This window comes from Nuphar pumila, chromosome 16 (assembly GCF_984573655.1).
Source record: "Nuphar pumila chromosome 16, dmNupPumi1.hap1.1, whole genome shotgun sequence".
NCBI lineage: Eukaryota > Viridiplantae > Streptophyta > Magnoliopsida > Nymphaeales > Nymphaeaceae > Nuphar > Nuphar pumila.
Window position 1 is genome coordinate 79,243,748 of NC_143264.1, and position 72,089 is coordinate 79,315,836.

A 72,089-nucleotide genomic window follows, 5' to 3' on the forward strand; every position below is an offset into this window, starting at 1 on the left:
TTGAGGTGGCTCAAATGCTTAATAAATGTAGTTGGTGCTTGATGACAGAAAGATCAAACTCCAGTTAAATCTTTTTTTATAGTGAGTCATTAACTGGGTTCTTTAAATCTTGCCTAATGTTCTTTTAACGATTTTAGGCTGTCAGTAGCCGAATAGTTTAAATCCAAACTCAATGAGTTTGACAGTAATGCAAGGACAAATGAATACTTTCATGCTTAATCATGTTCTCAGCTCAAAGCCCACATTTAGCGGGGCCGGATTCGAACCCAAGAGACCTCAGTTATAACGGACTTAGACTTTATCCATGTGTGTTTTGGATTGAGGGACTAAGGTTTCTGGGAAGCCCATATCCGGAATGAGCAGAGTGGGGGTGGCAGTGGTGTTATGGTCTGTAAGCTGCCTCAAGGTCTGCACTTTGAGATTGTGGGGCTCATAGAAAGGTGATGCTTTTCTCTGTAAAGCATGCAACTTTCCACCATGACAAACTCTGCCTCAAAATTCGATTTATGGTGATGCTGCTGAGGTGCTTTGTGTCGGGCAAGATCTTTGGGGGGGTTCATCTTTTTCTAAACCAACATACACAATCGAGCACATGAAAACAGAGATATAAGTTCCCTTTTATCCTTGCGGGCATCAGGTATATGATGCCCAAGGTGGCCACACCTATAAGCCTCAGTGTTGGCAATCGTCTAGGCTGAGCACTTCAAATCAATGAACTACATTGGTGCTTCCAACGGGATCAAAATTTGCTACAACAGTTTCATATTCATATTCCAAGCACTTAATTGCCTTCTTTTTTCCAGGAAGAACGAGGAAACCACTCTTGGGATCAGAGACCTAGTTGCGCTGGCTGTGCCTGCAGTACTTGCTATCACTTTCCTGACTGTGTAAACCCACGGTGCACCCCTTGCCCCCAAAGAGTCGCCTTGCTTGGGCATGGTCAAGGGGCATAATGCCCTTGCCCTTTCTTATATGCAAGGGATTGACGCCCATGGGAATGAAACCCAGACCACCTATCTAGTAGCAAGGCCCCCTTCCACACACCAAACCCCTTGGGGCACTTAATCGCCTTATTGTCCCCTCTAAACACAAGAAGATGAGGACCAAGAGTGAACTAATAATCTCCATGGTCATTGATGTGAATGGACGTTAACATGAAAGAAAGCAATGGGATGTGGAAAATCAACGTATGTCAAATCATGCACCACTTTCCTTGGTCTATTTCAACAAATGTGTGCCCCAAACCATACTTTCCTTTGTTTATTTCAACAAATGTGTGCCCCAAACCATGTATTTTTTTCATAGACCATGAGGAAAACCTCCTATCACCGACCCGCACATTGGCTGGCCTCCGGTAGGTAAAACCAATGTTATCAGTATCAGTGCGCATCGGCAGAATTTCCATACGCTGCAGGCCTGAATCAGCTATTTTTTAATAAATGTAACAAAATACCAAAAAAATAATTTTAAAAATAATTTTAATAGTTTTAACACGTTACGTTATGATTGACACAATTATTTTTGGGCCAATAAAGAACAATTCAGTTGAGTATCAGTATCCGATACAGCTGAATCGGTGGCCCAACGATTAAGGGCTGATACGGATACTGACAACATTGGGTAAAACCCTTTAGGCATTCAGTGTCTGATAGAAAAAGGCCAGGCAAGGATCAAATGTGATAGCTGAATCAGAAACAACGGAGACCAATCATGGATAACGTTGACCAAGGCTTATAATATGATGAATTTCATGAAAACTTCTTTCGAGAGAATGGCATTCATTCTTAAAACAGCCCCAAAGAAAAGTCATCCAAATTATGTCCAACAGATGCAGATGTAGAGAGAATGCTATGTACAAAGCATGAGAATCTACATAAATTGCATCGTGAACAGGAGCCGTCATCATTTAGAATACTAAGAAATGAAGCAAATTTTTATTTACATCAAAAGGAAGATTAAACTGTTCGATTTCATTTAGTTATGGACTGTCGAAGGAGAGAAGTGAAGAATATACAAACATGGTGGTAAACTTCCCGTCATGTCAAATTGCCTGGTTTAGGGCGATCCAAATGTGTTCTCCCCGCTGTATGTCATGTAAAGAAAACCATCTTCATCCTTGTGCTCCTCATAGATGGTGGACATCATGGCACCTGTAAAGGCCAGAAAAATTGGTGACCTCATTCAGCATAACAAAATATACTAATTTATAATTAACTCTCTGCTTCCCCTTAACAGTAGGTGGTAGCACATTCTTGACATGACAAACCATACTAAATTATAATTCTCTCTCCTCAGCCCCTTACCAGTAGGTGGTAGCACATTCTTGACAAAGACGAAGATGGCTTTCTCAGCACTAAGCTTGATCCTCTTCCGGATAACGTAAACTAGCTGGCCCACAGTTAGATCTGCAGGAACTAGATATCTGCACGCATGGTAAATGCAATTATTACGAGGTGAGGTTTCCCAGTGAGTTGTGATAGAACTACAAACACTGACATTAGAAAAAGAACAAAAAAAATTCAAATGAGCAAGTATGTTTTATTTCACTTGCTGCTGAATAGCAATGAAATTACATGAAAGATGCATAAATAAAGGGAAAGTCTTAGGTCATGGAGGAGACAAAATTACTATGATAAATGGGACACAGAAAAAGCAACAGAAGGAACAATGCCTGCAGGAACCAGTAGGTATGGAAGTTCTTTTTTCCACACTCCAAAAAATATAAAACCAAAAGATCATGGTAAGCACAATAAACCTGCAAACAGAAAGCATGCTAAAAAACTTCTCAAGTAATGAGGCCCAAACGATTATGGCAACAGGGGACATTCAGATTTCAACACCCACACTAAATGCTAAGCTTACAAGACAATCTGAGTATGGGAACCAAAAACGCTTATTAGTAGGCCCAGCTTCACTGCAAATGATTAAAATAATGAATATACACCATGGTTGCCAGTTGAGGAAGCGGGAGCGGGAAGCGATACGGGAAGCGGGAGCGGGAAGCGAGGCACTTTCAAAATTTTAGGAAGCGGGGAAGCGGGGGACCACTTAGGAGCGATTCGGGAAGTGTCTCGGAAGCGACCTAGGAAGCGTCTCGGAAGCGAGGGGGAAGCGAAAAAAATAAAAATAAAAAATACAAAAAAATTGAAAAAAACAGGGAAGCGTGGGGGAAGCGAGGGGGAAGCGTGGGGGGAAGCGAGGGGGAAGCGCGCTTCCCATTAAAGGAAAGCGCGTCCCCCATTAAAGGGAAGCGCGTCCCCCATTAAAGGGAAGTGCGCTTCCCAAAAAAGGGGGACGCGCTTCCCAAAAAAGGGGGACGCTTCTCCCCACGCTTCGGAAGCGCGACGTTCCGCGCTTCCGAAGCGCGCTTCCCCTTTTAGCTAGGCGCTTCCGGTAACTCTGATATACACTGCTTAAACAGCTGGAGGAATTTAGCAACGGGGTAGCCACAATGAATAACACTGCTTAAACAGATGGAGGAATTTAGCAAACCATTAAGTCAGATATACAGGGATGATGTCAGTCTTAGCCCTAATTGCCTGACACATGGAAACAACTTCATATTTGGTGACTGACGGTTCCACTTCTCCCTCTTTGATGACCAAATTCTGCTAAAAATGGGCAACCTCGTTCATGAACTTAATCATACAACTGTTTGTGGATATTGGCCCTTCCGCCAACAAAACCGCTAAGCAGTAATGAACAACAAATGCATATAATTGAGACATGGTCTAGGCAACCCATGCATAACCTGCCCTTGAGTCATGAGATGGATTTGAGGATCAAAATCAGTGACAAAACTTTTTCGAGTGGTAACTAATATTATACTAATTTTGCTAATGGCAAGGGTCTTATTAAGGTTAGGCTGATGAAACTTGATTTGTTTTATAACAATTTAAAGAAGTGAATCTATTTTTCGGACTGCCACATATCACCCACTTATTTTTTACTTTTTGTTTATGAGAAAATATTTTGACATTCATTCACTGAATTCTTTGTATTTTTCTTCCTTTTCCTAACTATGATTAGAACTTCTTTTAAGGAAATCAAAAGGATTAAAATTTAATTTACCTAAAATGCACCACATGCTAAAATAACAAAAAGTCTATTTCCTCATTGGGAAAGCCTAATCAGTAATCACCTTCATCTTGAATTTGCACCCTCTTTTAGGAGGAGCAGTACTGGCTAGCGTCTATAAAAGGACCATCATTAGAATGAAAAAACCTTTATAAAAAACATTCAAGAAAACAGAGAAAATTAACAAGATGACAAGAAGCGTCCATACTGATACCCTCAGTTACTAATTTCTTATTCTAGGTTTGCCAATCCAATGCAGATCAAACCCTGGCTATTTTTCCTTAGCACAAAATAAACAGACTTTTGGATGCTCCAATGCACAATAAGGCATCACTCATGATTACACCACTTTCCAAGTAAATCACACCATGCAAACAGTCACTTTCCAAACATAAGCAGTTTTCCCCCTTTCTTCTGATCCAACAACAACTACGCCTTCATCCCAAAACAATTGGGGTCGGCGATATGAACCAAAAAAAAAAATCATTCTGGGTCTTCCACATGAATCCTTTTCCTCCAATCATTTCTATCCAATGCCATGTCCTCGGTGAGGTTCAAGGCATTCATATCCTTTCCTATCATCTCCATCCAAGTCTTCTTAGGCCTACCCCAACCTCTTTTTAACTAATATATTTTCCCATTTCTCCATCCTTCTAACTGGAGCATCATTAGGCCTTTGCCGAATATGTCCAAACCACCGTAAACGATTCTCTCTCATCTTATTTTCAATGGATGCAACGCCTACCTTCTTACGTATCTCCCCATTCTGAATCTTATCTTTAATTGTATTTCCACACATCCATCTAAGCATACACATCTCAGCTACACCCATTTTTTGAATATGATGTCTCTTGGCAGCCCGACATTCCGTACCATATAGTAAAGCGGGCCTAATTGTCGTCCTATAAAACTTTCCCTTCAACAGCAATGGCATTCTACGATCGCACAACACTCCAGTTGTACTTTTCCATTTCATCTACCCAACCTTTATCCTACGATTTACATCTCCATCAATTTCTACATACTTTTGAATGATAGATCCTAAATATTTGAAACAATCATCCACCGGTATTTCTTGCTCACCAAGATTCACTACACTCCCATCACTACTTCGTTGCTTACTAAACCGACATTCCATATATTCTGTCTTACTCTTACTCAACTTAAAACCTCTTGCTTCCAATGTCTGTCTCCATAATTCTAAGTTAGCATTAACCCTAGCTCTAGACTCATCAATCAAAACAATATCATCAGCAAACAACATGCACCATCTCACATTTTCTTGAATTGATCTCGTAAGCTCATCCATCACTATAGCAAATAGGAAAGGGCTTAATGTAGATCCTTGATGTAACCCAACCGTTATAGGAAAATTGGTTGTCAATCCCTCCACAAGTGCGGACATTGGTTACTACTCTTTCGTACATATCTTTAATTATACTAATGTACTTGAGAGACACCTTTCTTCATCATTGTCCACCAGAGAACATTCCTAGGTATTCTATCGTATGCCTTCTCCAAATCAATAAAAACCATATGCAAATCTTTGTTCCCCTCTCTATATCTCTCAATAAGTTGTCTAAGAAGATGTATAACTTCCATAGTTGATCTTTCAGGCATAAAACAAAATTGATTCTCCGATATCATGACAACCTTCCTCAACCTATACTCAATCACCCTCTCCCAAAGCTTCATAGTATGACTCATGAGTTTTATACCACGATAGTTTGTGCAATCTTGTATATCACCCTTATTCTTATATAGAGGCACCAAAGTACTTTTTCTTCACTCATTAGGCATCTTATTTGTCTGCCAAATCTTGTTAAAAAGATTTGTCAACCATTCTAAACATTTTTCACCCAAGCATTTCCAAACCTCGATAGGTATACCATCTGGGCCAACTGCCCTTCTTGATTTCATTTTCTTCAAAGCCTCTGCAATTTCTTTCTTTTGAATCTTGCGCATGAAGTCATGATTCATCTCATGAAAAGGAATGAAGAGGTCTCCAAGATCCTTAGCATGACTTCTATTAAATAGCTTATCAAAATAATCTTTTCATCTCTTCTTAATCTCCTCATCTTTGACTAAAACCCTTTGCGTTTCATCTTTGATACATCTAACCATACCTAGATCCCTCAATTTCCTATCTCTCATATTTGCAAGCCTATAAATATCCTTCTCGCCCTCTTTAGTATCCAACTTATCATAAACCTCCTTATATACCTTATCCCTCGTGTTTCGAACTACTTTTTTAGCTTCTTTTTTTGCTATCATATACTTCTCCAAATTCTCATTATCACGACTCTTACTTAAATTTCTATAACACTCTCTTTTAACCTTAATAGCTAATTTGACATCCTCGTTCCACCATGATGTATCCTTACCTAGCGGTGCACTGCCTTTAGACTCACCCAATACCTCCTTAGCCACCTTTCTCATGCCACCCGCTATCTTATTACACATTGATTCTGAATCCTCCTCGAGACACTAATCAACTTCCTTAACTACCTGCTCTACAAACATTCCTTGTTTAGCTCCTTTCAGTGCCCACCACTTAATTCTAGAATCTATCCTATGTCCATCCCTTTTGCAGCATTTTCTAATTCTAAGATCTAAAATTAAGACTCTATATTGTGTAGCTACACTTTCTCCCGGCATAACCTTACAATCGATGCAACAACCCCTATCTCTCTTTCTAAGTAGGAAAAAATCTATCTTACTCGTATTAACCCCACTTTTAAATGTTACTAGGTGAGACTCCCTCTTCCTAAACCAAGTGTTTGCTAAGATCATATTATAGGACAAACTAAAATCTAAAATCCTTTCTCCACTTTCGTTTCTTTCTCCTATATCATAGCCTCCATGGATACTCTCAAATCCATCCCTACTAATGCCTACATGTCCATTAAGGTCACCGTCGATGAAAAGCTTTTCTTCATAAGATATCCCTTGTACTACTCCATCTAAATCTTCCCAAAATCGATGCTTAATGGAATCATCTAAACCTACTTGAGGTGCATAAACACTAATAATATTAATAATATCCGTACCTAATACTAATTTAATAAGTAAAATCTTATCACCCTTTCTATGGACCTCAACTACATTATCTATAAACTCACGACTAATAACAATCCCTACTCCATTCCTATTCTTATTTATTCCTGTATACCAAATCTTATATCCCCAAGGTTCTATCACTTTTGCTTTCTCACCTACCCATTTGGTCTCTTGTAGACATAAAATATCAATTTTTCTTCTACACACAACATCTATTCACTCTACCAACTTACCTGTTAACAACCCTATGTTCCAAGTGGCTAACCTAATTTTATGGTTTTGAACTATCTTCTTTACCCCCGCTCATCCAACAAAGTGAGGGAACCCTTGCCTATTTACACCACACTCGGGCGCCGGTGTGACGCGTCGCTTCTGGGCAACGACCTAGCAACCCTTGCCCATTTATCACTGCCCCTGGGCCTATAGAGTACAGCGCATCGCTCAGTAGGGAACGCCCCAATGAAATTCTCATATTGGTTCATATTCATAGGGTGTGACTAAGTTTTTATGCTGGCTGTCACTGGCCTACCGCAACCCTCCCCCTTTCTTCTGATCCATCGTGCCAAAATGACCCTCAAACTGTTCAGGTTCCAATCAAGCCCAGAATAGGTGTAAAGATGTTTATGTTTCCTCATGAGTCATGACAAAGAAGAAAGAACACATCAACTTGATACATAGAAGCCTCTTTTCTTCAAATATTGAGCTGCAGGAACACAGTCCATAGCAAGGTTACCTATGTCACATGGGTATGGATGTGGGTGTGGGTACGGAGGGTACGACACAGCAATTTCAAAAAATGCAGGTACGGGGACATGGCTGTATATATGCCTTTAAAATATATATAATAAATACAAAATAAATTCAAATAATTTGGTTCCATTATTCTAACAAGGCATCAACATAAATTAATTTAACATTTAACAACCAACTAAACTAGTAACAACAATTCTTTTCAGAATCATTCTGAAAAGGCAAGGAGGACAGAATCATTCTCAGAGACAAGGCATCCACAACAATTCTTTTCAGAGGCAATGAGGACAGTATTCATGAGATACTAAGTACAGACTTCTAGATCGTTGGTGCCCTTCCAGCAGGTAACACAGATATTAGACTTCAGTCCAGCAAAATTACTTGTATAGTCCCTGCTAGCAATCTGGCCGGTCTATAGAAGTGGGAGAAAAGGTCCAAAAAAGAAAGAAAAATAACTTATTAGTTCTTGTGAGTGATCTTTTCCATTGGACAAATACCAAAGATCTGAGCCTCTTATCAATGCTCGAGCAAGAAGAAATGGAAGGTCGGAATCCGATCATCCGCTTCCGAAAGGTATGAAATCGTGCCAAGGAAATCACATAAGAATGAAAAGGTTGAACAGTAACACAAATTATGCCTAGGACTAGATAAGGTATGTGCTTCTGTTTCTTCTAGCTACCAACCTCATAGAGTATGCAAGACCTCTGATGTGAGATGAGAGAGGTAAGAGGTGAGTCGAGAGGGAGACACAGATGCAAGAGGCAAGTCGAAAAGGAGACGGAGAGAGGGAGAGAGATGAAAGAGGTGAGTCTAGAGGGAGACAGAGATGAGAGAGGCAAGAGGTGAGTTGAGAGGGACACAAAGAGAGGGACAAAGATGAGAGAGAGAGAGAGAGGTACCTGAGTTGAGTAGAGAGGGCGACGCTGTGGGGGGCTGAGAGAGGCGATGCTACAAGGGGTGGAGCAGCGATGAGCGACACTGCAAGGGGCGGCATTGCGAGGGTGGAGGCAGCGTTGCGAGGGGCAGAGAGAGAGAGCGAGTCGAGGGGTTAGGGCAAAGAGAGAGAGAGAGAGAGAGAGAGAGAGAGAGAGAGAGAGAGAGTCGGGGGGTTAGGGCAGAGAAAGCTGAAAAAGAGGGGAAGTCAGGGGGTCTTTTAAAAGAAACCGAAACGGGTAGGTTTTTTTTGGACCCGACCCAACGCAGTGCGAGACCCGATCCACAACGTACCCACACTGCATCCGATGGCGGTACCTGTGCCGACACGGGTACGAAACCCTAAGTGGATTGTCGGTCTTGCATAGAAGGTTACTCAAAGTACTATACAAGGGCAGGAAGCGCTCTATAGAAGCACAAAACTTCTTGTCTCCAAAGCACAATGAGAGAATCACATTTCCTATATGTTTTCCCCCATGCTTCCTCCATCATTTCTACTGTGCTTACCCTGTGCCTTTTATGTGCTTCCCTCACAATTCCCTCAAACAGGAATCATCAATTATAAATGTGCAATATATGTAGGCATAATAGCAATTACATGTGACTTGCTACTACAACAGTAAGTGAAGGCTCCACCGGCTATACAAAGAAGGTTTTTTATTTTAATAGATACTAATATCACCCCACAGCTATTTTCAGCTAACCTACTCCATTGTGCCCACAGCTATTTTCAGCTAACCTCACAGCTATTATCATTCAGCCCACATTTGACCAACAGAAAGGAAAACTTGAAATACCTCAACTGCTCTCATCTTACTGCTTAAACCATCTTTTCATTCCCCAAAATGACATCACTTATGTCTAATAGCAAGAAGGATCAGACACCAAAATTAATAATTTTTTAGCAACTTTGATCAATAATCATGTAGGAACTTGTAATAGCATTAAACAAAACATTCAAATATTTTGGATCTTGCCAACAAAAACCTACTAAATGCAAAAATTCTCTTATGAGAATTAATTAGGTGGATTTCAAATATTCCCAACATTGAATGGAGGATATCAAGGCAAGAATATTATCACAATAATAAAGAAAAAAAATGAAAATTACAACAACAATGACTAAAGTGAATGGTTTATGGAAGCAACTAACTTCTTATCAATGTCTGGAATGTCAGTTCTATCAGCCCTCTCGACAATCACCTAAAATGAGACAACAAGTGGTATCAAAGTTGACCACAACTGGAAAAATCTTATAAACTAGTTCATTAGCTAATATAAAAAAGGAGAGCAGTAATTACTGGTATCCTATCTGGGTATTTCTCCCTTATTTGTGCTGCTTCTGCTCATCTTCTTTCTAAATTAAACAAAGCAATCGCAATAAGTATAATGTAGATCCAACAGAAACCACCTTAGGTCTTAAAGCATGTAAAGCCAACTATTTACAGACATGTCTTGCAAGAATAGACTCCAGACATGTGTACAGTTTAATTAACTGGAGCTTGATGAATATAAAATCAAGCCTGAGCATGAACCAGCTAAACCCCAAAACAGAAGCAGATAACATGTATACCATTCTTTTTCCATATTTTGTGGGCTCCAAATGCATACGTATGTAGCATGTGTGCCAATGTGTGTATAAACAACATTGATTAAAGATGAGGCTGGGGTAGCATGGTGAAATTGTCATTTGCATTATGGAAATTCCAAACATGAGGTTGCCATTTAGGTCTTTTTCCCCCTTTACAGCAAGGGAATTTGCCTCCTTTTCTAGAATACAGCAAACATGAGAGAGAGAGAGGTGATATGCAACTATGTTTCGTAATTCTAAGGACCACCAGAGTTTATTTATTTCTTCTTCTCTCTCATACTTTTTTCATCTTTTTATTTTCCTGCTTTACCACAGATAGAAACCTTAAGTAAAAGATACCAAAATACTTGCATGCAAGTACCTTAACTCCAATTCTCTAATGCCATATTCTGGAAGTCTGACATGGAATTTATATTATAGACTTAGCGGGAAGAGTACAAATTATGAGCCAAACTTTACATGCTAAGAGATGCTGGAACGATTTATCACATAAAATGTAGGAGCCATAGTCAATTACCAACAAGAAACCATTTTCCTCATGATCAAAAGATTCTAGATATTGTTTCTGGGAAAGTTCTACATCCAGAAAAAAAAAAAAGATCTTGTAACCAAATATACAAACAAAAAGTGATTAAAGCACATCACGCAGAATCATGCTATGTGATACATAGACATATAGAACCATGGTAACCTAGCTTCTCCTTCACACTTTCTTTGGCAACCATGTTATCGGGTAATCATGATTAATTAAAAAAAAAAGTCAACCTTGGCTAGCCAAATTCCAAGCAAACCGTGATTAACTGGTTAACTAAATCATGAGCAATTGAATTGAGCATTTTCTGTAATATATGCTCCTTCATATTCCTCAGTTTTAATTTAGAAATAATACAAGCAAATGAAAATGACACATCAAATTAATGCCTCAAATCACAACTTACAACAAAAACATGGCATAATAAGAAAAAAATTTACTTAACCAAATACAAAAATTATTTAAATAGGGAGATGTTACAAAAATTGAAACCTATGAAACTAAAAACTGAATGAAACCTAAAATGTCAGACCAGAAACAACGGTTATCATTTTCTTTCACAAAACCTAGACAACTTGCCCATTTCACCAGTTCTTTGCAGCAATACCTTCAAAAACAGAAATCCACTCAGGATCTGAATATGTTTGTTCCTAGTTTTGAGTAAACCTGGAAAGTAAACCCTCCAATACGTCCAATTTCACAATCATATGAATCATCATTCGTTGTGTTCTCTTTAATGGCGATGAAACAAACCAACAACTTTCCTGAAAATGGAGATTGATGGCCAAATACCAAGCATAGAAAATGAGCCAACACCTTGCCTGAAAATCAGCCAACACGTCGCCAACTCACCATCCAACAACCAAATCCCATCCCCCCCATCTCTCCAATACAAAAAAAAAAAAAGAAAGAAGAAAGAACTGCCCCACAAGCAGCAGAATTGAAGAGCACTCAATCTCGTCTGGTATTCGCATTCCAAATCACGTGACAGTCTTCTGAGAAAAGGAGAAACATAAGAATTTCTCACCTCCTAATTGACTGAAATCACTCACCGCCATGAGTTAGGTCAATCGAGGGATGCATAATTCACATATTTCCTACTTCGAGCCAACTAAAGACGCACGAATTACTCCAATTGCAAGAAAAAAAACAAACTCTCGTATTCAAAAGAAAACCAGATTGTCGTTGTGATACCAATCCAACCCTAACGCAATCCTATCAAATGTCTAGCATGATCAAGCCGAGAATCCAAGCTAAAGCAGAAAGAAGAGTGAACATGAAAAGAATTCAGCGGGTGGTTACGCATATTCGGAACCCTGAACTTCAACAAAGAAAGAAAGACGTGAGGATAAAAAGCACGTACCCAAGGGATGCACCTTCATGAACGAACTATTTGTCATCTCTATACACCTGCTCCGTAAGGCACATCAAATTAGAGAGAGAGAGAGAGAGAGAGAAGTCGCAAACCCTAGATTACAGAGAGAAGAGGAGAAAACGAAGGAGAGTTCAAGGGGATCGAAGGCTTACCCGTTCAAAAGAGAGCAGGAACCCTCTCTTAGTCCTCTTCTTCTTCTTCTCTCTTTCTCTCGATTGGTCACGCGCTAATCAGCAGGGGATCGATGAAGGGCTTTTATAGTCAAAGACTCAGAGGACGTTGCGCGGACCTTTCGTCTACCGTTCATCCGGAAGAATTTTTTTTATCGCAAGATGGACGGTAGCAAGCCATCGGTGGAACAAAGAGTTTCAAAGCTGGCTAGGGATTTCATCAAATTTGAAATAACTAAAAGACCCCCCAAAACTTTTACAAATTAAGCAAATATCCCTATTCATAACCCATAGATTATGCTTGACCTCTGTGGTTATTTACAGCATAACTAAGTGCACGTCACCTTGTGTTGGGACGTTGCAGGTTCAAAACCCAATGGAATAGTTGTATGGTAGGGGTCGGACTAACCCTAGCTTGCCTTTAAAAAAATAAAATACTTGCTCTATTTTTTCCATCGATCAAGAACACCAGATTCTTCCTAATCCGTGGCAGGTTGCAGCCAACCATGTATTGAAGCCATGATAACCTTATTCAAACCAAGTAAGAGTGAACAATTTATTTGGCCATTGGAGCGTTTCAGTCCGAGTATAGACCTACACACATGATTTGTCTGGATGGTCTGACATTGGTTGGTTTGAGTCATAAAGAGATAGGGATGTCATTGGATCAGATTTTATACTGAATTTGACTCTGTTTAGTCCATTATAATTGGATGTGGGTATAGTTTTGTTTTTTGTTACTGAATTCGATGGGTACATGGGTTTGACAGATATCTTAATCAAATTGCAGCTAAACAATCGGATTTGGTTTGCCTTTTACTATAAAAAACCCTAATCTGTGTATCCAACATCAGATTAGTTGGATCTAGTATTCTTTACATCCTACCCGAACTCGAACGGTTTATAGAGATGCGTAGGGATGGTAGTGGATCAGGTCCACCCCTGCCCTGTCTCAAAATTTTGCCCTCCATCCCTGCTTTATTCCTGCACGGGTTTTGATTTTAACCTCCATCCCAGGTCCAAAAGAGGCAATTCGTTTCTCCTCCATCTGTTGTCATCACTAAAGAAAGGTTGGAAACTGGGCAAGGCGAGGTAAGGTGCGGGGCTTTCATCCCTGTATGGATTTTGATTTTAACCTCCATTCCCGCTTCCATCCTGGTTTCATGTCCTCCATCCGGTCCCCAGTCCAAACGGGGCGAGGCGGGACTGCCCCGTTTTCTCCCGGCCCACTGCCATCCCTAGAGATGCATGATTTGAATTAGGTTCGGTGCCAGGTTCGGAAAGCCGTGGACTCCGAACCTGATTTATTTATTTTTTTCATTTTTTACGAAAGCGCTACCCTTTCGCTGCTCCTGCTCTCTCTCTCTCTCTCTCTCTCTCTCTCCGCGAGACTCCATCTTTGTGATGGCAACCATTCTTGATCGTGGAAATGCTTTAGGTAATACTCTCTCTCTCTCTCTCTCTCTCTCTCTCTCTGCTATGATCTTCGTCTTTTCATTAATGCGTGCAAAGATTCGTATTCTTTACGAAATATTCGTATTTGTTACGCCCCTAATCCCAACTTCATTACCCATCTCGTCCTTCTTTCGTTTTTGCATCCATCATTTCTCGATTTGGGGTTTAGGGTTTCTTGACATCCCAACCTTGTGAATGGTGCAGCGGGGATGATGGGTGCGATGAAAAGCCCGAGTTGCATTCTCTCTCCCTCTGTGAGACGGTTCCGCGACATAACAAATACCGCCTCCAATGTAAAATTGGCGTTCAAGGAGGAAAACCTTATCACGGTCTCGGCGGTCGAGAAGGATTTCATCGAAAAGCTGAGCCAGGTAACCCCTGTTCTGTTTGATTAATTTGAGAAATGGGTTTGTCTTGTTCTCTTGATTGAGGCAAAGATTGTGATGGTATTTGTATTCTTCGGGAAATTTGTGTACTTTCAGGAAAATGCCACAATGCTAAGGGCTATAGCAGACAGAGAGTATCCTTAATCAATTTTTCAATGCTTTGTTTTATTTTTAACCTACTGGTTTCTTGGTTAACTCAGTTTTTCTATTACCGGGTCAAATTATTCATTTGTGGAATCAATTAATCAAACAGTCAGTATTTCCTTAGCATTGAACAGTAAGACCATCGAGCTACACAGCCGTGAGATTCAGAAACTTAAAGAGAATTTGGTGAAACTCACTCAGCAGAATTGGCAGCTTGCTCAAGCAAATAGTCAATTCTTGGCGGTACGTGAGAAAACTAAATATTTTTTTTTGTTAATGTAGCTTCATTAATTATCATGGCTAATGATTTACACTCGGTTTGCTTTTTTCAACAGGAGGTCAATATTGGTAAAGACAAGGTACATGTTTTTTTGTTTTTTGTTTTTTCTGATTGTTTGTTCACTGCCATTCTGCGATTTTCTCTCCTTATACCCGAGTATCAATTCTCTTTGAGCTATATCTTACCTTGGACTTTTTTTTTCATTTTATTTTGTTGTGTTCTTGTTTGATAGCTAACTAAAACAAATAGAACATCATGAAAGTAGAACTTCTTGGTAGTTTCTTGCTTGGGTAGAATTTCTTCAGTTATCGTGTATATTGTGCTGATATTTTTTTGTTACTGGTTGTTAGTGTATTTACACTTGTTATCCTCAAAGTTGCTTATGGATTTGTTTTTTATTATTGTCACCTCTTTGAGTAATGTGTTTGATTGAATGGACAAAAATTTTCCTCGTTTCTTGTTTTCCATAAAACATACTTCACCCTTGCTTGCTAGGGGTCTTTTAAAAGGGAATGATTTTTTAGTCACATTATCACTACTATTATAATATAATACTAATAACAACAACAAAAATAACAATAATAATAAATCTATTTCTTCATTTAAACTACATTAATATGAGAAGAATATAGATTTACTACATCGACAAAATCCATGTTTTCTTCTTTGCACCACCTTCAGGTCCTAATAAAATTTTCTTACCCATGTGTGCAAAATATAATACAAAAATCTTCCTAAAATGCACTCCTTGATCTTTATATCATTGTGTTCTTAGATGTTCCTGCAAGCTTTTTGTGGTAGCCATTTGCATTTGAAGTCAACCATATTTACCTTGTTTGTACACTTTTGGACTCGTTGATGACCATCACAACCAAATGTATTTTTGAAACAGAATAGTTGATGAAGTACTTTTCTTTCATCTGTCAATCTTAGTTTATTGATAGCCAAATTTAGTGGCTGACATTTAAAGAAAATGGAAGATAGAAATAAATTTTCTGAAAGACAAGATGTACGTGCTTAAAGATAAACGACTGTAAATCTGTAATAAAACTGAGGGGGGTTGTTAGAATAATATCTAGTTCTTATTACATCTATCTTACAATTGGGATGACATTGTGAAAAGTTTGCGAAGGCATATCAAAATTCAAAAGTAGCCCTGAATGTCTTGCAGGCCTAACACATTATTCTTATGAAAATTATGCATGTTATGTTTATTATGAATTGGTCTTTGCGAGCAGACATCCAGAGTCTATTCTTCTTTTGATAGAAAAATATTACACACTTGATGACTCTATTCATAGCGGTTTTGTTGGAGGAACTCTCTCATACTCTGTCATTCTTTTCTGTGGGAGTACAAAGATTTCTTACTTGGACTAGCTCTATCTAGGGAAAAATCTACTATTGAACAGTGAAATCGAGCCACAGGGTGTTGTAGTCACGAAATGGAAGCTTTCAATTTGTGTGCAAGGAAGCAGATGAGAGAGAGAGAGAGAGAGAGATCCCTCATCATAAGAAAGATTTGAAAGTCTTGCAATTTTTGTTGTTCTTTTGCAGTCATTGGTTAGTGTTTGATAGAAGTGAAATTTTAGCTTGAAAAGTATAGTAAGTAATCATAGATCTATATTTGGTTTCAATTCTCAGCTCAAGTTGTAGCAACATGAATTTGGTATCATGAGTACAAAGATTTCTTACTTGGATAACTCTTTCTGGGGGAAAATCTACTATTGAACGGTGAGATCGAGCCACAAGGTGTGGTAGTCACGAAATGGTAGCTTTCAATTTGTGTGCAAGGAAGCAGAGAGAGAGAGAGAGAGAGAGAGAGAGAGAGAGAGAGAGAGAGAGAGAGAGAGAGAGATCCCTCATCATAAGAAAAAATTGAAAGTCTTGCCAATTTTTGTTATTCTTTTGCAGTCATTGGTTAGTTTCGATAGAAGTGAGATTTTAGCTTGAAAAGTATAGCAAATAATCATAGATCTATACTTGGTTTAAATTTTCAGCTCAAGTTTCGGCAACATGAATTTGGTATCATGGCAGGAATGCTTAAAACAAAGATTTTGGAACTCGAGGTCAGTACCCCACAATGCTACTAACTTGTTGTTTTACTGTTTCAGAATTCTTTTAAGGCATTAGCTTTTGCATGTAAACCCATCCTTTGTGTGCAGGGGAAAATGAAAAATGTGTCTGATCATGCCAATAACAGCTGTGCTCGCATAAAGGTTAGATTCGTTAGAATACCTTTTTTAAGAATATTTCTAACAAGTTCTACTCTCATTTGTATTTCATTTTCCTTTTAGCTTCATTTTATGCCTATAGAAATCTTTAAAATGCTCAAATATTCTGTTTGGTTAGGAACCTGAACCTGAAAGATCTAAGCCCCATGATCATAACCAAAGGCGTCTCTCAAGGATCCCATGTAAGAGATATTCCGAGTGTGCAACTGAGATACGTCTACCTGTTGCTATGGTCTCTCTGAAGTTTTGATAATCCTTCTGTTGGGTTTTTGCAGCACGTGCGTCTTCCAATTCAGGCCAAACTGCGAGAAAAGTCAGTATTGATAACAAAAGGTGAGCACCCTTCAGTTTTTTATGCTTTTGGAACTTTCAGTTTTTTATACATTTGCAAAGAGTTCTAACAGTAATATGAATCTGTAAAATTAGAATTTGTGTGCGGAGACGATCCAGCATCATTAAGCGTGAAGAAGCTGAAGTAACAGAAGACCTATCTAAGACTGCAGAGAATCCTATACCAGATTCACGAGCTGATGATCCTATGCAAGAAGAAGATGGTTCTAGTTCATTACATTCCTTGTCAATTGAAGATAACTGTCAGAAGACCATTCTTGACAAAACAAAAGTTCAGAAGGAAGAACACGAGGAAAGAAGTACCGTGGAATCAAACAAACCAGTTGAGAAGGAAGAACAGGAGGAAGGGAGTGCCATGGAATCAAACAAACCAGTTGAGGGCAGGCTGCTGCCAAGGAGATCATCAATTGGAAGGCCAATTCGCAGAGCATCGCAGAAGGTCAGCTCTTACAAAGAGATGTCTGTCAACATCAAAATGAGAAGAGAGTAATTAATTCATTGCTGAATGAATGATGTCAACATACTTTCATGTCTGGTTGATGTGCATTAGTTGAAGTTATGCAAGTGGTGCATCTTTTGGTTCCAGTTAGTGTGTACGTCTAGAGATTACGTATGTAAAAGTTGTGTGTTGGTGAAAATTGCAGGTTTTATAGTACTTCGCACTTTCATCACCTGCTGGTGGTGGGAGTGGCATTCTGACAAACTTTTTGGATTGTGTTTCTGACTTACATGCATAGTGCATGTAAAGTACATATCTCATGTTATAACTGTAGGAGCAAATCAACTAATGAACTCATTTTGTAAAGCACCAAATCAAGCTCCATGTAAAATCTCATCCATCAACTGCAGTATCAACCAATTTACAGTAATACATAAATGAATACCCCAATTTGTGCTATGGGCATGTGCTTCTTGCAAACTCAGTCCAGTCTTTGAAGGATGCCTTTCATATTGCTCTATGTACTGATGATTGGTTGCAGCTTCCAAGCCAGTTTCAGAGTGATATGCATACACGAATGCAACTTAGCCTCAAAAGTTCACCTCATCAGAAATAATTTAACGCATGAGGCAGATCCCATGCAAGGTTAAAGCAAACTACAGGTACTATCGTGAAGAGACAAGTCAATGATAAAATGTTAAATGAGATGCAGTGCATAAGCGTAACATTCTTCTGTGAGAAAGCCTTTGCTGCATATATCTCTGGGATTAGAGTTGTGAAAAAAACACCAGAAACCTGAGAAACCCCATTTAGCATGATTTCATAACTCACTAGAATAAATCCTTATATATATATATATATATATATATATATATATATATATATATATATCAAATCCTAAATATAATCATAGGAAAGACTTCTAACATAAATGCAAATGATTTTTAGCATCACGGAGATGCATGGTTTCAAACATAGGAAACACTTTTAGCATAAAATAAATGATTTTTTATATTCAGCATCAAAGTTTAATTTTTTTATCCTGCCATATCCCACGGAGGGACCTAGTTATAAACTAATTAACTAACATGACTTGTTGCATAGGTGTTGTAAGTCTAATTTGAGTAGCTTATGGCTCTAGGGTAGAAATGTTTGGAAATTCCAAGTATCAAATAGTATCTACTTACCAACGGGGACTCCGCTTGTCTGGTAGAAGCAGCTAGTGCACGTCACCTTGTGTTGTCACGTTGCAAGTTCAAATCCCAATGATATCGTTGTATAACTGGTAGGGGTCTGCTTAACCCCAGCTTGCCTTTCAAAAAAAAATAGTATCTAATTATTTAATAATCCTTCAAAAAAGGAATATTTTTGTTCTCTGTATAATTGTCCAATTTTGAGAAAGGTGTAAACTTTGACTCCAAGCAATTTGTAGCAGTCACACGGGCGGACATCAGTTTGGTTAGGCCTGCAAGTACAGCGTGAAACCTAATAAGGACCGAGATAACCGAGACCGTATCAAATCAGAGGCACCACTGACCATATTATTGTCAGAGGAGCGTTAGATGCCATTCATCCATGAGATGTACCGCAACCCAAACACTATCATTTTTTCTTATTTTTCAGCCGTACATTTTTTGTGCTTTAGATGCCATTCATCTACAATATGAGTGGCTCTGAAAAGTTTTGTGGGATCCAACGATGGTGTTTGAGTTGTCCTTCATCACATAGATGAACGGCATCTAAGGCACCTCTGACGGATTAACATCAGAGGTGCCTCTGACCTGATCTTGTCTCGAGATAGCCCAGCCAGACAGACAACTAAGGCTCAGCTCAAGCCAGGGTGCAATAACAATAAAAAATACCAACGGGGGCTCAGCTTATTTGGTAGGTGCTATTAGTGCCCGTCACCATGTGTCGGGAAGTCGTTAGTTCAAAACCCAATGGTATGTTGTGTAACCGGTAGGGGTCTGCCTAACCCCAGCTTGCCTTTAAAAAAAACAACAACTACACCTTCATCCCAAAACAATTGGGGTCGGCGATATGAACCAACAAAGAAAATCATTATAGGTCTTCCACATAAATCCTTCTCCTCCATTCATTTCTATCCAATGCCATGTCCTCGGTGAGGTTAAAAGCATTCATATCCTTTCTTATCACCTCCATCCATGTCTTCCTAAGCCTACCCCGACCTCTTTTAACTAATATATTTTCCCATTTCTCCACCCTTCTAACTGGAGCATCATTAGGCCTTCGTCGAATATGTTCAAACCACCGTAAACGATTCTCTCTCATCTTATTTTCAATGGGTGCAACGCCTACCTTCTTACGTATCTCCTCGTTCCGAATCTTATCTTTTATTGTATTTCCACACATCCATCTCAGCATACGCATCTCAGCTACACTTATTTTTTGAATATGATGTCTCTTGGCAACCCAACATTCCGTACTATATAGTAAAGCGGGCCTAATAGTCGTCCTATAAAACTTTCCCTTCAACCGCAATGGCATTCTACAGTTGCACTCTTCCATTTCATCCACTAATAATAATGATGATCTTGATGATAATGATGGCTGGTCTAGTGGGCTACCAGGTCTCCCCCATAGGCCCAATTGGCTGTAACATGAGCTCAAACCAGCTTGACTCATTGTGTGTCAGTTACTGTATGATTTCATATATTGGCGTGATAGGTATTTGAGTCTTTTCTGTTTTTTTTTTCATATTTACATATTGTCATTTGAAAAAGAATGAATGTGACTTTCCTGTCTCCCCCCATACACATCCAGTCTTTTATTGCTAGTACATAGCATATTTTATATAAACTTGGAGTAGGCTGACGTCTTTCCTAACTTGTTTCTAACGAGGGCTAAAAGGTAGGCTTTGCTGAACATGAGATAGTGTCCCACTCAAATATAAGCTAAAAGGATTTGGATCCAGTTGTCCCTTTGGCGTAGTGTGTGTACAAAGATTAGTAGCCAAAATCATCATATTGATGAAGCCTTATCCCAACAGATTAGCAGCCAGAACTCAGGCTTAAAGTAAAAAAAAATGGAACCATGTACAAAGGCTTGGAGTTAAGAACAACCAAAAGTAGTTGAAAGTTGAAACATATCCAGACTACCCTCTACTACATAGACCTCAGCTTGTGGGGTCTAAGCATCATGCATGAGATTCACTCTGAAGCCGATTTGTAGGATAATCACAAGTAAAACCAGCCAAGTCTAATAAGTAAACAGGTATAGATCCCTTTTCCAACCCTCATTTTTTCATGTTGAAGACACGGGTTCGGTTCCCATAAGGGATAGGTATTTGTTCCCGGCCCTGCCGGCACATTCATTGCAAAATGATCATTCACACCATCGGATGGGAATACCTGCTGCTGGTGTTCCAAAAGTGTTGCAGCTTGAATCTTATTGGAAAATCAGAGACAAGTTGACATATTTAACAAGATCCTATTCCTGCCTGCCTTTCTGTTTTTCATCTTCTCATTCGAAAATTTGTAAGCACTATTATACATGAGGCTTTGGATTCTGACTAGAAATAACTCCAAAACTATAAATCAGAATGACTGCATCAACTTGGCAGTGGCGCTTCCTTCAAGATTCCTCCCATTTCCATCTTCCATGATTTATCCACCACAGATGCTAATTCTCTAGAATTCAAATGAGAAAAAGGATGAGTCACCAAGAAACAGTGAAAATTGCAGTGCTGTATAAAAATGACAGAACATAGGTTGTTAATCTGTTGTGTTATAGAAAGAAAATGTGATATAAGCACGACAAACAAAAACTATTCCCCATTCTATGCTACTTCAAGAAATTTCTAACATGTAAAGCAGAAATTCTACAAACTGGAAGAATAGTTTGAAATTTAAGCCAGTTATATGTCAAGTGCAAATAAAATCAAATGTGTGTAGAAATCAGTGTGATTTAACCAACCCTTTCGGTTCATGCGTAAACCACTACTTATACTGAACCTCCAACTAGCAGGCATTAACACTTTAAAAAGAACAGGAAATTGCGAGAAATGGTAGACATACTTCAAGTCATGGCTAACGACAAGTAAAGTTAGCTCCTTTTTCAGATTCTTCAGCAACTTCACCACATCAGCCCGTGCCCTCCAATCTGATTTTAAATGTGCACACAAATTGCATGAAGACTATTCAGAAGAGAAAAAAAAACATTTGGACCATATTAAAAGGTACTCCAAAAACGAAATAGATTAAATTGTGGAATTCAACCAATTCTGTTGTTTTGTCAATGATGAAACATAAAGAATATATCTCACAACTAAGGAAACTAGATCAATGAGGGTGCTCAGCTATCCAGGTAAAACAATTACGTAAAATTGGATCAACAAACATGACAGTCACCAATTTTATTCACAACTTGTAGACCAAATTATGTAGAAAAGGCAGCATCTTAGTTTGATCGTGGGTGGAAAAAAAAGAACATCATAACTGAATCACGAGGTTTATAACTGACATGGAAAAAATGCTAGGACTTCACTGTTGCCAAATGGTTTGCAAGCATACGGTCACTCAGTTAGTACAAACATCTCATGCAAGGACCCATTTATTCACTTGCATATTTGACCGAGGCAAAATACATAAATGATTGAACAACTGGGATCCATTTACTTACGATAGTGAATAATGAAGGAAAATAACGGGGGACAGAAAAGAAATATTCATGAGGTTCACTAATTACTTAAATGTTTGTTGGTGGGTCTCTACACCAATACATGAACAGAACCAAAATATTGTGTCTTACCAAGACCAGCAAGAGGTTCATCCAATAGTAATAGATCTGGCATACGTATCTGGAAATACATTGACAAAATCATTGCATCAGTAACTCAAATCACTAACCAAATAGAGACACCATTTCAAGAGTCCAATCAATTGAAGCATCTGAAGCTGATAAAGTAATTCCTACTAATTGAACAGCTAAGGCAAGACGGCGTTTGAAGCCACCACTAAGTGCATGAGGATCTTCATCCAACGATATCCCACTTAAACCAACCTGTCAAATTCATCATATATACTTCACGATAATGCTCATAAAGAATGGAAATGATATAAAACAACCATATCAGCCAAAAAATGCTGTATTCACATGAAAATCACAAAGATAACCAAATTTATCTGATCAAACTAAAGATTCAAAACACAGAAATGACCAACATTCCCTTGATAAAAGACTAGAAACAACTATGTCAATCATCCATTGCTGGAAAATATTTAGGCCATTCATTTCTTTCAAGAGCTCCATACCGAGTGAATAGCTCCTTGAAGCCTCAAACCCAGTTGTTCTCTTGATGACAGATCACTGTTCTGACGTGGCCAACCAAACAGAATTTCCTCAAGAACTTTATCCGTTAAAAAGTACCTATAAATGAAAGTCAGCTTCAGATCTAATAAGAACAAAAAAACAGGAATTTGCAACAGCAGTTAAGTACAATAATATATTCAACATTTTGATGCTACTGATACATTCGGCGAACAATGTGCAAGATCTTCAACACATTCAGTTTGACAAATTTCCAAGAAAATGGGCAAGATTCAACACACTCAGCCACATGGTGTGCCCCTACAAAACTTTTAAAATCTCAAGGATGAAAGGGACCATATCTAGGGATGTAACATCTCAAGAGACGCACGGGGTATCAGTTTGGTGTTTCAGCTTTGGATGTGGAGCGATGTGAAGTCAGAATTTTAGGACTAAAGGAGTGGAGGTGATGCTACCAAACATGTTTATTCAACAGAGACTAAATATTGACTCATTAAAGATTACTGAGGCTGAGAAGGGCATGATTGTGAAAGGATTTCAGATTGGTTCAAACATGCCAATCACCCAAGAACCTGCAGTTCTCTGCATTAGGAAAATTGGATGAGCTAGAAAATTGCACTGCGCTGCAATCTTTGCATAACAAATTCTATTGGATAAGTGAACAGAGAAAGAGGGGTAGAAAAGGACTTCAGGTTTTCTTTATTCTTCCACTGTGATCTAACCAAAAAAGATGACCAAGAAGGAGATAAAAAGTCATACACAAAAACAAATTCATCTTTTAATAGAAATGCAACTTGGCTTTAGGATCGCTATTCAAAAGAAATGATCAATTGGGCAAATGCAGCCAAAGCAAGCATGGAAAGGTATTGTACTATCGCCCTATACCAATACAAGCACAACCTTCAGTCATACATAGAAGGGATCATCCTATGACAAGGCAAGAATAACCTTGCATAGCACATAGAACTGGGATACAACTCATGCAAATCATGTCATGATCCTCTTAAGGAATTCTTCTAGACTGGAAGATTCACCTTGATAATCCATTTGGTATCTCATCATTATAAGATGGCTTAAAAAATAAGAATCCTATTATTTGGAGGCAAAGCTTTACATCATCAGACACATCAATTCAGACTGCATCTAGAGAGTCTAAAGTGAGATACATTCATGCTAAGGTAATAAATCACATTCTTTGATACCTTTAGTGGCACTTTCTACATGGGCTGGTTTAACTTTCAATCATTAACCTGCATGTGTCTTATCTGGTTATGTTGCACAGTAATTTAGCTGAAGCATGTGATTATGGACACTATACTCTTAACCATTTATTCATATCAGCAACACCTTCAACTTCTAGTTTACTTGTCCAATAGCCTCAGCTACTTATGAGCTCCATTGAAGCTTGCCAACAACCAAAATTTTAAAAGTATGTGGTTTAGTACTGAACTAAACTATCTCAATTCCTACTTGACCAAAACAATAAACTCAAGGCAAGGTTTCATACATCATACCTCTCAGGGAATTGAAAAACGATGCCTACTTTTTCAGATGACAACTCAACAGGAACTTGGCTTGGTTTCCCATTATCAATCCTTAACGTCTTTTTGCAAATTGAACCCGATGTAGGTTTTGACAATCCAGCAAGAATCTGGAATTGTAGGAGAGAAGTTAATAGAAATATGGTTTCGTGATCTTAAAGCAGTCGTAGTCAGAAGAAAAATATAAAGAAAGAGACAGGCCTGCAATAAGGTAGTTTTACCGCTACCACTCCGTCCATATATCAATCCTAAACTGCATACACAATAAACGATGATAACTAATCAATGGAATAGAGCAACACAAAAGTGTTTGGTTTGGATGCAATATGCTTCTGAGCACACCTAAGACTAGAGATCTTGAAAGTACCTCTTCTCAGGCAGAGAGAAACAAATTCCTTTCAAGATGTTGTGTTGAGTCCCAGGCGGCCGATAATAGACATCCTTTACCTTTAAAAACAAGCAATTGTGTTGTTATAGAACAGGTATTAGGCCATCGATTCATTCTCTCGAATTTGGTCTCCCGAAAATCCCTCCCACCCCCCCCAAAAAAAAAAACGAACCCAAGTTCCAGATTCCAAGATCCCAGCCAAATAGGTATGATTTTCAAATTACAGAACAATCAGAGAGGTCGGACATCCAAGTTTGTGAATTCAACCCAACTATGATAGAATATCCAAACGCGCTGCTAAAGTTCTTAAAATTCCTTCATTTTCTAGGGTTTCCTTTCTCTGTCTACTCACACACACACACAGACGCAGAGAGAGAGAGAGAGAGAGAGAGAGAGTGTACCTCAAAGTGGTCACCCTCAGATGAAGCCCTGACCCTCCTGGAGACACGTGGCATGACGGAGTTCCTGCAAGAAACGAAACCCTTAACTCATTCCGACTCCAAAGAAAACCAGAGAGAGAGAGAGAGAGAACTCGCCTCCAGCATCTGGGGGCGCAGAGAGGAAGAGATGGACGGCCGAGGATGGTGGAGTGTACCGGAGACTGCATGAGTGCCCCGGCGGATCTCCCCACTCCTCCACGCAGACAGCCGAGCGATTTCTCGGCTGTTCGTGGACGGCGTTGATTTTCCGGCAGGGCAGCTACAATAAGGCGGGAAAGAATAAAAGGACTCTCAGCGTTTCCTTTCTATCACTAAACAAGGTAAGGCTTTGTTTGGGAGAAGGGGATCGGAAGAGCTGTGCAGAGACGGTTACGGCAAACTCCAAAAGGATTTGGACCATGTTTGGTAAGGGAAGCGTGAACACCTATTGGGAATCAGCCAATTCCAAATCCTAAAAATTCCAAATTTCAACTCTTTTAATAAAGAGGTGGTATTTACTAGGGTGTCAACCGGTCGGGTTTAGTTCGGACCCAGGTGAAACCAGACTTCAATCAGATTTTTGGATATGATATCGGGTCCACACTCAGGTTAAATCGAATCTACTATAAGAGAAACCATACCCGGATCCGATAATTTTTTTTTATCATTTTTACATTGAAAAATTGCGGGTCTTAATCAAAACTCGGGTTGGGCCTGACTCTGGTATAAAATTTCACAAACTATACCCAGGTCCATGTATTAATTGAACCTTCAGGTCTGAACCCAGGTCTTATCAGATCTTTTTATTTGTCATCATACCCGAACCCTCTAGGGTTTGGTCCGGGCTGGGTCCACGCAAACCAGACCCTTGACACCCCTAATATTTACAACTTCTTGAATCACAAAGATTCGGGTGCATGAATCTTTTATGGTTTAAATTTTTTAATTCTATTTATCTCAATAAATCCTATATTCACATATTTTATCCTATTATTGACTACAATAATATTGTAGCAAAGAGGCTTACAACTACACTCACCTACAACTAAGCAGGGTGAGGAATAAGGAATTGAAAGTCTCAATCCTTGAAAGAGTTACTCTGCTTCCCAACAATATAGAAAATCCACAACTCCCTTAAAATCCATTTCTTATGAAGTTTTTATATTTTTCTGAACTCTTTGCAAATCCCTCCAACACTGGTTCACAAACAGAGCCTAAGGTAAGTCGGATTCGAACCCGAATCCGATTCAAATCCGTCTGTCCGGCGCAGCTCGAGTCAGATTGTAGAGGTGAATGAATACCGTGAATTAAGATAATTGAGATGCGGATATGGACCGTGTTCTCATATCCAAACTGATCATGCAAGTCCAGAACGTGGTCCTATATAGGTTAAGTTTCAGTTCATTCACCACCATGACTACCCTTGGTCAACCCTAGAGAAAGTTAATAAACTTTCTATGCTAGTGGTAGGGGTTTAAATGAATCGGTTTGGATTCATATATTCTGATTATTTTTGGACTTTGATCGAATTTGGATCGTAGTTTTGAATCAGGTCTATGTTTTAGATCTGATTCTAATCCAATTCTTTTGAAGTTGTTCACATGTGAAAACCTTGATTTCATTCTTATTTTACCAGATTTAGCATTGTCATATATGATACCAACCCGGATTCAACCCTCCATCATTGAATCTTACTTGGATTGAGCACAAAGTTCTAATTCGGATTCGGATCTAGCCGGGATACATTCTGTTTGCACTATGCCAACTATCTGGTCCGGTATGGACCAAATGAAAGTTTCCTCTTAGAAGTACACATTGGACACGGGTCTGTCTGGCAAGATCCTGTGAGATACGGATGTGGATCCAAATAAGTATGCTTTAACTTTTGGATCACATCGACCCGTTTTTGCTTTCCAATATGTTGAAACTTATGTCTCTTTGACGCCAATGTAGACACGTACCTTTTTTTCTAATAGTTATAAAAATATGCTAACTAATATTTTCTTATATAAAAGTATGTTTATAGTTCAAATTAATTTCTTAAATATAAGTATAGAAACCAAGGAAGTAAATACTTAGAAAAAAAGAAAAAACTAAAAAATACTTAAGAAAACAAGGAAAAAACTAAAGAAAAAAATATTAAGAAAAAATAAAGAATGGTGCCCATTTCCCAAAACATACTCATTGAAATGGAGTAATGGACTTGTCAAGTCAATGGGGCATTTTGATAGCGGGATCAAATGAGATAGCTGGATGTTAAGGTCACTCTATCGTAACCAAGGATTTTTAGGTTGGAATCCCTCCGGACTAAGGCTGCCAACGGGTCGGATATGGTTCAGACCCAGGTGGAATCAGACCTGGGCCCATTTTCGTGTATGTTATTGGGTCTGGACTTGATTTTAATTGGACCCACCATAAGAGAAATCATACCCAGACCTGTAAAACAATATTTTTATCATTTTTGCATTAAAAAATTGTGGGTCTTAATCAGAACTCAGGTCGGGCCCGGATCTGGTATATAATTTCACAAACTATACCAGGGTCCATGTATTAATCGGACATTTGGGTCTGAACCTGGGTCTGATTATTTATCACCATACCCTGACCCTATAGGGTTTGGTTCTGGTCGGGTCTCAATAAACCCGACCAGTTGACACCCCTACGCAGGGCCAGGTGCAAAACTTTGTTTCCAAAAAAAAGTTAGATTTCATCCTTTTACATATGCATTAGGTTTGGTTAGGGATGTCAATGGATCGGATTTTATCCGACTTCATTTAGTTGAATTTGGTAAGCCATACTGATATCCCTATTATAATCATATGCGGATATAGTTTTGATTTTTTGTTACGAATTCTGATAAATATCAGCCCAATTATATGTAAAAAAACTGAATATGGTATGAACTTTCCATCATCCGAATCCATATCCAAATTCAAATCCGTTTAACCAACATTCGATTAGTTGGATCTGGTATTGGCCACATCTAATCCGAATCCAAATTATTTACATCCGGAGGTCATGAAAATAGAATCCCAAACCTAGACATGCATAATTTTAGAAACCTGAACCGAGCAGCTTACATCAGACTCAACAAAAGCAAAACAGACTCTAAGCACAACTTTACAATGTAAGTCGCAAGGGAACAGAGACAATGTATCTATTTTGTAAATGAGTCGGTTCAAGCTTGGCTCATGAGTAGTTATATAGTTCAGATACTATTGAAAAAAATGTATCTTTTTAATAACCGAGTCAGCTCAAGATCGGCTCATTTAGCCTGGGCTCGCCTTGAGCTAGAGCTCATCTTGGTGCGCTGCTTCAACAATAATCAAGCCTACCCAGAACACCCTCTAGCTAGTTAGTTTGTTCGGCTTGATTACCAACCCTACAGGAGAGTATTAGCATCTTGAGAAGGAAATGTGTCCAAAGTTGCCAAATTCGATTTGATAGAACATATTTTATCCTCCTGTACCCTATATTTGTGAGTGGTACAGCAATATGGACCTCAAAAACACCCAACTGTTGCTTTGATACTAGAATATTGTTGAATGCTAATCGACCGAATAAAATTATATTAAATAATTGTGATCATCAAACCTTATCCCAACTTCAAGGGTTCAACTTTACTAATAGAACAAAATTAAATACTATTTAAAACAACATGCAATATAGAATTATCAAAGTAATATTAGATAATGGGAATTCCACCGAATGAATATACAATCTGCATTTTCAAGTGCTAGGCAGTACAAGCCAAAACCTGCCAGCATCTTAATCTTTTATTAAGAGTGCAAGATGACAATTAAAAGAAACAAAGTTAAACTTTGCCTACTGACCTAAGTCAAAATAGTTTATAATTAGATGTCTATATATTTTAAGACCAAACGTACTAGAAGTCTATAGCATATATCATGGGAAGAAAAAGTGGTCGAGTTTTTTAATATGAAAAGAGAACAACCAAGTTTTCCTGTTAGGCTCCCGAGAAGAAATATAGGTATTGATCAGCCACATATTAGTTGTTATGCACATAAGAATATTCTCTCTATTGACAATCTTCATTGTTAAAACGGCCTTGCCTCTATCTTTTGGTTTTAGTTAGGCATTGACATGAACTATTCCAGCAATTGGTGACCCTCTTTCAATGAGTCTGGATCTCATAATGCAAATCCTTATCACTTCTTTTGGTTGGCAGTGGTTGCCAAGTTGTCATGCTTAATTTGTGACTCTAAAAGCACTTGAACATGGTCAGTGGTCCTGTATATTCAACAAGGGAGTGTGTGGAACCAAGTACATTTTTCAACTAAGGAGGGCACATTCTTGATATCTTTAACACAAATTAGGAAGAAAAAATTCACTTTCAAAACAAAAGTTCCTCGTCTTTTTTTGACAAATATTTGTTGGATCCTGAAATTGGATCCAGTGTGGCCATAGGGTCTCATACCGGAATCCGAAGAACCACACAATAGTAGGCTTGTAACTCATGTAATGTGTGAGTTAAATAATGTATTGAATACTGTATTTAATGGGATTAGAAACCTCATTCATGGCTGGGATAATGACTACCCAGGACAGGATTATATATTCTCAGCCTCTGCACACTGCAGGCAGATGAACCGAGAAGGAACCCCCTGATGCAGGCCGTTAATCAAAACTCCAATTTTCCTATCGACTTGATGATCATCCTCACTCACAGCACACACCCTGATCTGAATTCCAACAATATCTTAGAGAGAAAGTTGTAATCTACCTTTCCAGTTATGTCACATGCAAGGAAAAAAATCATAGCTATCGAAAGCACCTAAGGAGGCACAAAGCATGGGGCTTTCCCAAACATAGGGGAAGCGACACAAAACACATATTCATTAAGTGAAAAGCATGCTTTCTATGTAATGAGAAGTGTGTTTCACACTCATTTCTCAAATAAATTTTCTTTTAATTACTTGCTAAATGATTTTCTTGCGCTTCCCGCTTCTTTTTTCTATTTTTTATATTGAGGTATAATGTTTTTTTACTATAACAAGCTTTTGATTTTGTATCAGTTGCTACTTGTCTCAAAGTCTTTTTTCACTCATTTTCGTGCAGTTTTTTATTGTTAGAATTACCACGGTAACTCTAGGATGTAATGTTTTGTAGTAAAATGAGAATTACTATGGTAATTCTAGAATGCGAAGTCTTGATGTAAAATGTAACAAATCTCATCCTAATGAGGTAGTAAAGATGCGTCTATGAGTCTCTCATCTAATGTGGTTGTAAAGATAAGTCCACATTTAGAGGGAAGTTGGGAGCAAATCAAGGGCAGTTAAAACTTACTCCTATTAATCCTCAAATTCAATGTGAATGAAAAAATACTCTTCTTCCCCACTTTGTTCTTCACGCTTTATGTTTTTCTCTCTCTATCATTTTAACATGTATCAGAGCAGTTGTAATATCTTCATATCCCTCTTCTGCTGCGAAGCCATCAATGGTGAGTGTCAAGCTTTGTATCATATGACCCATTCTGTGTCTTCCCTTGAAAAAGCCATATATCGTCCAGTCAACCTACTTGATGGGACGTCCAGCCAAGTATCGCATACTGGGAACGTTGTATTGTCTCCCAAATTTGACGTTAAAAAATGTCTTATGTATTCTCAAGTTTCGATTTAATCTTTTTTCAGTAAGCAAGATTGTCCAAGATTTTTTAAAGTGTCAGGTTATATTCAAAGAAGATTCTTGCTTGTTTCAGGACCCTCTCTCGATGCAGACGATTGGAGGGGTAGACTTCCAGATGGATTTTATATACTGGAGATGCATGAAATGACGTTGCCCTGAGTGTTTCTTTTACCTCCTTCTGAACTCTGTTACAAATGTCTTGAGCATTTGTCCAATGATAGATTGCAGACTTATTTAAATTGAGTAAACTTAATGATTGTCATATTGTTGATTATTGCTCTATTTGTTATATTGCCAAATAATCTAGATTGCCATTTTCTTCAGGCTCCATTTCTTCATATGCCATTTTTCAATTAATTCATATTGATATATGGGGTGGTTACCAAACTTCGTTCATGTTTGGTGCTCATTATTTTTTTACCATAGTTGATGATTTTAGTAGAAATACATGGGTTTATTTGATGCGATATAAATAAAAAACTTATAGCCATTTTCAAATTTTTGTATTCATGATTGAAAATCAATTCAATAATCAAGTCTGAAACATACGTGCTGATAATGACACCGAATTCTTTTCCAATGATATACAAACATATCTAAAGGAAAAATGAATCGATCACTAACACAATTGTGTTTCAACATCCCAACAAAATGAAGTTGTTGAGTGTAAACATTGTGATTTACTCAATATAGCGCGAGCTCTTAGATTTCAATCTAATTTACCCTTACAATTTTGAGGAGAAAGTATTCAAACTGCGGCTTATTTGATCAATCGTCTTCTCTCCCATCCATTGCTTGATAAAACTACACATAATTTTTTTTTTACAAAAAGCCCGCTCTATGATCACTTGATAGTGTTTGGATGACTATGTTATGCTTATAACATCATGCCCATAAATTTGACTCTAGAGCTAAAAGATGTGTTTATAGGTATATGACCTTGAAAACCATAATGTTTTTACTACCCGAGATGTAAAATTTTATGAAAATGAGTTTTTGTTTCAAAATTTGAGCAAATTAGATAAAGATATTGATATCCTGCCCTTACCAATTCTTGATTTTTCTAAACCCAACTTCCAAAATAGGGATCTAAACCTGAACTGCTAGTCAACCAATACCAACCAAATTACAGATCCCAACTATACCCAAACCACAAATTCTACAGAAAATGATCAAACTGAATCCCAAATTCAACGGTCTATGAGGCATCGATCTCAACCCAGTCATCTTAATGATTATAAATGTTATGCCATCGCCTCCATCTTCCAATCAAATACTGTAAGAGAGACTCACTCAGGTACCAAATATCCTCTCTCTCGATATTTCAATTATGAAATTTTTTCTCTTTCTTATAAAGCTTTCCTTACAGCGATAACCCAAAACTTTGAACCAAGAAACTTTGCACAAGCCATGAATCATCAGTATTGACAAGACGCTATGGCTGCAGAAATAAAGGCCTTAAAAGAAAATAAAAACTTTGACATTGACCAGATTACCTCCAAGAATGTGCCCCGTAGACTGCAAATGGATCTACAAGATTAAATTCAGATTTGACGGATCCATGGAGCTATATAAGGCTCGTTTGGTAGCAAAAGACTTCACATAACTTAAAGGAATTGACTACCATAAACCATTTTCCCGAGTTGTGAAGTTTGTCAATGTCCATTGCCTACTCGCAATTGTTGCGATTCAGAATTGACATCCTTTTTCAAATTGATGTCAATAATGTCTTTCTATGTAGGGCCCACATGAAGAAGTTTATATGAAATTGCTGTAGGGTTCACTCGACAATGGGAGAATTGCGTATGTTGATTGAATAAGTCGATCTATGGACTCAAACAATCCTCATGAAATTGGTTTTTCAAGTTGTCCTCTACCATAAATGACATGAAAATTGTGCAATCTAAGGCAGAATACTCTTTATTTTGAAAGATCGCAAAAGAAGAACGAATATTCATCATTGTCTGTGTAGATGATAACATTATTGTTGGGGACAACCTTAATCAAATACAATTATTGAAAGATCACATCAACAACAAGTTTCATCTCAAAGACTTGGGTCAGCTAAAGTATTTTTCAGAATTGAAGTTCGATCTAAGAAGAGAAATTTTCTTTCATAGCAAAAATATGCCCTGGAAATCATAAATGACATGAGATATCTTGGTGTCAAACCTGCACAATTTTCAATATAACATCACTTAAAACTTACCAATGAAGACAGAGAAGAACTTTAAGACACTGGATAATATTGATGCCTAATTGGAAGACTCATTTATCTCACAATTATGAGGCCGGACATAGTTTATACTGTACATATTCTTAGCCAAATTATAGGCAGACCTGATCATAAACCTCATTTGAAAGCAATTTTACGGCTACTGCGTTATCAGACAACTCCCAGGCATAGTATTTTGTAGTCTTCAAATAGTGAATTACAAGTTTTTGGATACTGTGACTCAAATTGGGTTGCTTGCCTAATGACTAGGAGATCAACTTCAGGATAGTGCAATATGATAGGACAAAGCCCAATATCATGAAAAACCAAGAAGCAGACAACAATATCGGGGTCTTTGACAGAAGCAGAATATCGATTTATAGCCGCATCAAGCTGTGAGCTTACATGGGTGAAATATTTGGTGAATGATTTGAAGATATATCACCCACAATCTATGATCTTATTATGCGATAATCAAACTGCCCTTCACATTGCTATAAATCCTGTTTTTCTTGAATTCATCAAACACATAAAAATCGACTGTCATATCATTCATAAAAAGATTCAAACCACAGTTTGATCCAAACTAAATTTGTGGCCACTACATTGCAATGTGCAGGTATGTTCATAAAGGCATTGGGATGTGAACAATTCACACGATTAAAAAGCAAGTTGGGAGTACTAGATGTTCACGCTCCAACTTGAGGGAGAGTGTTAGAATTACCATGGTAATTCTAGAATGTAATATTTTTGTTGTAAAATGAGAATTACTACGGTAATATCATAATATAAAGTCTTGCTTACAAACCTCATCCTAATGATGTTGTAAAGCTGAGTCTCCCACCTAATGTAATTGTAAAGATAAGTCCACGTTTAGGAGACAGTCGGGAGCAAATCAAGGGTAGTTGAAACTTGAACTCATATTAATCCTCATATTCAACGTGAATGAAAAAAATACTCTTATTCCCCGCTTCTTCAAATTTTATGTTTCTCTCTCTACCATTTTAACATTTATTTACCTTCATCTTCTGTTTACATAGCTTCTCATGCATGTTCTTTCTCACGTGTTATGATTGTACCTTGTTTTTTTTAACTCTTGCTTCCCGCTTCTGCTTTTACTCACCGTTTCTTGTATCTATTTCCACATTTTCGTATATGCAATTGACAGTATTGACAACCTTTCTACTTTACTGTGAATCATATAGTAACTATGATCCGCTTCTAATAATTTTGTGAAACATGGATTCTAGACCTTCAATAATTATCAAATCCAGAAACGCAGATCCAAACTTTGAAAGGGTTACCTAAGAATAGGTTGGCCACAGTAATGATGGTGTCACGATCCCTCTACTCATGTACTGGCAATGGGAGCCAATCATTAGTGTAGCATGCAAAGTCTCCCTTTTCACACTAGGGGTGTCAACATGCCTGGTTTATTAGGATCCGACCCGAACCAAACTCTATAGGGTCAGGGTATGGTGATAAATAAGAAGACCCGATTAAGATTCGGGTCTAGACCCGAAGGTTCGATTAATTCATGAACCTGGGTATAGTTTGTGAAATTTTATACTGGACCCGAATCTGACCCAAGTTTCGATTAAGACCCGTAAATTTTCAATGTAAAAATCTTAAAAATTATGGTTTTACTCGGTATGGTTCAGGTTTGGTTCGTGTAGTTCTTGTAGGGTCCAAGTATAGTTTTTCTTATAGTGGACCCGATTAAACCCGAGTCCAGATTCGATACCATACACAAAAATCTGATCCAAGTCTGATTCTACCTGAGCTAACCAAACCCAACCCATTGACACCCCTACTTCACGCCACTGATGGTCCATAATGATTTCCCCTACCCCACAGCTCCCTCTGCAATGATGAAAGAATGAACAAGAGAGAGGGATGTCCTAAACCACGGACGGTGAATGGGGTCCGCACGTAATGGTTTTGGCGTGACTTTCAACCCCGGAACCGTTGGCCCCATGTTCAGTGTTCCAGATCCTTTTTAACGATGTGGTCTGAGGTTGGTGGGGTCCATGCTCAGAGCTTGCATCAGGAACTCGATTTTATGGAGCTGTCGACGGGTAATGCCGTTGGGTTTTATGGTGTTAGCTCTGAAGCAGACAACGTATTCTTTCACCACACGCCAGTGGGTCTAGGACTGGTCCCTTGAGGACCGACCTTTGGGTCCTATACATATTCCTCTATACTTTTATATTTATGGCTAGGGCAACTCCAAACCAGCTGTCATCATTGTGTTCATCATCTCATCCACAAAGGTCCGGTTTGGTTCGGACTCAGGTGGAACCAGATTTGGACTAGATTTTTGAGTATGGTATCAGGTCCGAACTCAGGTCTAATGGGGTCTATTATAAGAGAAATCATACCCGAACCTGATAAGAACTACATGAATCAGACCCGGACTATACCCAGTAAAATAATATTTTTTTATCTTTTTTACATTGAAAAATTACAGATCTTAATCGAAACTCGGGTTAGGCCAGGGTCGGGTATAAAATTTCATAAACTATACTTGTATTAATCGGACCTTCAGGTCCGACCCATGTCTTCTTATTTGTCACTGTACCCTGAACCTATAGGGTTTGGTCAGTCCCTGTAAACCTGACCCGTTGACACCCCTATAGCAGACCAGTTCGGGTTACCCTTCAAGAATTAGCATGAGTAGAGTAGGGATGCAATGGGGTCGGATGGGGAACAACTAAATACATGAGAGAGTCCGATAAAGAACAAGCAAAAATTACAAAACCTTCATCCTAGATCTGATCCATTTGCGTTCCTAACCATAAGGGGGTTCCGGGGTCCCCTTGACGCCATTCATGCATGGTATTAATTCGATTGCCTATCACCTAAACGAGAGGGTGGTGTATGTTCCCCCCCGATGATTCATTGAATCCCACGTCTGTGTTCGGGGCTTTGAATGAGCACTACGTATACAAGCACATGGGGCTTGTATTCCCGTGTATGTTGACATAACTTTGCATCGGACTCTGGTGTTGTTGCAAAGACTTAAGTACCCTTTCTTGCTATTCTTCTCATAAAGTGATGGTTTTGAGAAAATGACAAAAATGCCCTTTATTCAAAAAAGAAAAAACAAACAGTTCAAAAAAAGGACAAACATGTCCTCTATTCAGAAAGTCGAGGATGATGTTGACTCTTCAAAGTCTTCTTCTTCTTTCTCCGTTCAAAAAAAGGACAAACATGTCCTCCATCCAGAAAGTCGAGGATAATGTTGACTCTTCAAAGTCTTCTTCTTTTTTCTCCGTTCAAAAAAAGGACAAACATGTCCTCCATCCAGAAAGTCGAGGATGAGGTTGACTCTTCAAAGTCTTCTTCTTCTTTCTCCGTAAAACACTGTAAAACCCTCTCTCTCTCTCTCTCTGGAGAAGGCCATGAACATCAACCCTCTCACTCTCTCTCCCTTCTCTCTCTACTTCTGTGCATATCCAACAGACGATCCTACATTGCTCCATCAAACACCGACTGACCTGCACACTGACTGTAGCATCGTTCAACTTGAAGACTTGTGGAGTCTGATTCAGAGTTTTTACCCTTACAGAAGGGGGGTCTGAGGGCTCCTCCCAGCGTGGGTAGCATCATTCAACTTGATGAGTTGTGGAGCCTGATTTAGAGTTTTTGCTCTTACAGAAGGGGGGTCCGGGGGCTCCCCTTCGGCGCGGATCCCGGGCTTTAGAGTTTTGGGGCCTTCCAACAACGATTTGTAGTATTATCAGGCTTTCCTACAGCGATTTGTAGTATTTTCAGGTCTTCAACGAGCCCCACAACGATTTATAGTGTTATCCGGCTTTTCAACAGCGATTTGTAGTGTCTTCCGCAAATCGCTATAGCGATTTATAGTGTTTTTGGATCTCACTATAGCGATTTGTAGTGTCTTCCGCAAATCGCTATAACGATTTATAGTGTTTTTGGATCTCACTATAGCGATTTGTAGTGTCTTCCGCAAATCGCTATAGCGATTTATAGTGTTATTCAGTAAGCAAATCGCTACCCGAATTAGGACCAACTTGTCAGGGTCATATCTCCCTAACCGGAGGTCATATTTCAAATCCGTAAAAAATGATGTCTTCGTTATTGAGTCTATTTTATTCCTGTAAATTTTAAGCAATTTCTATTGTCATTTCATTCCCTATTTTAACTAAAAACCAGACCCTTATTATTTTGTGTTATTTGAGTTGCACAACACCATTCTCGCTTAACGTCCACATCTTGATTCTGACATGCTCCCTATTGGATTTTTCATTGATTTCTTCCAACCTTGCTTGGAACAAACATATGTCTTTCTCACCACGACACCCTGTGCATTTTTTGACCACGACACCCGGGACCCGTGCCGGGGGGGGGAGCCCCCGAACCCCCCTCCTATAAGGGCAAAAACTCTAAATCAGGCTCCACAACGAATCAAGTTGAACGATGCTATCAACGCTGGGAGGAGCCCCCAAACCCTCCTCCTATAAGGGCAAAAACTCTAAATCAAGCTCCACAACTCATCAAGTTGAATGATGCTACCCACGCTGGGAGGAGCCCTCAGACCCCCCTTTCTGTAAGGGTAAAAACTCTAAATCAGACTCCACAACTCTTCAAGTTGAATGATGCTACCCACGCTGAGAGGAGCTCCCAGACCCCTCTCCTGTAAGGGTAAAAACTCTGAATCAGGATCTACAACTCATTTAGTTGAATGATGCTACCCACGCAGGGATAGGGATGGCAGTGGGGCGGGGCGGGGTGGGGGACAAGGTTTCCACCCCCGCCCAGCCTCAAAATTTTATCCTCCACCCCCGCCCTGCCTCCGCGGCGGGGATGGATTTTATCCTCCACCCCCGCCTCCATCCCCGTTTCATACCCTCCATCCTCGGTCCAAACGGGGATGAGGCGGGGCGGGGATGGGATATTGCGGGGAAAAGTGGTCGGGGCGGGGATTTGGCGGGGATCGTGGCGGGGACGGGGCAGGGCGGGGAAAAGTGCACGTCCACCCCCGCCCCGCCTCCGCGGCGGGGATGGATTTTATCCTCCACCCCCGCCTCCATCCCCGTTTCATACCCTTCATCCCCGGTCCAAACGAGGCGAGGCGGGGCGAGGCCCCGCTTTCCCCCGGTCCACTGCCATCCCTACGCAGGGATGAGCCCCCAAACCCTCCTCTTGTAAGGGTAAAAACTCTAAATCAGGCTCCACAACAGTCAATGTGCAGGTCAGTCAGTGCTTGATGGAGCAATGTAGGATCTTCTGCTGGATGTGCACAGAAGCAGAAATAGAAGGGAGAGAAAGAGTGAATCAGGCTTAAGTACCCTCTCCTCCATTGGTGCAAAAACTCTGAATCAGGCTCCACAACGAATCAAGTTGAGCGATGTTATCCACGTTGGGAGGAGCCCCCAAACCCTCCTCCTATAAGGGCAAAAACTCTAAGTCAAGCTTTACAACTCATCAAGTTGAATGATGCTACCCACGCTGGGAGGAGCCCTCAGACCCCCCTTCTGTAAGGGTAAAAACTCTGAATCAGACTCCATAACTCTTCAAGTTGAATGATGCTACCCACGCTGGGAGGAGCCCTCAAACCCCTCTTTCTGTAAGGGTAAAAACTCTAAATCAGACTCCACAACTCTTCAAGTTGAATGATGCTACCCACGCTGGGAGGAGCCCCCAGACCCCTCTCCTGTAAGGGTAAAAACTCTGAATCAGGATCTACAACTCTTCAAGTTGAATGATGCTACTCACACTGGGATGAGCCCTCAAACCCTCCTCCTGTAAGGGTAAAAACTCTGAATCAGGCTCCACAACAGTCAATGTGCAGGTCAATCGGTGCTTGATGGAGCAATGTAGGATCTTCTGCTGGATGTGCACAGATACAGAAATAGAAGGGAGAGAGAGAGAGTGAGAGGGTTGATGTTCATGGCCTCCTCCATGAGAGATTTCTTTCTCGGATAATCCTACAGTGCAGAGACTGGGTCTTAAATAATCATCTTCGGGGCACTTAAGTCTTTACAACCACTCCTTTTCAAGAATCGTCATTTTTTTTTGCACCAATGGAGGAGAGGGTACTTAAGTCTTTGCAATCGCATCAAACTCCAACGCTAATTAATGCTGACAAACATGAGGATACGAGACGCACATGCTTACATACGTGGTGCTCTTTGGGACCCCGAACATGAGATGTAGCTAACTGCCCTGTTGGGGGGGAACATATAACCTGCTTCGCACCTAAACAGGTCCTTCAAAAAATTTTTTTTGAAAGCCATTGATGCTTTAGATGAATGACATCTAGAGCATGCAGAAGCTGAAAACAAAGGCAAAATCCATCGTGTTTGAGATGCTGTCTAATCACATGAATCAATGACATCAAAGGGTAATCTGCACTTCTTTTTATAGAGGTCTAAAAATTGTGTTAATCTTATTTTAAACCTTTTTACAGTTAACATTACCAGCTTTCAAACGAATGAAATGATCAAAACGCCTTTTTAAAAAAAACAAACAAATTTGCAACTAACAAAGTGTAAAAAAGTCCAGCAATTTTTCATAAAAGGTACCTCCAAATCAATCTGTATTTCACAAAAAATGCTGTTGGTGGTGCCAGCTTATGTGCAAATTTTCTATTGGATACCATAAGCTGTGCTCCACACACACACATACACACAAGTTGCTAATCGCGTATTACTAGAGGTGTTTTTCTTCTTGAACCTTGTTGATTTCTCTTCTGAACCTGACGTTTATGATCTTACTCTTAACACATATCACTTGTTTTCAAAAAAGAAAAAAAGCTTGCTAATTTGCATTAGATTTTAATAGATATACACTAACAGCCATGGAAACAGATTGTCGATGCACCATATTGTATTAATTTGATGATATTAGCGAACCTGCTAATCTCCAAAATCCTCCACCAAGTCCAATTAACTTTGACATCAAATGCAGTGCAACAAGTATATGCCAATATTAACTGTTTCTCTTGTGAAAGGAAACAAAGAAAAAAAAAACGATAACGTTGCTTTATCATGGTTGGGGCACGTAAGACAGGGTGGTCATGTCCTCAACCTGGAGTTTTACCTCACAGATAGGCGAGCCCATTAAGCTACTCGCTTCTCAATAAGGGTTTTTCTTCATCATAAAAACATTGCTTTGTTGGAGAGAAAAGAGTTCTATCAACCCATAAAGGTTTCTCACACCTGGTTACATGGGTTGGCTTAAGGTATTCAAGTCCAAAGACATCACCAACACAGATCCCATCATTTTCATCATACATTCAATCCTAGCCATCCTATTTCAAATGATGAGATCCATAATTTCCCCTTGGCACAAGATCGAGTATGGGAAGAGCACCCTGAGTTTTACACTGCAGACACAGAAACAGGGTTACAGTCAATATGATGCCTCTGGCTCCATAACGGGTCGTCCGAACAATAACAATGGTTTGTTCTGATTATATATGTAAAAAAAATCTACCACTTTATTTTGAAATCATCCCTATATATGACCTTACATGCCCGTGCATGTATTAGGTAAAGCTGCAGCCATCACAGATAGCTACTTATATACATCTAAGAAAAAGAAAATCCTGCAATGTTTTTATTGTTCCCCATTGTCCATTGCATGACAAAGGTTTTAATTCGGTAAAGCAGAGACCCTCTATTGTATATGAGTCATGGGACTAGAAGCTTAGCTGGTGGGGTTTAGGGTTGTGGTGATAGGCCTCGGGCAGCACAAAACTAGAAAGGAGGGAGGGCTAGGGTGGGGGTGTAGGCCTACACTGTAGGGAGGTGAGGTAAATAAAAAGGGATGGTTGGTTGTCTTTCGTTGTGATTGATGGGACTCAAAGTTGAGCATTTATAGGGCTCAACTCCACAAAATAACACTGCTACCCAGCCTACCCTACCCATTAAAGTTGAAACAGTCTCTTCTCCTCAAGTCAGAGAGCGGCGCCTACTTCTAGTCTCAGTCTTATACTTGCCATATATATATATATATATATATATATATATATATATATATTCTACTTAGAATTCAACTTTCTTAAAGTGGCCCCCACACCTGCATTAAATATTAAAATATGATTTTTCCTACTACCCCTACCTTTTTCTTCTTCTGTTATGTAGAGTTTTCTTGGGAAAATGCTGAACTGATCTGATATCATTTTCTCTCATTTTCCCACTACATGCAAACATCCAAACATTATCATAAAAAATGCCATACTGGTAGAAGCAGCCCTCAGTTTTCGTACCATCTTCATAGACCAACGGGGGCTCCCCTTGTTTCGTAGGAGCAGCTACTGTAGGTCACCATGTGTGTTGGGACCTTGCTAAGTTCAAAACTGAATGGTATAGTTGTATAACTGGTATGGGTCTGCCTAAAGGCGTAGCTGGGGGGCAGACCCATACCCAGTCCTAGCCCAGCCCTGATTCCATATAAAATATATTTTTATCCATTTTTTAGCCCAGCCCTAACTGCAGCAAATAGTTTGATTTGTCCATATGAAATAGATTTTTATTAATAATTGTAACCATTTTTTATTTTATTCCGGGGCGCTGCCCCCAAACCCCCAACTATCACACACACACAAAAAATTTTTTGCTACACCCCTGTTTGCCCCCCCCCCCCCACCACACACACACACATGAATCCTAGCTACGCCACTGGGTCTGCCTAACCATATCTTGCCTTTAAAACAAAACAAAACAAAACTTTCATAGACATGCTAGCAGGATTTTTTAGAAAGTCGCCCCATTTTCCATGAAAAGGTGTTTCCTTTCCTAAGAATGAAAGGAACCGGCTGAGCCTTTCACCACTGATCTTAATTCGATTCTGGATACAATATTTCTATCTACTACTATTACCTTTTCTTTTCTAAAGGCAAGCTGGGGTTACCCGGACCCCTACCAGAACAACAACTGCCCCACGTGGTAGAGGGATTCAATCCCGGGCCTTCAGCTTGACACAGGACCCTGCTTACCACATGGGATATCACCTCGGTACGAACCTGGTGACACGAGTGGACATGATACTGATAATATTTTAAATAATATTTTGGGTGCGATCATACCAGCACTAAAGCACCGGATCCCATCAGAACTCTGAAGTTAAGCGTGCTTGGGCGAGAGTAGTACTGGGATGGGTGACCTCCTGAGAAGTCCTCGTGTTGCACTCTCTTTTAACTCCGCCTGTGTAGTTATACACTGCCGGTCCCAAGCTCGGATAAAGGAGGAGGGTTGCGGTAGGCCTGTGACAGCCAGCATAAAAACTTTGTCATATCCTATGAAAATGAACCAATATGAGAATTTCGTTGGGGCGTTCCCTACTGAGCGATGCGCTGTACTCTCTAGGCCCAGAGGCAGTGATAAATGTGCAAGGGTTGCTAGGTCGTCGCCCAGAAGCGACGCGTCACACCGGCGCCCGGGTGTGGTGTCAAATAGGCAAGGGTTCCCTCACTTTGTTGGACGGGTGGGGGTATGGAACATAGGGTCTTTAACTGGTAAGTTGGTAGAGTTAGTAGATGTTATGTGTAGGAGAAAGATTGATATTTTATGTCTTCAAGAGACCAAATGGGTAGGTGAGAAAGCTAAAGTGATAGAACCTTGGGGATATAAGATTTGGTATACAGGAATAAATAGGAATAGGAATGGAGTAGGGATTGTTATGAGTCGTCAGTTTATAGATAATGTAGTTGAGGTCCGTAGGAAGGGTGATAGAATTTTACTTATTAAATTAGTATTAGGTACGGATATTATTAATATTATTAGTGTTTATGCACCTCAAGTAGGTTTAGATGATTCCATTAAGCATCAATTTTGGGAAGATTTAGATGGAGTAGTACAAGAGACATCTTATGGAGAAAAGCTTTTCATCGGCGGTGACCTTAATGGACATGTAGGCATTAGTAAGGATGGATTTGAGAATATCCATGGAGGCTATGGTATAGGAGAAAGAAATGAAAGTGGAGAAAGGATTTTAGATTTTGGTTTGTCCTATGATATGATCTTAGCAAACACCTGGTTTAGGAAGAGGGAGTCTCACCTAGTAACATTTAAAAGTGGGGTTAATACGAGTCAGATAGATTTTTTCCTACTTAGAAAGAGAGATAGGGGTTGTTGCATCGATTGTAAGGTTATACCAGGAGAAAGTGTAGCTACACAACATAGATTCTTAATTTTAGATCTTAGAATTAGACAATGCCGCAAAAGGGATAGACATAGGATAGATCCTAGAATTAAGTGGTGGGCACTGAAAGGAGCTAAACAAGGAATGTTTGTAGAGCAGGTAGTTAAGGAAGTTGATTGGTGTCTCGAGGAGGATTCAGAATCAATGTGGAATAAGATAGCGGGTGGTATGAGAAAAGTAGCTAAGGAGGTATTGGGTGAGTCTAAAGGCGGTGCACCACTAGGTAAGGATACATCATGGTGGAATGAGGATGTCAAATTAGCTATTAAGGTTAAAAGAGAGTGTTATAGAAATCTAAGTAAGAGTCGTGATAATGAGAATTTGGAGAAGTATATGATAGCAAAGAAGTAAGCTAAAAAAGTTGTTCGAAACGCGAGGGCTAAGGTATATAAGGAGGTTTATGACAAGTTGGATACCAAAGAAGGCGAGAAGGATATTTATAGGCTTGCAAAGATGAGAGATAGGAAATCGAAGGATTTGGGTATGGTTAGATGTATCAAAGATGAAACGCAAAGGGTTTTAGTCAAAGATGAGGAGATTAAGGAGAGATGGAAAGATTATTTTGATAAGCTATTTAATGATAGTCATGCTCAAGATCTTGGAGACTTCTCCATTCCTTTTCATGAGATAAATCGTGACTTCATGCGCAAGATTCAAAAGAAAGAAATTGCAGAGGCTTTGAAGAAAATGAAATCAAGAAGGGCAGTTGGCCCAGATGGTATACCTATCGAGGCTTGGAAATGCTTGGGAGAGAAAGGTTTAGAATGGTTGACAAATCTTTTTAACTTGATTTGGCGAACAAATAAGATGCCTAATGAGTGGAGGAAGAGTACTTTGGTGCCTTTATATAAGAATAAGGGTGATATACAAGATTGCACAAACTATCGTGGTATAAAACTCATGAGTCATACTATGAAACTTTGGGAGAGGGTGATTGAGTCTAGGTTGAGGAAGGTTGTCATGATATCGGAGAATCAATTTGGTTTTATGCCTGGAAGATCAACTATGGAAGCTATACATCTTCTTAGACAACTTATTGAAAGATATAGAGAGAGGAACAAAGATTTGCATATGGTTTTTATTGATTTAGAGAAGGCATACGATAGAGTACCTAGGGACGTTCTCTGGTGGACAATGATGAAGAAAGGTGTTTTTCTCAAGTACATTAGTATAATTAAAGATATGTATGAAGGAGTAGTAACCAATGTCCGCACTTATGGAGGGGTGTCAACCAATTTTCCGATAACGGTTGGGTTACATCAAGGATCTGCTTTAAGCCCTTTCCTATTTGCGATAGTGATGGATGAGCTTACGAGATCAATTCAAGAAAATGTACCGTGGTGTATGTTGTTTGCTGATGATATTGTTTTGATTGATGAGTCTAGAGCTGGGGTTAATGCTAAGTTAGAATTATGGAGACAGACATTGGAAGCTAGAGGTTTTAAGTTGAGTAAGAGTAAGACTGAATATATGGAATGTCGGTTTAGTAAGCAACAAAGTAGTGATGGGAGTGTAGTGAAGCTTGGTGAGCAAGATATACCGGTGAATGATTATTTCAAATATTTGGGATCCATCATTCAAAAGTATGGAGAAATTGATGGAGATGTAAATCATAGGATAAAGGTTGGGTGGATGAAATGGAAAAGTGCTACTGGAGTGTTGTGCGATCGTAGAATGCCATTGCGGTTGAAGGGAAAGTTTTATAGGACGACTATTAGACCCGCTTTACTATATGGTACGGAATGTTGGGCTGCCAAGAGACATCATATTCAAAAAATGAGTGTAGCTGAGATGCGGATGCTTAGATGGATGTGTGGAAATACAATAAAAGATAAGATTCGGAACGAAGAGATACGTAAGAAGGTAGGTGTTGCACCCATTGAAAATAAGATGCGAGAGAATCGTTTACGGTGGTTTGGACATATTCGGCGAAGGCCTAATGATGCTTCAGTTAGAAGGTTGGAGAAATGGAAAAATATATTAGTTAAAAGAGGTCGGGGTAGGCCTAGGAAGACTTGGATGGAGATGATAGGAAAGGATATGAATGCTTTGAACCTCACCGAGGACATGGCGTTGGATAAAAATGATTGGAGGAAAAGGATTCATGTGGAAGACCCAAAATGAATTTCTTTTTTGGTTCATATCGCTGACCCCAATTGTTTTGGGATGAAGGCGTAGTTGTTGTTGTTGTTGTTGTTGTATTATTACAATAAAAATACATTTTTTAACATTAAAATATCAAAACATTGGTTTGTTATTTATTAAAAAATTTAAAAAGTTTCATGTCCTCGTGCCCTATTTTTGTAAAAAAAATCGAACTTACGAGACGAACCTGCTTCACGCCCTCGCATCCACGTGTCATTGTGACATAGTTATTACTTAATTATCAGGCAGTTTTCCTTCCCTAGGCTGTGTTGAGATGTAGAACTCGTTTTAAGCCACAAGCTCCTTTTCCCCTCCATGGTGGATTGAACACTCATTTGAAATAGGACTACATTTAATCCTAACCATCTAGTCTTAGATTGGACGGTTAGGATTGAATGCAAGATAGAACCCGGCCCATCCTGTTACAAATGATGGGATCCGTGTTCTGGTGGAATTGGTTGGATTAACAATTTCCCTCTGCGTAATTCCATAGAATATAGTTTTGAGCAATTTAAAAGTGTGTTTGACATTTGAATATCTCGGTCCTCAAATATGTGTATTAAATATTGCATTTGGTTCACATTGAGCTAATTAATTTAGGTGTATTCAAGATGGAGTAATGGGCACGTGCTAAATGAAATATGATAAAATGAAACATGTTAAATGGTTTTTTTTTTCATCTTCTGCAGTTTGGACCCCATAATGTGTTGGGCATGGTCCATTTACAAGGAATCCACACCTGGATCATATGTTTTCTATGAAAAAAAAAATGATATTTGGAGCCTCAAAAAATTGCAAAGATTTTGGACCGTTGATTTTCTGCATGTTATAAAAGCCCACCCATGTATCAGAATCGAACACTTTAAGAGTTGATCCCTATAAAATCAAGTAAATATATCACATATAGACAACAACAACTACGCCTTCATCCCAAAACAATTGGGGTTGGCGATATGAACCAACAAAGAAAATCATTATGGGTCTTCCACATGAATCCTTCTCCTCCATTCATTTCTATCAAATGCCATGTCCTCGGTGAGGTTCAAAGCATTCATATCCTTTCATATCACCTCCATCCATGTCTTTCCTAGGCCTACCCCGACCTCTTTTAACTAATATATTTTCACATTTCTCCATCCTTCTAACTAGAGCATCATTATGCCTTCGTCAAATATGTCCAAACCACCGTAAACGATTCTCTCTCATCTTATTTTCAATGGGTGCAATGCCTACCTTCTTACGTATCTCCTCGTTCCGAATCTTATCTTTTATTGTATTTCCACACATCCATCTCAGCATACGCATCTCAACTACACTCATTTTTTGAATATGATGTCTCTTGGCAGCCCAACATTCCGTACTATATAGTAAAGCGGGTCTAATAGTCATCCTATAAAACTTTCCCTTCAACCGCAATGACATTCTACGATCGCACAACACTCCAGTAGCACTCTTTCATTTCATCCACCCAACCTTTATCCTATGATTTACATCTCCATCAATTTCTCCATACTTTTGAATGATAGATCCCAAATATTTGAAAGAATCATCCACCGATATTTCGTGCTCACCAAGCTTCACTACACTCCCATCACTACTTCGTTGCTTACTAAATCGACATTCCATGTATTCTGTCTTACTCTTACTCAACTTAAAACCTCTTGCTTCCAATGTCTGTCTCCATAATTCTAAGTTAGCATTAACCCTAGCTCTAGACTCATCAATCAAAACAATATCATCAGCAAACAACATGCACCATGTCACATTTTCTTGAATTGATCTCGTAAGCTCATCCATCACTATAGCAAATAGGAAAGGGCTTAATGTAGATCCTTGATGTAACCCAACCGTTATAGGAAAATTGGTTGTCAATCCCTCCACAAGTGCGGACATTGGTTACTACTCTTTCGTACATATCTTTAATTATACTAATGTACTTAAGAGAAACATCTTTCTTCATCATTGTCCACCAGAGAACGTCCCTAGGTACTCTATCGTAAGCCTTCTCCAAATCAATAAAAACCATATGCAAATCTTTGTTCCTCTCTTTATTTCTCTCAATAAGTTGTCTAAGAAGATGTATAGCTTCCATAGTTGATCTTTCAGGCATAAAACCAAATTAATTCTCCAATATCATGATAATCTTCATCAACATAGACTCAATCACCCTCTCCCAAAGTTTCATAGTATGACTCATGAGTTTTATACCACGATAGTTTGTGCAATCTTGTATATCACCCTTATTCTTATATAGAGGCACCAAAGTACTCTTCCTCCACTCATTAGGCATCTTATTTGTTCGCCAAATCTTGTTAAAAAGATTTGTCAACCATTTTAAACCTTTCTCTCCCAAGCATTTCCAAGCCTCGATAGGTATACCATCTGGGCCAACTGCTCTTCTTGATTTCATTTTCTTCAAAGCCTCTGCAATTTCTTTCTTTTGAATCTTGCGCATGAAGTCACGATTCATCTCATGAAAAGGAATTGAAAAGTCTCCAAGATCCTGAGCATGACTTTCATTAAATAGCTTATCAAAATAATCTTTCCATCTCTCCTTAATCTCCTCATCTATAGAATAAAAAAAAACACATTTAAAACTAAAAACTGAAAAAAAAACACATTTAATTCTATATCACATATAGAATTAAAAAAAAAAATTGAAAACTCATTTAAAACGTTTCTTTTAACATATTTCATTTAACACGTACTCATTACTCATTCCAGATAAGAATTGCATGAAATGAATGGCCAACTGAGAGGAGTTTCATCAAATTTGACTGATCATTGGCCAATATGTAGGGGTGTCAGTGGGTTGGGTTTACCCGGATCCAACCCGAACCAAACCCTATAGGGTCTGGGTATGGTGATAAATTAGAAGACCCTATTAAGACCGGGTCCAGACCTGAAGGACTGATTAATATACATGGACCCGAGTATAGTTTGTGAAATTTTATACCAGACCTGGGCCCAACCCGAGTTCCGGTTAAGCCCTACCAATTTTCAATGTAAAAATTATTAAAAAACATTGTTTTACTGGGTATGACCCAGGTCTGGTTCATGTAGTTCTTATCGAGTCCGGGTATGGTTTCTTTATGGTGGGTCCGATTAGACTTGGGTTCGTACCGATACCATACACGAAAATCAGGGCTAGGTCTGATGATTTCACCTGGGTCCAAACCAAACCGGCCCATTGAGACCCCTACCAATATGCACATGTATTCCGAGGATGGCAAATATATAACAGCGTAAGCATAGTGACAAAAGTTTTTATCGGTAATTTCTTGTTTTTCAAAAAAAATCGTGAGAAATTGAAAAAAAATCATAAATCTTGGCATTTTTTGGCAAAAACTCGGCAATAAAAAAATAATTAAAAAAATATAAAAACTAATTTTTATAAGAAAATATTAATAAAAATTATTTAAAAATAAAAATATAAGATTTTTTTTGCGATAAATAGCCGTTTAAAACGTAAACAACGTGTTTAAATCATGGCATTTATGTTTTTTCATAAATCTCGAGATATTTTGAAAATCTGACGAGAAATTACCGTTTTAAACTTTCAGGCAATTTCTCGCGATATTATCGCAAGATTTTCATAAATCTCGCGATTTTTGTCACACTGAGCTTGCAGCATCACCTCCCTCGAGAACTTGGAACTGAAGTCTGCTCAGGGGATACCAAGTTACCAACGGAACCAGACCAAGAAGGACAAAGCTAATAGATAGCCTTTTATGTATCCTCTACAGGGAAGTGACAGTACCAAACCTACACCTATATTAATTGGCAGGTAAAACTCGCCTAACCAAACCCACTAGCCAAGAGGTGGATAGGGTCAATAAAAGCCACAGTTAAAACTCCTACAGAGCTCAAGAATCTATAACCAATTTGATCACCAACATTTAACACAATTTTTATTTGGTATGCATCTCCTATTATTGATGGACTGGAGTTGATTTTTCTTTTTCTTTTTTTTACTTGGATCCAAACTTCATGTTTCCATCGAATTTCATGTGCTAGTGTTGAGAAAAGGACATACCAGATTACTTCAAACATGGACTTGCATTGAAGATTCCTCCCTAAGATTCATATGAGATGGAAAAACGGGTATTTGGTAAAATTTGTAGTGAAGAAAGTGAAGAAGAAATGTGGTAACTTTTACTTGAAGCATACTTATTCTCTTCGTCCTTTAGAATTGACCTCTCCTCGACTCACATTGAAGGAATGTGAGGAGGGTGGGTAGCTTATAAACTCCGGCTTCGCAAGAAGGAAATCTCTCTCTCTCTCAATGATGCATTGAAATCTATAATAAATTGTGCGTTTCTCCTCTAGCCGCTTCTGATCTAGCATCTACACGTTAAGTATATATTGCAGAAGAATACAAACACAGTGGAAGACCGACCCTAGGAACGTCCCTTCTAGCAGAAGGAAGAGAAAAAATGTTTTTGACGCACGAATTTTTATAAGAGAAGATAAATCCAAAAAGCGTAAAAAAAAAATTGGACGAACAAACAACTTTTAAGACATAGGTATCCATGTCACGAAATATACCTTACGTTTCAAAAATGGTAACAGTAATTACTCTCTCTCTACATATATAGAGAGGGATTCACTAGAATATGAGAACTCTAAGTATGGGCATTTTCAATATTTTTTTTGTAAATCCAACCATGTGGATGTGCTTGGCATGGTGAATTTGCTAGGAATCAATCATTGGATTGTGTATTTTTGATGAAAAAATGCTATTTTTTATTGCTTGAATATTTCTGAAGATTATAATTGATTTTAAAGCCTTAAAAAATCTCATTTATGCATCAAAATTGAATCATTTAAGAACAAGTTTTTATAAATCAGGCATGTACATGACATCTTAAATTCAAAATAAAAAAATAAAAAAACCATAAAGATAGTGATTTACAAATTAGTTCTCATATTCTAGTGACTATATCCCCTGAACAGTGGGTTTGTGTAGGGTGGGCAGTGCTCACCCTGACCCTCTGAAAGGTTGGGTGGGATAGGCAGTGCTGGGTCAGGGTGGGCACCACCCAGACCAGTGGCGGAGCCACATGCTGACCAGGGTGGCCAAGTGCCTACCCTGACCTTGAAATCCCCAATAAAGTGGTTTAGGTCCTATCCTACCCGAAATGTTGTGCCTCCCCAATCCCAAACCCTGTCTCTCTCTCTCTCACTATATATATATATATATATATATATATATATATATATATATATATATATATATATATATATATAAAATTTCTGGCTCAGCCTCGGTAGATATATACCCTTTACTCTCTTTTATCTACCTTTAAGAGAGTAAAGTAATGCAAGATCACCACTGTTATTTTACTCCATTTTCAGATTGGTTTTCAACTGTCAGTAACCCCACCACCTTATTTAAGTGATAATGTTGGCCACCCTGACCCCGCCAATAAAAAAGCATAGCTATCAGATCATCAGTCCTCTCTCTCTCTCTCTCTCTAACCTCTTCTTAACACTCCCACAGGATTCTCTTGCCGGACATGGATCACAGCATTATCCCATCAGCAACCGATTATTGGCCTTACCTCCTAGGCAAGGTAACCAACCCCTCGTCCTCTCACTCACTCCCCAATACACATCAAACAAATTGCACCAATTTGGTGTCTTCTTCTTCCGTTATACTAACTTAATTGGTTCTGTTCTTTGCAGAGTATGGAAGAACTGAGGCACTCTCTCCTGTGCACCACGCTAGAGCTCGAGTACACGCGCAGTGCAGCGAAGGAGGAGATGGAGCGGCACGAGCAGCACGCCAAGGAGCTGCTGCAACTGCTGAAACAAGCCTGCAGGGAGAGAGACGAGGCCAACGACAGATGCCGAAAACTCTTCGAGAAGCTCCTCCAGACCACCACCGGAACGACGCCGGATGAGATGACCAACGTTCTGAAACAGATAGAATCCACCACGTCCGATTGCGACAGCATCTCACGCGTCTCTTCCTCCCCCGTCCACTCCGTCTTCGAATTAGACCTCTCTGACGACCACAACCGGATTTCACCACCACCACCGCCGCCGCCGCCGATGGCAACGGAGACGACGGTTGCCCAGTGCGATATATGGCCGGAAACCGACGGGAGGCTGCCGGAAAAGGGGAAGCTGCTGCAGGCGGTGGTGAACGCGGGGCCGCTCCTGCAGACCCTCCTCCTGGCGGGGCCGTTGCCGGAATGGCGCCACCCTCCTCCGCCGCTCGACTCCTTCCAGATCCCTCTCGTCGCCGTGCCAGGCTCCGGCATGTCGGCAGCGAGCGAGGGCTCGTCAGCCTTCCGCAGAAAGTGGTCGCCGGAATTTCACGACTCCGGCAACCGGACAGTCGCCGGCAAGTACCACTAGATGGTAGCCTAGGGCCGAAAATTACCAAAATGGACACAACGTTGTTGTCAAAGTTTTGAAGGCACTTAACTTTGACCGAGGGAAACTTTGCCGTTGACTTGTTGCTCGTGAGATGCCGACATTAGTCAGCCAACTACAGAAACTTTACAAACTCGTCCGAGACGAGACGGGATAAGCGAGACGCCAAGGTGGTAGTCGTCCATTTTTGTAATTTTTGTTTTGTTTAGTATGTAATTTTTTATTATTTAATTTTGGCAAGAAAACTGCAAAAAATGCCGAGTAACAGAGGTTGAAAGTTTGACCCCACCAAGGGCAGGGCTCCCCTTGTCTGGCAGGAGCAGTTACCTTGTGTGTGGGGACGTTGCAAGTTCGAATCCCAATGGTACGATTGCATAACTGGTAAGGGTCAGGTTTACCTCAACTTTTTCTGTCAAAAAAAGTTGGACCCCAATGGGCTGCCCACGCCGACTTCGAACCCCACGTATGCATGGTAGTTCCTTGAGGGGTGCACCTAGGGTTTACCCTTGTGGGAAAGCGACCATAGGTATGGCAAGCAGAGTCCAGTGCCATTAGGTCTCTAATTCAGAGGTTGGTTTCTCCATTACGACATGAAAAAAAAAAAACAGAGATAAAATGTTTTTCCGGATAACCATGTGAATCCAATTTCGCACCTTTACTTTCCCACAGAAACGATTCTCATTTGCTCTATTTCTCACGTGCATGCAAACATGAAAATCTCATGGGAAGTGATCATCCCCTTTGCAGATAAGTGGAGCAGCGAGATTTCAAATCTCATTTGAGGCAATTTAACTCACTTCCCATGAGATTCCAAATCGCACCGTCCATCCTCTGATTTAAAAATCATACGGTTTCATGAGATGCAGTGAAACGTCAGCACTATTTGCATGCATGAAGGGATATGATGGTTCCATGAATGACTGTAACATTAGTGCTATTGTCCCCGTCCATCACAAGATGGACGGCCCATTCTGTGCCATCTCTCTCCATCACCCTCTCCCCTTCCAGTTATTATATATTGTGCATGTTATTAGGACATGAGCAGTAACGTTGAATTATTAGTAAGTGCTGGTACACTTTAACCAATTAAGCTGATCGCAGCTTGGCTAGGTTTGGCCTACAGAAGCGAGCTCAGCAAGTCGAGCCATGAAAAGCTCATGTAACATAAGCGAGCCAACCACAAACAATAGGTGTTCGCTAAGCTCGTCTGAATGAGCATGTTTTGTTTGTGTGTAGCATTTATATAAAAAATCAACTGGTTGGAGAGTATGCTTTTAAACCCTAGGTATGGGTTCCATTCTCATTGTACAACATATAAAAACAGGAGCCAAGCTTGAACATGCATTATTTTCAGTTTATATAGTTATTTTATCAGCCCCATTTTCTAGTTTTGTACTGCTCCTCTAGTGAAATCCGTGATACTATCTAAAAAAAAGAGGGATATACAAAATGATTTATTTTGTTATGCAAACGCATGGGATATTATGTATTTGCAACATGAGAGTTCTTCATTTAAGGGCATTCCAAGTTAAGGGGTTGTTTGGCATCACCAACTTATCCTAAAGGGGGTGGATGATAAGTACACTTAATTAAATTGTGATATAAATCAAAATTTTAGCTTAATTATCCTTTTTCTTATTATGGCAGCCATGCAATAGTATGATTTTCTGTTTGTCAAAGGAAGATACAATTCAAGAATGGATTAATCGACGTTTTATATCAAACAAAAGATGCAGACTCTTTCCTTCTCAAAAAAGAAAGAAAGAAAGATGCATTCTTTCCTACTCAATGATTTTGACCATAAATATATGGTTTGTGCTAAACTGTATTTATAAGGCTTCACACTATATGCAGTGTCGCTGCATGTCTGCTTGACAGCCACCCATCTAGGCATTTCTCGAGATGGGTGCTGTGTCCATCATGGAAAATGTTTAGATGGATGGTCATCAGCAGCGGAGCTGGGTACTAAAGCCACTGCATAAAAAATGACCTCTATTTATAATGTGTGCTGAATGCTGAATTTTGAAGCATTAAAAAAATGTGCTAATGCAGTGTAATTGGATGATGCAGAACAAGTATTGGACTAAACAAACCAAATAAATCCTGTTTGTAAGGCTTGATCGGCAAAAAAAAAATTTATGTAATTGTGAAAAAACAAGTTGTTTCTTCTTGAGATACAGTACAGTCTAGGACAGCCAATACTTTAGGAATGTGCAGCTTGAGAAAAGGAGGTCGAGTGTTCAAATCCTACTATTTTATTATTTAAAAAAAATAATTTGTATTTTTTATGAGCCAGCTTGACCTTGGAGTCTAGGACAGCCAATATATTTTTTTTTGTCAGAAAGGCACGATCCAAGAAGCGATTCTCACTAAATCGATCATACTCGACTTTACCTTGATTCAAAACAACTTGCATCATCAGATTCCAACTAGATCATGGATACAACGACTACAGCCAATGTTGTTAGTATTGGTGTGAATAGGCCTGAATCTGCCGATTCGTATCATATTGGCAGAAAATCGATACCATACTAACCTGAATCGGTTATTTTTAATAAATGTAAAAAAATGCTTAAAATCAATCGTTTAATATTATTTTAATGATTTTAACACGTGTCACGTTACAATTGGCATGGAATATTTTTTAATTATTTTTTACCCGATTCAGAACGATTCACTTGAGAATCAGTATCAGCCGATTCAGCCAAACTATAGCCGATACGATTTTGACAACATTGGGTACAGCCGACTGTAGCAAATATATACCCCATATGTAAAAAACTAACGAGTGAGACAAAGTGAAATGATTTTGAATTAGCCTATTGGTACCGAAGCCATAACGTGAAGCAAGTAATGTACAGTACATACGACATGGTTGTGTGCTTTCAACTCAAACTCTAGAATCTAAATTGCCCAAGGACGCACACGTGCTTGAACCACATCTAAGAGGGAAAAGCGGATAACTTAAATTTAGTAAAACATTTAGGCCCTGGAAATATGGAATCCTCAGCGCCCAAAACTGTTTGGGATGGAGGGAAAAGAGGAACTGACATGGCATTTGCTAGAGCCAGTTCGTCAAAACCCTGTTTGGAATCTAGTAGTTAGGATGGAATCATGTGCATTTATGCATTTGAAGAAATGGGCTGTTGGATGTAGGAAAAGATGAGGAGGTAATTCAAATAAAGAAAACAATTGAGTACCACTCTTTTATGGAGTGTTTTTGGACTTTGATGATGTGGAATAGTCCTATATTGAAGAATCTTAAAAAGGTTGTGGGCTTTATAACCTACATGAAGATTTTAACACTTGTTCCAAAGAACAAGGGGATGAGATGGCTACTACACATGCGCACCTGTTGGGTCAGGTAATTGGCCCTTTAGGGTCATATCTATTCTAAGTCCAATGTTATTTTTGTCTTGCATTACTGTTTTTATGTGGATTAAATAATGGGATAAGAGAAATGGATAACAGATCCTTCTGTTATCGGGTCACGTTACTTGGTAATTTGTAACAGGTCTCTTCCACGTTTTGTAACCGTTCAGGAGTTATAAAACGTAGTTAGAGAGTTGGGGTTTCACATACGGAGACGCAAGTGACTCTCGTGATTTTGCATTTCCTCTCCCTGCTATATCTCTCTCAGTTTTCCCTATGGGTGTTCCTCTAAAAGGGAAGTTCTGCATCATCTGTTCGTTGAAGTTGTCTTCGAAGGACGATCTATCATCGGAGTGCACCGATTCAGATCGTCCAGGATACTGTATCCTGGGGGAAGGATGCCAGACCTTTTTGCACCGTATGTAAGGGCGAACATTCTCTAAGAAGAGTATTTTTATATGCCTTAGCCTTTTGCAAAATAATAAAATGCTTTCTTTGTTGTTTTTATTCTGTTCAATGCATATGTTTGATCTTTTGATCTTGTCTGAATTTTGGTTTAAAACAGTATATGACATGCATGAACCTTGTTACAATTTGAATCAAATGTTTTGTTTCTATATCAGGTTATATGAAAATCTGATTTACAACATGATTCTAGTTTTGATTCTAACAGTCTTAGAGAAGATTCTAAGCATGTCGATTGCATCGGGTTTTATACCAAAAGTAGACATGTTCGGTATGCCTGAAAAATTTGTCGGTCAGAATTTCAAGTGCTAACAACAACGCATGAAAATCTGGTTCACGATTATAGGCTTATTATCTGTTCTAGAACTCGAATGCCCTTCAATTTCTGAGACTGATCCTGATCCTGATCCTATTGTTGCTAATGCGGCTGTAGAGTGGAAAGAGAAGGATGTTATATGTCGTTGTTGCATTATGTTGGCTCTGTCCAACACATTGTTCGATGTATATTGTTACTCATCTACCACTGCTAAAGCCTTATAGGATCAACTTGACAAAAAGTACAATACCGAAGACCAAGGTCTTGAGAAGTACTCGGTTGCCAAGTTTCTGAAATATCAGATGGTTGAAGGCAAGTCGGTCACTGAACAGGCACACGAGTTTCTGTTATTGCTTCATAGTTTGGCTGAGGCTGATATAAAGCTTCCTGAAAAGCTTCAAGCCATGACTATCATGAAAAAATTTCCTAAGTCTTTGATAGACTTTGGCATGTCTCTCAAGCACCGTAGAGGAAAGATCTCCTTGAATGATTTTATGGTAGCTATGGCTATCGAGAAAGAGCATAAGAGTCAGAAATAGGTTGTGATGCCAACTGAACAACCTAAAGTAAATATGATAACCGGATCTTTTAAAGGCAATGAACAACAAGCGAAACCTGCAATGAAAAACCAATTTAAACTTAAGGCCAAAATCCAGAAGAAGGCAAAGAATAAACCGTGCTGGAACTGTGGACAGGTTGGGCACTGGGCTAAGAAGTGTTCTTACAAGAAGTCCAAGGCTCATGAGACCACAGATGGTACGCCTCAAGTCAATATGGTGACTGATGCCGTTGAGACCAGTACTGAATATGTTTATATTAACCAGCAAATCTATCATGTTTATGAGCCAACTGAGTGGCTGACTGACACTGGGGCTAATGTGCATGCTTGTGCTGATAAGTCTGTCTTTGTCTCATACCAGGCTACCGCAGGCAAATCTGTGACTATGGGCGACTTCACGACTACAAAGGTGTTGGGGATTAGACGCGTGAACCTAAAGTTTTTTTCAGGACAAGTTCTATCTTTACATAGTGTGCACCATGTGCATGTAGTTAGAAGAAATATTTTAAGTGGTTCATGTCGAGTTAGAGAAGGTTATGAATTTAATTTTAAATATAATAAAGTTGTTATTTTATATTCTAGAATATTTATTGGAAAGGGGTATTTAGATGATGATTTATTTAAACTTCGTGTTGAACATGTTTGCAGTAATAAATTAGAGAATGACATTTCTTTTGATTCATTGTCTAATGTTACTTATAATATATAATCATCTGATTTGTGGCATAATAGATTGGGTCATATAAATTTTAATTCTTTAAAATGCATGATGAACTTAAAAATGATTCTTGAACATTTCATAGATAAAACTAAAAAATATGAAGTTTGTGTGCAAGCAAAACAATGTAGGAAACTGTTTCATACAGTTGTTAGAGATTCTAAAATATTGGATCTAGTGCACAAAGATATCTGTGAGTTTAATGTAGTGTTAATTAGAAATCATAAAAAATACTTTATCACTTTTATAGATAATGACACTAAATATTGTTATGTGTATCTACTAAAATAAAAAATGAAAATTTTGATAAATTTCTTATTTTTAAGAATGAAGCAAAAACACAAACTGGTAGAAAACTTAAAAGATTGAGGTCTGATAGAGGGAGATAATATACGTCTAACAAACTTGATAAATATTGCAAATCTACTGGCATAGTTCATGAGTTTACCGCTCTATATTCTCCTTAATCTAATGGGATTGTAGAAAGAAAGAATAGAACCCTAACTGACATGATAAATGCTCTACTTGAAAGTTCTGGATTACCTACCTATATGTGGGGGAATGCTCTGAATACGGCTTGCCATATTCTAAATAAAGTTTTCCAGAAGCATAATGATAGTAGCCCATTTAAAATCTGGAGAAATAGAAAATCTAGCTTAAAATACCTCAAAGTGTGGGGGTGCCTTGCAAATATACTTGTCTCAGAGCACAACAGGAAGAAGCTGGGTCCTAAAACTGTAGATGTTGTCTTTTGGGGTTATGTAGAGAACAACTATGCTTATAAGTTCTTAGTAATTAAGTTTGAGATATCTGGCATAGATGTAAACTCTATTATTGAGCTTCGAGAAGCTACATTATTTAAGAATGCATTTTCCATGAAAGTTGTTGTACCTCAGAATCTTTCTTCTTTAGATATACATTCAACTTCTGGTTCCATTCTCGAACATGTGGAAAGGATGACAGATGTGGGGGTTGAGCCATCTTGTTTCTACTCTAGACCAATTGAGTCCGAGAAAATGGTTGAACCAAGAAGGAGCAAGAGACCACAAATTACCAAGGATATGAGAAGTGAGTATATCACTTACCTGATCGAGGATGATCCTCCCACTTTCTGAAATGCAATGGCTTCACCTGAAGCAAGGCATTGGAAAGAAGCCATAAAGAGTGAAATGGACTTCATTGTTTCTAATAACACTTGAGAACTGGTTGACCTCCCTCGTGGTAGCTCCACTATTGGGTGCAAATGGATCTTTAAGAAGAAGTTAAAACCATATTGATTCATTGATAAGTATAAGGCTAGACTGGTTGCCAAGGGGTTCAAACAAAAGGAAAGAATATATTATTTTGACACATATTCTCTGGTTACTTGGATGACCACAATTAGGGTGCTTATTGCACTAGCCTCCATTTATGATCTGTCGGTCCATCAAATGGACGTGAAGACTGCATTTTTGCATGGTGATCTTGAAAAAGAGATCTATATGGATCAACCTGAGGGGTTTGTGGCTCCTGATAATTAAAATAAAGTTTGTAGACTTATTAAGTCATTATATAGACTAAAATAAGCCCCTAAACAATGGCATGAGAAGTTTGATAAAGTTATTTTATCATTTGGCTTTGTTGTCAATGAATCTGATAAATGTGTTTATTGCAAAGTTAAAAGTGATGTATATATCATTTTATGTCTATATGTAGATGATATTCTATTGTTTGGTTCCAATATGAGAATTGTGAATGAGACAAAGTCATTTCTTAGTAAAAAATTTGATATGAAGGATATGAGAATTGCAAATGTGATCTTAGGCTTAAAGCTGACTCGTTCAGCTGAGGGGATAGCTATTTCTCAATCTCATTTTGTTGAGAAAGTACTTGAAAAATTTGGCTATAACCAAGAAAGATCTGTAGCAACTCCATATGACCCTTCTACTCCTCTTTATAAGAATACGACTGGTGTCCATGTGTCTTAATTAAGGTATTCCCAGATTATTGGAAGTTTGATGTATCTTGCAAATTACATGTGACCGGATATTTCATTCTCGATGACAAAATTAAGTAGATATACAAGTTGTCCAAATCACACTCATTGAAAGACATTGGACAGGGTACTTAGATACCTGAAAGGAACTATTTCTTTGAGTTTGCATTACAAGAGATTTCCTGTCGTTCTTGAGGGATATAGTGATACAAGCTGGATAGCCATGAACTCTGAGAGTTATAGCGTAATAGGGTATATATTTACCTTGGGTGGCGGCACAATCACTTGAAGATCAGTAAAAATACCATCTTATCACGATCTACTTTTGAGGCTGAGCTCTGTAATTTAGATATCATAGGAATGAAAGTTGAATGGTTAAAGAGACTTCTAGAGAAACTTCCTTTAATGAGCAAACTAATTCTTTCAATATCTGTGCATTGTGACAATATGACTACAATTGTAAAGATCAAAAGCACAAAATATAATCAAAAGCAGATAAGGTACATTCAAGTTAGAATAAAATCTGTAAGGGAACTGGTATCTCAGTTAGTGGTTGGTGTAGACTATGTTTGATCCAAAGAGAACACAGCTGATCCATTAACGAAAAGACTAGATAAGTCATTAGTCTTGAAATCTAGAGAGGGGATGAGACCAAAACTCATCAATAGTTCATCTACAGTGGCAACCCAACCTATCGAGATCCCATAAAGTAGGTTCAATGTGGTAATAACAAGTTGTAGGGTGAACTGAATAGCACATTATTTATGTGATACTATGTATCTGTGTCTTTTTCTCTGATTACTCTAGAAAGGTGTTATAGCTGTAAGTTAAGGAAAAGTTAAAACTCTGAATGGGTTCAAAGCCTTCTTGGTGAGATGTTAGCAATGCATCTCTCGAGAAGCCCACCTATGTGAGTGTAACTGTGCAGCCCCAGTTTAAGGAATTAGGTTATTCCTGAAGTCACTCATGAAATAGGATTCATGCACATGACCATTAATGCGCCACCCCTAAAGGTTACAACCAGAACCTTTATCGTGTTGTTGCTAATAAACACTCTTACATCAAAGGTTCAAGTTCAAGACTTTAGTTCACTTTGTTCCTGTGGAGGTAAAGTTAGTCAACTAAGGTAGTGGTTCAAACTAGAAAGTACCATTACTGAAAGCATGATATATCCTGTTGCAGATTATTCTATCTTGCATATTTATTTCCTCATGTTTTCATTCTTTAAATTTGTGGGGGAATGTTAGATGTAGGAAGAGATGAGGAGGTAATTCAAATAAAGAAAACAATTGAGGACCACTCTTTTATGGAGTGCTTTTGGACTTTGATGATGTGGAATAGTCTTATATTGAAGAATCTCAAAAAGGTTGTGGGTTTTATAACCTACATGGAGATTCTAACACTTGTTCCAAAGAATAAGATGATGGGATGACTACCACACACACATGCGTGCACGCACTCGCCCGTCGCACCGTGCCGAACTGGGTCAGGCCAGGTTCGGGTTCAGGTTATTGGCTCTTTAGAGCTATATCCATTCTAAGTCCAATGTTCATGTAATGGGCCTCTTCCACGTTTTGTAACCGTTCGGGGGTTATAAAACATTAGAGGGTTGGGGTTACAGGGACGAAGACGCCTGTGACTCTCGCGTTTTGATTTTTTCTCTCTGCTATATCTCTCTCTCTCGGTTTTCCCTGTGGGTGTTCCCCTGAAAAGGAAGTTTTGCATCATCTGTTCGCTGAGGTTGTCTTTGAAGGACGATCTACCATGAGAGTGCACCGATTCAGAACGTCGAGGCTACTGTATCCTGGGGAAAGACACCAGACCTTTTTGCACCATATGTGGGGGCAAATATTCTCTAAGGGGAGTACTTTTATACGTCTTAGCCTTTTGCATAATAATAACATATTTTCTTTGTTATTTTTATTTTGTTCAATGCATATGTTTGATCCTTTGATCTTGTCTGAATTTTGGTTTAAAACCGCATATGACATGCTTGAACTCTGTTAAAATTTGAATCAAATGTTTTATTTTTATATCATGTTATATGAAAACCCAATTTATAATATGATTCTGGTTTTGATTCTAACAATGGCAGCTGCTAAATCCATTTTTTTAGTGTAAATACAAAGGAGAAAGAGGCTCACTTCCCATCCCAAATGAATAAATGCCCATCCCAGCTACTAGATTCCAAATGAAAAGTTTGACCAAGATTTTACCTCGAGAACACCAAATGCATAAATGCCCATCCCATCTACCATATTCCAAACAGGCCCTAAATAGACTACCGTCATCGGGAGGTGGTAGTCCGCAACTTCGATGCTGATGCATCGTTCGACGGCCGTTTCAATATTCCAGTTTCTCTTCCGAAGTTTCCTCCACTTTATTAAAATCGTTAATGTTGTTTGAAGAAGACGTCTTAGAGGAAGAAATAACACATATAATTTATTCAAATTACTTACACAAATACACAAGCCATATTTATACAAATACATAGAGAATAAATCCACGAAGAAATTAGTCGGGGATAACGATAAGGTTATCCCCACTCAGTGCTTATCCTTATCTCAGTCTCTAACACACTTGCCATGTTAATTCTCTGCTACACTCCTAACTCCACACAACCACCTGAGCCTGACATCCCTGTTTTTTCATTCCTTTTCACAAGCCCTTCTCTTGCTCACCCCTCTTACAGAAACCTTTGCTCCAAAGGTTTGCTTCTGCATCCAGTTTACACTTCTACTTCTGTAGTTGATTGAAGGCTTGCCATACCAAAGACTAGTTTGATCTTCATTTTTTTTTCTTTTTGGATTATCATGTTTTTATTTACTTTTTTAATAGAATTAGGGTAGGATTTTCCTTCCATGTTGACTAAGCTAAAATCTTGAAACACGTTCGTAGTTGGTCCCAGAGGCAACACCATCAGGGTTAATTAACGGTGTTGCAATATAGCTGGCTATGATAAAACTAATATAAAAAAAGAAAGAAAGAAAAGGGAGATCTCCAATAAAAAGATGTAATTATGTTTTTGAGTATTTGTTTTCGTCATCTTTTGCTGTACCTATTTATCTAATTGTTGACTGCACACTGTCTGTCTGTCTGTTTAAATGCTCAATAGAACAAGATCGTAGCATACCCTGCTGATTGATAAAATTTTCAAATTTATGTCGTATTTGTGGTCATATTTTTTTTTTAATCTAATACCAGTTGTTTGATAAATTTCTGAAACTCATCTGCTATTGTGTGTGCATATTTCATATCATAATCTCATAAAAAGTTTTTTCTGCATTTGTTTGTCTTATTGGTGACTGCACCTATCTATCTTATTGACAGTTACCTTCCCACTTGCTAACTTGTTGAATTGTTTTGCTTTCCTGAGAATGCTTGTCACTGTTTCACTCACGAACTTAGGATCATGCTTAGAATTTTTTTTGTAGAAAGCCCAATAGCTATGCCACAGTTCACATCCCTGTCTTTTGCATGTTGCACCACGTATATTTGAAGGTTAACTATTTCTATCTACAATATATTTTTTACTATTGTAAGAAAAAAAATTTGATGCACGTCATCAATGATTAAGCATTTAACCACAACCATCAATGTAAAATTGTAATTTATGATATGCTGTTTGGAAACAAGTACCTGAGATGGAAACTATAAAATCCATAGTTCTAGTTGAAAATACTAAACTAGTTTACCATGAATTTGAAAAATTCTTGAATTTTGACAGTGTATCAAATCCACAGAATTTGTGGATTCCATACTTCCTTCCCCCAGCTACCATGGACTGCTAGATTCCAAACAGGGCCTTAATGACAGAGATCAACTTGTTTAAGAACCACCACCGAGGTGGTTACTCATGTAGTCAGCTGGGACATGTGTCAAGCTGAAGACCCAGGATCGAATTCCGCTGGCACATGGGGGCTGCCTCTGCTTTAACATGGTTGGGGGCATGTCAGGCTGGGTGGTTGTATCCTCAACCAAGAGTTTTACCTCGCAAGGAGGTGGGCTCATTAAGTGACCCGATTCTGGATGAGGGTTCCTTGTCATTAAAGAAAAAAAAAAACTTGTTTAAGAATCACTACTGCACCCGCTAGTAAAATTGGCAGCTCCATTTCATTAATGAGAGGCTGAGAGCAACATGTTATTTTAAATGGCTAAAGGAGCTCCACTGCTGTATTAGTGGGAGGCGGGATCCTTTCCCTTTTTAATTACAAAGGCCTTGTTTGGATGACAAGGGCAAACCAGATTTGTGAATCTGAATTGCCAAAATCCAGCCCTTTCAGTCTGTTTGAGTGACCAAAAGCTTGGTTTTAGGTTTCTTTATCACCAAAAACTATATATATATATATATATATATATATATATATATATATATATATATATATATATATATATGCCCACAGCTGGCCACAAAAAAATGATGAAATATGTATAAAAAAAAGCACGGCCTGTTATTTTTCTATCCAGCCACCAGAAAAATGGCCGGCCACCCAAAAAATGATGAAATATGTTAAAAAAGGAAGCACAACTAGCCAAACATGAAAAAGAAAAACGTTTAAAAAAAACAATGATTTCCAGCCATAATTTTCAAGGGCCAGTGGCCGGCCAAAAATTGTTGGATAAGAGAGTGGTGGGGTAGGCAAACTATGGTAAAAGGAAAAGGGAGTGAGAACATGCACCCTGATAAACCACCAATTTGAAAAAACTGAGAGGGGGCTTATTTTATAAAATTGGGTTGAAAACCTAATTTTATCTCAAACTACATTTACTCAAAACCTGATTTGGTGGCATCCAAACAGCGGCCAAACCTTATCCAAATGGTACCCATGGTTTTTAGAAGCTATATTTGAGGCTTTAAAGGCTTAGACATTTTAAGCCTCATGGGTTTATCCGCCTCCAAGCCTAAGCCTCATTGGTATATGAGGCCTATGCCTCTTATCTAAAGAGGCTTAAGCTTTTGCATGAGGCTTAAGCTTCTATGAAAAGGCTTATGCCTTTAAAAAATGAGTTGTTTATTAAAAAAGTCTTCGTATAATTTAGTTACTTCTTAAGTTTTATTTTTAATCCAAATAAAGCAATTTAAAAAATAAAAAAAACTTGAGTGACTTCAAATTTGTGTTGATAAAAAATAACTTCATACACTAAATTAAACATAAATAATTGTTAATAAAAAACATATATAATCTAGGTTTAGCTTTATTTGAGTAGATAATCCTTATAATGAGACATCCTCCATTACATAAGAAATTTAACTGCACAACTACCAAGAATTAATTAGATTAATTAGAGTAAAAAATAATTAAGCAAAATATAACCTTATTTCATATTAAGTACTATTTAGTGGCAATGGACATTATTTCTAAGCATTTCCATCAAGACTATATAAAAGCTTCATGACATAAATGATTAAAAACTTAAAAGGTAAAATATAAAACAAAAATAAAACTTCGTTTTCTTCATGCTCTATCACTACTAATCTCTGTTTTGCATGGTTGTATCATAAAATTTATAAAAATCACTCATAATGAGTTAAATTTTCATGTAAACATATTTTTTTTCAAATTGAATAATAATGTAAACTAATATTTGACAATTATATTGATACATGAAATTCAAGCAATTTAGTTTTCACCAATATTTGATTTTGCAAAACATTAAATAATGAAGTTTACAATTACTTATATTTATTGTTAATTATTTTTCATATAAAAAACTGAATATTCTTTAATATGTTAATTTTTGGATGATTTAAGCTTTAGATCTCAAAAAACATTGAGGCTTACACCTCGAAACGCCTCAAGGTTTAGGGACGCCTTTAAAAACCTTGATGGTACCTAGCTAAATGTATCATCTCCTCGTCCCATCTCAACCATCATATATATCATCATAACCAGGATGAAGCCAGAACCATCCGCCTCACATACATCACTATGATTTGCATGCATTGACATCCACACGTTATCATGACCTCATGCATCATCAGCAATAACCACCTTACCGTTATTTTTTATGTACCATAATATCATCATAATCACCATGAAATCGAAATCTACGCACCACCACCACCACCACCATCATACGTACAAGCCAAGCCGGTTTTCAGCTTAGAGAGGTTCCAACCATATCGCAAATAAATTCAAAATAGCTATGCAGCTTAAGATATAAAAAAATGTGAGAATTTATCTTTACACCCTATTGTACACATTTTCACTATATACTTTATCAGTATTTAAAAAAAAAGCAAAATGAGAAGGGTGATTTTTGTAAGAAAGGGCACCAATGCAAGGGATACTGCACCTGTTTTAAAGGCAGCTGGAGGAACCATTAAAAGTCAGTTTTTCCTTTCTATTTCTCTTGAATATAAACTAGATAATTGGCTGACCTGTTGGATCAATTTTCGGATCACACAGTTTCACATTCGTCATCATGATATCAAACACGAAATAAATCATGAAATACAATAGTGTAAATAGCATGATTAACAGATGACAGAAACAACAACAGGGTGCAGGCATGTCGGTTTCCGCAACAGACCAAAATCCAGACGGCAGCATATAAACAAACATATGCACAGAACATAAAGAAAACAACAGGAACATGTTTAGTTTGTGTAATAGGCTAAGGCGTACGAAAGTACTCCCCTTAGAGAAGATTCGCCCCCACATACTTGTGCAGATCAGGGTCCGACGTCCTTCCCCAGGATACAATAGCCATGACGAACCGAACGGTGCACTCCGGCGGATCGTCCTTCGAAAACAGCCTCTTCGAACCACAGTTGCAGAACTCACAGGAGAGAGAGAGAGAGTAAAGAGGGAGATGGGAAATCGCAGAACTCTTCTTCAGAACCCAGAGAGTCTGTCTCAGCCTCTTCGTAACCCCACCCCTGACCATGCTTTTATAACCAACGAACGGTTATGAAACGTGGAAGGAGCCCGTTACGGAATCCGAGGGGACGTGATTCGTTAAAGGACTTCGAAAGATCGAGATCCGTTACGGAATCCGAAGTTCCATAACGGGCATGGGAAGGAGGTGGGCCCACAAGCATGTAGCGGGAATCATATATGAAAGAGAATGAACTGGCGTGAAACATTTTGTACACTTTTGTTAGTGTTTACATTGGCTATAGTTATTGTAAATTAAGATCAAGTTATGATTAAAAACTTAACACAAGAGAGCGAGAATGACCAAGATTTGGAAGGATCACCCTCAAAATTGGCACCCATAAAAAGAAGGGTGAATTTTGTATGCAATTTCAACCATTATTTTGATCAATGAACCGGTAAGGGTCAGATTAACCCCAGCTCACTACAAGAAAATTGTTAATTAGCGACGGAAATTAGCGACGGATTTTTTCTGTCGCTACTTAGCGACAGATTAGCTAGAGATAGAATCTGTCGCTAATTCGCGACGGATTAGCGAGGAAACGACTTTTATCGCTAATCTGTCGCTACTTAGCGACGGATTCGCGACTGCATGTTTTTGTCGCTACTTTTTTATTACAAGAACACCATTTTAGCGATGGATTTAGAGAGGGAACTCTGTCGTCGCTAATCCGTCGCTAATTAGCGACGGCGTAGCGACATAATATATTCCATCGCTTTTTTGGTATTTTGGTTTAGCGACGAAAACATTCTGTCGCTAAGCCGTCGCTAAATGTCGCGTAAATCCCTAATCTCATCCCTCTTTCTCTTTTCCCTGTTTCGCTGTATTGCTCCCTCCCGTCGGCTCTCGCCACCGTCCGGCCGCCGCCGCTCGCCAGCCGCCGCTCCCCGTCCACCGCTCGCAAGCTGCCGCTCCCCGTCAACCTCCCGCCACCGTCCGGCGACGCGCAGGTAATCTTCTTCTTCTTCTTCTTCTTCACGTTGTACGCCCCTTCCCTGCCGGAAACGCAGGGGGTTTAACCCCCTGCCGTGCTTTCCGGCAGGGGGGGTCGACCCCCTGCCGGAAACGCAGGGGGTTAAACCCCCTGCCGGAAAGGCAGGGGGTTTAACCCCCTGCCGTAAAGGCACGGCAGGGGGTCAACCCCCCATGCCGGAACTGCCTTTCCGGTAGGGGGTTTAACCCCCTTCCCTGCCGGAAAGGTAGGGGGTTTAACCCCCTACCGTGCTTTCCGGCAGGGGGGGTCGACCCCCTGCCGGAAAGGCAGGGGGGGTCGACCCCCTGCCGGAAAGGCATGGGGGGTCGACCCCCTGCCGGGAACGCAGGGGGTCGACCCCCCTTGCCGGAAACGCAGGGGGTTAAACCCCCTACCGGAAAGGCAGGGGGTTTAACCCCCTGCCGTAAAGGCACGACAGGGGGTCAACCCCCCATGCCGGAACAGCCTTTCCGGCAGGGGGTTTAACCCCCTTCCCTACCGGAAAGGCAGTTCCGGCATCTAGTTAGAGTAGTTCATAAATTTTTATCAATTTGTTAGTTTGTTAATGTCTACTGGTAGTTAGTTTTACTTCAATTTGTTTTCTTGAAATCTGGTTAGTTAGAGTATTTCAATTTATTAGTCTTTTATAATTATATTTTTCTTAGATAGATTGGTATTTAATGTTCTCACAATCAGTTAGTTAGATTAGGGCTATTTGAATTCTTTATGATAGTGGTGGTTAAACGGAGTTCACATCTTTTCTAGTAAACTAATTGATTGATTTACTATTCCTTTGCTAAGTAGTTCAGATTAGAAATTGTCTATGACTTTATGTTAGTCGACTGGTTCAACATGTTATAGCTGGTTTGTTAAATTAGCATCTTCTAGTTAGATTTGGCTTAACATATATACTATTTTTCTTTTCTCTTCTTTCAATTAGTTAGAGTTGTTTTAATTTGTTTTAATTTTTTTAGTTAGTGTTTCATCTTGTTTCATGATTAGTTAGTTTGTTACTTAATTTGTTTTGTTTTTGTGCAGATTTTTCAACGGAACCAACTCGTGCTCGGCCACCTGTGGTAAGTAAATGACAAAAGCAATGCAAATCGGGTAAATACCCGTGGTGAGTAAGTGATGCAAACGTATCACATGTTATTTAATTTATTGAATGCAACACTTTATTGTTCACACACTCACTTAGTTGTTGATATCTAGGACTGCTTTGTTGGAGTTCGGAGATCATGCTGAGCATGATTTTAATGTAGGAATATGGAAGTGTTCTTATTTTTGGAGTACGGAGTCCATGCTAAGCATGGTAGTAGTTAGTGAGATATTGAAGTGTGTTTGTTGCAGGTACATGTTTGCCATTTATTTGATATGAATGATTATGATGTATTGCAATGTTTGATGTAATTGTATCCATGCTTGCATGTAGTTACTTTCAATTTGATTTTGACTTCCATGTGAAATTTTATAATAAAAGCATGCTTCAAATGATTGTATCGTGTCATTAATAGTTTGCACATGAAAATATTAAGTTATCAATGCATGCATCAAAATTCTTGTTATTGTTTGACATAGTATATTGCATGATAAATTTGATATTTTCTTCATCGTAGCATTCTGATTGTTTTTTTCTTAATTCGTTAGGATACTATTCGTAACATCATACGACAGAATGACTGCAAATCGTGAATGGATGTACCGTAGGATAGTGGACAATGAGTTATCGCATGAATATATGGATGGTGTCGATAGTTTTATTGAATTTGCAACGGCGAGTGTCAGTACGGTAGATCCCACAGGTCGGATTAGGTGTCCCTGCAAGATTTGTAAGAATAATCGATTTATAGAACCTCATGGCGTTAGACATCACCTATACAGGAAGGGTTTTGTGAGTGATTATCAGAACTGGACGTTTCATGGAGAAGAATTTAGAAACGATTTTGATGCACGGGTGAATGTGGTGCACGATAATCCATATACGAATTTGATATTTGATGCTGCAGGAACAGAACTGGGTTCTGCTATGAGTTCTAGTGATGTAAGAACTGCCGTAGATGAAGAATCACCAAACGATGCAGCTAGTAGATTTTATGATTTACTTAAAGATGTTGATGAGCCACTTTGGAACGGTTGTGAGAGTCACACTATCTTGTCTGCAGTTCTTCAACTAATGATTTTGAAGTCCGAGTATAATTTGAGTCAATCATGTTTTGACCGTTTGTGCATGATTGTGAAGAGTATGTTGCCTAAAGATGAGAAATTGCCACAAAATTTCTATCGTGCGAAAGTTATGGTCAACGCTCTAGGTATGGGTTACAAAAAGATTGATGCTTGTCCAAATCACTGCATGTTGTATTTCAAGGAGCAGGAAAATGACATATCATGCCCGTCATGTGGGCATCCTCGGTTCAAGCCAAAGACAAGAGGCAATGGTAGCACGAGATCAAAGGAAGTTTCATACAAGTCGCTCCGCTACTTTCCTATCACTCCTAGATTGCAGCGATTGTATATGTCTTCAAAGACAGCTAAACACATGAGATGACATGCAAATAAAGTTCGACACGATGAAAACAAGATCACGCATCCTGTTGACGCTGAAGCTTGGAAGCACTTTGATCGTACTCATCAGAACTTCGCAATGGAAGTGCGAAATGTTAGACTCGGTCTATGTACAGATGGATTTAATCCATTTGGGGGTAGATCAACTCCATACTCATGCTGGCCAGTATTTGTAACTTCATACAACCTTCCACCAAGCTTGTGTATGAAACGTCCAAATCTTTTCTTGTCTCTGTTGATCCCTGGTCCGACCTCACCTGGCCAAAATCTTGATGTATATCTAAGGCCATTGATTGATGAATTAAAAGTACTGTGGGATGACTGTGTTACCACGTATGATGCCCACAAAAAACAAAATTTCAACATGAAGGCCGCTGTTCTATGGACAATCAGTGACTTCCCTGCATATGGTATGTTATCTGGTTGGAGCACACATGGGAGGTTGGCTTGTCCGTACTGCATGGAGGATTCCAAAGCTTTTAGATTGAGGCATGGAAGGAAGCCTTGCTGGTTTGATTGCCATCGTCGATTTCTACCCAGCGATCATCCGTTCCGACGTCAAAAGAATGCATTTACAGCAGGCACAACTGAAACGGAAGGTCCATCCTCAAGATTGTCTGGCATAGAGATTTTAAGAAGATTGCGATACTTTCCAGATGTATTAACAGATGCCCGCAGTCCTACACCCTTCCGTGGATTTGGGAAGGAACACAATTGGACGAAAAAATCTATTTTTTGGGAACTACCGTATTGGCCGACCCTATTGATACGACATAATTTGGATGTGATGCACGTAGAGAAAAATGTGTTTGATAATGTGTTCAATACAATAATGAATATTAAAGGAAAAACGAAGGATAATCCGAAGGCCCGTATGGATTTAAAATTAATATGTAAAAGATCAGAATTGGAACTCAAAGAGTATAATGGCAAAGTACTAAAACCAAAGGCGAAGTACGTGCTCGGACCTGATCAAATAAAACATGTATGTCAATGGTTGAGACAACTGAGATTTCCAGATGGATATGTCTCTAACATTGCTCGGGCTGTGAAGATTGACGATGGACAGTTATATGGGTTGAAGAGCCATGATTGTCATATCTTTATGCAACGATTCATACCCCTAGCATTCCATGATATGTTAGACAAACCTATATGGGGGGTATTGTCTGAGTTGAGCGGATTTTTCAGAACATTGTGCGCATCGGAGGTCATTTTATCAGATATAAAGAATCTCGAGGACTCTGTCATCACCACTGTTTGTCTGTTAGAAAAGATATTTCCGCCAGCATTTTTCGATGTTATGAAACATTTGATCATACATCTGCCATATGAACTAAGGGTTGGTGGCCCTGTGCAATATCGATGGATGTACCCATTTGAAAGGTATATGTTTTTTTATATTTGTCTCTTTAATGACAGATATTTAAAATTTGAAATATATATTCTTGTCAGATGCATGTTCGACCTAAAAAAAAAGGTTCGTAATAAAGCAAGAGTAGAAGGCTCTATTTGTGAGGCGTACACTTTAGAAGAGATTTCAAATTTCTCATCTATGTACTTCGAACCTCATATTCCAACACGTTACACATGCCCGCCCCGTAACGATGATGGAGAACAAGTAACTGTAGCTGACAAGCTGTCGATATTTCAACCACTTGGGCATGCATTTGATAGTTGCCGATCAAGGCTATTGACAGATTGAGAGCAAGATGCAGCACACATCTATATTCTTTTTAATTGCTCAGCGATCGACCCATACATCAAGTAAGTATATGTATATGCAACTCAATTATAAATCCTTTTATGTTCTATATGTGGATACATGACTCGGTAATATAAGTATTTGTGGTTTGCAGACGATTTGATCTGGAGTTGCGAAACGAAGTTTCACATCTCACTGATGCAAAAGTACAAAAAGAACGTGAAACTAAGTTTGTGGAGTGGTTGAAACAGTTGGTAAAGAAGCTAACATAAATTTTGTACTTATAAACAACACTAAGTTACTTAATTGATCGTGATCACAATCATTGTTTATGTTTGTGCGTAGGTTCGCAATGGTGATGTTAAAGATCAAGGAATATGTGATTTAGAAAATGGTCCGACCAAAGTTGTGCAATGCTACAACGGGTATATCGTAAATGGTTATCGATTCCATACAAAAGACTACGGTATAAACAAATCAACGATAAATAGTGGCGTGTGTGTCAAGGGTAGAAGCTACGGTGAAAATGAACATGATTACTATGGTGTTATAGAGGAAATAATGAAGTTGACTTACTTAGGCATGAAT

General features: G+C 38.9%; 2 protein-coding genes, 1 non-coding gene and 1 pseudogene across 6 annotated transcripts; 2 read left to right on the forward strand and 2 right to left on the reverse strand.

Annotated features, from left to right (window-relative positions):
• Positions 1-1,878: 1,878 nt before the first annotated feature.
• On the reverse strand, positions 1,879-14,062 carry LOC149813760 (autophagy-related protein 8C-like; annotated as a pseudogene). Its single transcript, XR_016428223.1, has 5 exons — positions 14,059-14,062; positions 10,122-10,177; positions 9,974-10,023; positions 2,304-2,422; positions 1,879-2,150 (listed from the first exon to the last, which is right to left on the reverse strand). The product of XR_016428223.1 is annotated as an autophagy-related protein 8C-like (transcript).
• Positions 14,063-14,431: 369 nt separating this feature from the next.
• Positions 14,432-17,825, forward strand: LOC149813761 (uncharacterized). The gene is made up of 8 exons (XM_089991196.1): positions 14,432-14,463; positions 14,608-14,716; positions 14,809-14,832; positions 16,751-16,819; positions 16,916-16,969; positions 17,103-17,166; positions 17,260-17,317; positions 17,411-17,825. The coding sequence occupies exons 1-8, from the start codon at positions 14,438-14,440 to the stop codon at positions 17,823-17,825; spliced, it is 819 nt and encodes a 272-aa protein (XP_089847322.1). The 5' UTR covers positions 14,432-14,437.
• Positions 17,826-21,134: 3,309 nt separating this feature from the next.
• On the reverse strand, positions 21,135-25,816 carry ABCI11 (non-intrinsic ABC protein 14). Of its 3 annotated transcripts, XM_089991257.1 has the most exons (10): positions 25,529-25,810; positions 25,394-25,457; positions 24,972-25,051; positions 24,806-24,857; positions 24,578-24,714; positions 23,048-23,162; positions 22,710-22,796; positions 22,545-22,593; positions 21,812-21,896; positions 21,135-21,424 (listed from the first exon to the last, which is right to left on the reverse strand). In XM_089991257.1, exons 1-10 carry the CDS (start codon positions 25,597-25,599, stop codon positions 21,346-21,348), a joined length of 819 nt encoding a protein of 272 aa, XP_089847383.1. In that variant the 5' UTR covers positions 25,600-25,810; the 3' UTR covers positions 21,135-21,345. The 3 variants fall into 3 exon arrangements, with proteins under 3 accessions (XP_089847383.1, XP_089847384.1, XP_089847382.1); XM_089991258.1 differs by lacking the exon at positions 21,812-21,896 and having other exon boundaries at positions 25,529-25,816; XM_089991256.1 differs by lacking the exon at positions 22,545-22,593 and having other exon boundaries at positions 22,643-22,796; positions 25,529-25,816.
• Positions 25,817-42,316: 16,500 nt separating this feature from the next.
• LOC149813763 (5S ribosomal RNA) lies at positions 42,317-42,435 on the forward strand. The gene has a single exon (XR_016428410.1). It is a non-coding gene; the product is annotated as a 5S ribosomal RNA (ribosomal RNA).
• The last annotated feature ends 29,654 nt before the right edge of the window (positions 42,436-72,089 follow it).

Coding starts and splice junctions, on each gene's coding strand:
- LOC149813761 (XM_089991196.1), top strand. CDS start 14,438: ATGCTAAGGGCTATAGCAGACAGAGA. Junction 14,464..14,607: donor AGGGCTATAGCAGACAGAGA/GTATCCTTAATC, acceptor AGCATTGAACAG/TAAGACCATCGAGCTACACA. Junction 14,717..14,808: donor CAAATAGTCAATTCTTGGCG/GTACGTGAGAAA, acceptor TTTTTTCAACAG/GAGGTCAATATTGGTAAAGA.
- ABCI11 (XM_089991256.1), bottom strand. CDS start 25,599: ATGCAGTCTCCGGTACACTCCACCATCCTCGGCCGTCCATCTCTTCCT. Junction 21,897..22,642: donor TGAAATGGTGTCTCTATTTG/GTTAGTGATTTG, acceptor ATTTAAAATCAG/ATTGGAGGGCACGGGCTGAT. Junction 21,425..21,811: donor GTCGTTAGCCATGACTTGAA/GTATGTCTACCA, acceptor TTTGAATTCTAG/AGAATTAGCATCTGTGGTGG.